Below are 72089 nucleotides of genomic sequence, written 5' to 3'. Positions count from 1 at the left end.
TTCAGGACTTCCAGGAGGGCCATTACCCAGCACCCATCATTACTGCTCTCTCTCTCTCTCTCTCTCTCTCTCTCTCTCTCTCTCTCTCTCTCTCTCTCTCTCTCTCTCTCTCAGTCTCTCTCTCTCTCTCTTTTCATTACACACCCACACCCACACACACACACATGCAGCCACCCCAGCCTGGTGACGGCCTGCTCGTCTTATTCAAATTGGTCTCGGCAGGAAAATGCGTTCATGATGATGGGGATAATAGCAGAGGAGAAAAGAGCGAGTCTTCAGCTTCAAACACCATTTAATTTGGAGATTAAGCAAATAAAAAGCCATTATGTGCCGCCTTACTGCAGTAGCAGGCTGCTGTTACAGGCCAGCATCCTCTCTCATTTAACGGAAATGAGCTATAAAAGATTGGTATTGGGCATCGCTGGTGTTTTTAAGTGTGTATATTTTCATTCTCTTGGTCTCTCTTTCTCTCTCTTTATGGTGGTGTGGAGTGATGAATGCTGTATTAATGCAGGGTATAGGCCCATGTCATTTAGTTTAGGTTGATAATAGGCGTGTTGTGAAGGGAAGGCCTGGAACATGCTAAGAAATCCATCGCAGTTTTAATCAAATGTGCAGTCAACACGATTAGCTCCAGCGTCCGATATTATTTAGATCTAATTACCAGCAGATGGTTGCTTTTATCTGCACTTAGGGGAAGTGAGCCAAAGAGATGCGGCAGGCGCAGGAATCATTAGGAAGTTCAGCCATGTTGTTGTTTTTTTTTTCCTGCCTTCCTCCTACATGCTGTAATAGTCATCACCCAAATGTTAATTAGTGCTAATTTAATTATTTAATTACATGTGTGCTCTTAATGCCATGTCTCTCTCGCTCTCTCCCTCTAGGAGCACCGACTGATAACTGAGTGTGACTGCATTCATCAGACTAAAGATAAACTTAGCAGTTTTTATGAAAATCTGCACGTATATTTTATATTAACGTCTGACAACAGACAGCTAGCTCTTTGTTGTGTTTTCCCAACACTAGAGCTCACCTGTGGAGAGGGAGATAAAGCAGCTCACCAGGATTCCAATTGAACCATACGGATTATATCAGCTATCAGCCTTAATGCCATCACTGATCATTTCACATGCTTTTAACAGCAACACTGATTTCAGCAACACTTCAGTTGGTATAATGTAACTGCTCCAGAGAGGAAATCTACTTTCTAGAGAATGGGCCATTCCTGTGTAGCTATGGACTGTGGAGATCCTGCTCATAGACAGATTTATAGCCTGACTTTTATTTTTGTCAAAGAAATTTGCTGAGATATATTTTCCATACCTCCAAAGCTCAGTCTTAGACTCTTGGATGTTCTGCTTCTCAAAATTTAAAAAGGCCCAACACTTGATTCATTTATTTATTCATTGTCTGTAGGTCCAGAGCCTACCTGGAATCATTGGGCACAAGGCGGGAATACACCCTGGAGGGGGCGCCAGTCCTTCACAGGGCAATATATACACTTGCACATTCACTCACACACTCACACCTACGGACACTTTTGAGTCGCCAATGCACCTACCAACGTGTGTTTTTGGACCGTGGGAGAAAACCGAAGCACCCAGAGGAAACCCACGCAGACACAGGGAGAACACACCACACTCCTCACAGACAGTCACCCTGAATTGAACCCACAACCTCCAGGTCCCTGGAGCTGTGTGACTGCGACACTACCTGCTGTGCCACAGTGCCACCCTCCAAACACTTGATGTAGATTTTTTTTGGCAAGTCTGTTGTCGTATCTTAATATCTATTTATTTATTTATTTGCTTTTCTTTTTTCTCCATGCCCTTTTGTCTGTAAGGAGCAGTCACACAACTTTTCATGGTGCAAATACACTGCTCCAAAGCGCCATTGCACCGCAATGCATCTTATTTTAAGTGGGAGCCAATGGCTGTGTTTGAAACAAGTGAAATGTTGACTGCTATGTCAGTAAGGAGGAAGGTGCAAAGTCATGTCTGAAATGAATGAGTGTATACTCATCACCCCCTGCTTTCTGCTCCAATATCTTTACGGTTTTTATTAAGGAAAGGTTAAAGTAATTATTTTTTGCTGAACATTGTAGGTGTACCGGTGTCGTTTTGAAATGTATTATAAAGCCTATGTCTAATACATATCGGCATTTAACTTACTCATTTACATACACTCACATTTAGGAACTACTCCACTATTCAGTGCTTTGTGTCCTTTCCTGTTTTCAGATCTAAAGCGAGACTGCAGCTTAATTCTTTCCGATGTCTTTAGGAATTATCCCTTGAAGAGTTTGGTGTGTTCTCCCTGTGTCAGCGTGGGTTTCCTCCGGGTGCTCCAGCTTCCTCCCACAGTCCAAAAACACACGTTGGTAGGTGGATTTGTGACTCAAAAATGCCCCTATGTGTGAATGTGTGAATGTGTGTCACCCAGTGAAAGACAATGAATGAATGAATGAATGAATGAATGAATGAAAGGTTCTAGACTTATGCATAGCAATGCAGATGTTTCTGTATGTACAAAATATCTTAGTTCATTAAATACAGACCTATCCAAATGCTAGCTGTATATTCAGAATTTCATACTCATTATGTACAAGATACATATTATAAATTTATATCTTAGCACGTTGAAAACAAACATGTTCAGAAACTTCCAGAAGGTGTTTTCGCAAGCCTGAATGAGCAGTGTTTGGCCAAATGGTCAGCAGTTCTCCTAGTATCCTGCAGGTGGTGCTGCTGTAAATTCTGTCATTGCATTCAGACAGCAGTTCTGTCACATTTACTCTAGAGCTATACATTATTACAGTTATTTAATAGTTATTTAAAAAGTCCCAGTTGAAAAATGCAGAAACAACACAGGGGCCTTTAAAACTAGACTAGAGTTCAGTAATAAAGGCTATAGTTATTTTTTACTGACTTGTGTTGGGCCTAAAGCCTAGTTGCTGATGTTCTTATTGGTAGAGCACATCTGCGGCACAATTCAGCAGTCACCAGTTCTACTGATTTCTCACAGAACTACTCTGTCATGAATCAGGCAGTTCATGCTCCAGCCTTTATTCAGCATCTGCCAAAAACAAAGACTCTTGTTTCTGCGGTCTACATGACTGCACGTTCTTCATGGTGCTGTTTTCTTCTCTGAGAAGTGCAGACACAAGTGATTTTTTCCTCTTCCTCGCCATTTTTCTTATTGATTTAGTCTCCTGTTTGATGTGAAATTTGCCCGACGTGTCAGAGAGATGAATCTGTGTTGGCGTTCATTCCTGACAGAAGGGTTTTGTTCCGCACAAGCTGCGTAAATACAGATGTGCAGTAATTAGCTCTGTTCTCAAGGAGTTCACTGCTTCACAATGAAAATGTGGAGAATCTAAATACGCTGGAGTTACGATGGAATATTCCAAAGTGTTTCAAAAATGTTTAATTCACGTTTAAGCCCTAACCATTTGTAAAGTGTATATGCTATGACACGTATGTGTATGTGTATGTGTGTGTGTGTGTGTGTGTGTGTGTGTGCTACCATCTCTGAACAGAGTTAAAGGCCATGAACACGGTGTCTACTGATGGGTCAGAGGGTTTGTAAAGAGGGCATTTCATCTTGAAACTAGGAGCAAGCCAGATGCAAACGTAGACGTTGTTTGAAGAATATTCTCTGTTTCATTTTGTCTGCATGAGATTAAAATCCTTTTACATAATTTTTGCTCAGCATGGTACACTGCAGGCTCCTGTCTTTGGATAATTTGAGTGGGCTGCACCTATAATTATAGTGTAATTAGTGTGGACTGGGCTTTGATCTGTAGGCCTGTCTGGTGTGTAGTGTATGGGGGGCTTCTAGGAAAGCCCTTGCGTGGTGGACAATAGATAATAATACATGGTGGGGTCTACACTTTGGGCAAGAGCAGGAGCCATAATTCTGTGCCTATCTAATCCTCTCCTGGCCTTTTTGAAGGAAACAGGGCCAGTCCTCCATCCTCCTGCAATTACAGGCTCTTCACCCAACAGCTTATTTGTGCCAGCAGTTAGCAATGCATTGATTTAATATGTTTGTAATCAGTACATACAGCCTCAGGCCAGAAAATGTAAATTTTTTGTTTTTTACTGAGGCCTACAAGTAGCCTTTGATTTTCTGTCATGCGTTAATTACTATGATTCGCTGCTAGATGGGAAGCTTTTGTAAACTAATTACGAAGGTGATCATCGTGCAAACACAAGCATGTTGTTTTTCACCTTGGTTTAATTTCTCTGTCCAAGGTAACGGCTGCCACCCACCTTGCACTAAAGCCCCCACACCCCAGCCGCACCCTGGAGCTATTAGCTTTCACTAATTCAGTGTTGAGGGGGGTGCTGCTGTGACTATATCCGACCCAAAAATGGCTGTGGTATCAGCGTTGTTAATTACTGGAGTAAACGGTTGAGCCGCTGCCAGGGACCTATTGCAGGGCTTTCAATTGTGCTTCCTCCATCTGGGAACTGAGAGAGAGAGAGAGAGAGAGAGAGAGACAGAGACAGAGAGAGAGAGAGAGAGAGAGAGAGAGAGAGAGAGAGAGAGAGAGAGCTTGTTCGCCTTTAATTGTGCCTCCACCATCTGGGTGATGAGAAAGGAAAGAGTGAGAGAAATAAGACAGAGAGGGGGAATAAGTGACAAGGAAAAGAGAGAGACAACAGGAGATGGGAGAAACAGAGCGAGAGAGAGAGAGAGAGAGAGAGAGAGAGAGAGAGAGAGAGAGGAAGCGAGAGAGAGGTAGGCCTAATCGCCTGCCTACAGCCTCGGGGTCTGAGGCCATATGGAGACAGCACTTTGCCTGCGCTTTATTGCACACCTTGCTGTTTTAATCAATGGAAAGCTCGTTCACACCATGGTGAGAGCAGGGGTTACTGCGGGGGTTATTCAGTGTCATTGGACTATTTGCTCTGCTTTGTTTCTGTTCTGACTTTGAAGCAGCCCGATTTCGCCTTTTCATCCGTCTGTCGTCAATGGACCATAACTTATTCATATGGCACATCATAAACAGCCATTGTTAATGCACACAGGCCAGAGCATTTGCTATTATAAAAGTTTATATGCTACAACATTCAGTAATTCATGCATTTTAGTAGTCTCATTAAAAGTCCAAATAAAGTGCAAACCGTCGTGAGCTCGGCTTTTCGCAGATCACGTATGTGCAATGTTGACAGTTTTGTTTGGCTTCGTTTGAACCATGAAATTCAGACAGACCTTTGCATAAATTTAATTTCTAAAGAGGTTGGTTGTACAGTTTTGAAAATATGTTCCAGGAGCAGGTTATGCAAACGATATCAAGCAGCTCTTCAGAGTGAGCTCATTCTCTCTCTAGTGGTTTTCAACTGCTACAGCCTAATGTTACAGCTTCTCTTAATGGCATATGTGTGTGTGTGTTTGTGTGTGTGTTTGTGTAATGTTATGGCTTGGGTTAATGGTAATGAAGAAAGTGTTAGTGTCACAGCTGTAGCTTCAGCTCTGGGTCCCCATGCTCCAACAGTGTTGGGCCCTAAAGGGCCCTCTCCAGCCCAGCCAAGGGGACCGTGGAGAGACCCCCACTATTCTGCAGCCTGTGCATGTTGCTTAATTATTGTCTGCACTTGGGACTCTGCAGGGGGTTGCTCATGAAAAACAGGAGAAAATACACCCTCCTGTGAGGAAGCACAGAATAAAAGAAAAACGCCTCACTGCATACACAAACGGGAGAATGAAATGTGTGTGTGTGTGTGTGTGTGTGTTATAAACGTTCAGGCAAACATGCTTTAATTTTTAAGGAAAATCTGCATAAAACATGAACAATTATGTTTTGATTTCAAATGTAAAGAGAAGTAAAGTAAAACCATACTATTTGGTAACTTTCTGATGTTAACTGGTGTTACATATTAATGATCACACTTAAACAAGGGCTCTACAAGGGTTCTTTAATAAAGAAAACGGTTCTGTATTGAACCCTGATTTCGTGAAGAAGAATTATTATTGCATAAAAAGTTCTTTGCATCATGAAGGGGTTCTAAAAAAACATATCGTTTAATTTAAAAAAGCATCATTTTAAAAAGTGTTTACGTATGTTTATATATAGGTCACTGGTCCTGAGATTTTACAAGACAAAGTAAGTGGGATAGTGTTGTGAGTGTGTGAGAGAGTTGGGGGTTTGTGGGAAGTGTGCCTCTTGTTGAACTGATTGTTTGGACCCTGTTTTGTTATGCTGTCTGAGGCAATGAAAGATGGAGTGTGTGTGTGTGTGTGTGTGTGTGTGTGTGTGTGTGTGTGTGTGTGTGTGTTGTGTGTGCTATCCTCTGGGCATTTAACAATGCTGACATGTGAAAGCCTCTTGGGACTTTGTGGGTTGCTGGACTTCATATAATGGATATGTGTAACAATCACAGCAGATAATGTTTAGCATCCATAGAGCATCCCTTTACATTCAAGTGAAGGAGGATGGATGGCACCCAAACATTCAGACTCAATTTATTTACCAAATATTGGTCTACTCACAGAGCTCCGGGATCTTGGGGTTGTGGGATCAAACTCTGTCACTGTCTGTGAGAAGAGTGTTCTCCCTGTGTCAGTGGTTTCTTCTGGGTGCTTTGGTTTCCTCCCATGGCCCAAAAACACACACTGGTAAGGGGCTATTCAAAATTATTGGTTGTTGTGAGGGTGTGAGTGACTTGGTGAGTGTGTGGTGCCCCGTCCAGGGTGTGTTCCTTCCTTGCATCCAGTGATTGCAGGTGGCCCAGAATCATTGCGACCCTGACCAGGATAAAGCGATAAAAGTGTTACAGAAAAATAATTGAATAAATTAATATATATTGGTATATTTTATCAGAGCCTTAATAAAAGTGGTATATACATATGGAAATATATTGTTTCTAGTATTTATATCCATCATGAAAATATAGGACATCCATCCATTATTTTTAAGTCCAGAGCCTACTTTGAATTGGGCGCAAGCGGGAACACACCCTGGAGGGGGCGCCAGTCCTTCACAGGGTGACACACACTCACACTTTCACACCTACGGACACTTTTGAGTCGTCAATCCACCTACCAAAGTGTGTTTTTGGACTGTGGGAGGAAACCGGAGCACCCGGAGGAAACCCACGCAGACACAGGGAGAATACACTAAACTCTTCACAGACAGTCACCCAGCGCAGGAATCAAACCCACAACCTCCAGGTCCCGGGAGCTGTGTGACTGCGACACTACCTGCTGCACCACCGTGCCGCCCAAACATAAGACATTTAAACAAATATTTAAACACAAATTAACACATAGAAATGGTCTAAAATTACAAAGGATAAAATTCTATTATTGTAAAGGATTACATTTATTTTTTTCCAAATCCAATAAAGATATAAAATATATCTAAGATAGGTGCTGTTATGAAACACTGATATTCATTTCAGAATCTTTCATTTAGATGGAGGTTATTTCCGTTTTATATAAGTTCTTCACACTCACACACTTCACATTTAATTAATTATATGTTTTGTTAAAGACTTGTCAATGAAAATATATATTAGGAACGCAGAAGTAGTTCTCCTCTGGATCAGCACAAAGATTGTCTTTGTAGTGAAAGCTCACAACCGCAGGAGCATGGTAAGTAAGGGACGTTCCTGCTCAAGCGCATTAACATTTTTCAAGGGTTTGAAATCTTTAAAAATTCATTGTTTCACTCACGTAAGCACTGGGCTGCAGATCTCTGTTGATGATATCGATGTTCTTGGCGAGTGCAGGTTAACTGTAAGGCCAGGCATTGGAGAGCAGGCTCTCTATAGACAGTCATTAACACTCCGCTTCACTTATTGAATTTGTGAATTAATGCATCGTGCTGGGAATCTGCAGGCCCAGACACCCTCAATTACCAACCTGGGGGACCTCCTGCAGAAAGCTTAACACAGCAATTAACAACATAATTAAGTGCTAAAGTCGTCATGCCATTTCTCCCGCTGCAGGAACAAGAATGGTATTGATCAGAGGAGGGCCAGCTGACCCCTGATTGATCTGCCAATTGATCGGCTTGCATAGGCATTCATCACCTTCTCCAAAAGAGAGAGAAGAACAGAGCAGGGTAGAGCATCTATATGAGTGAAAGAGAGATGGAGAGGTGAGGTGGGCTGATGTGTTACAGACTCTGTGTTACTCATCAAATCTATATATTTATATAGTGGTTTTTACAACTGATTTTGTCACAAAGTAGCTTTACAGAATTAATATCAGAACAGACAACCATGTGAATCAGAAAGCCCCAGGTGAGCGAGCTGAATGTGACAGTGGCCAGGAAAAACCACCTAGAGACTGAAGGAAGAAACCTTAAGAGGAACCAAGACTCACTGCTATTTATAGAAATGAACAGTATCGCCAATTAAGTCTATCATTTTGCTATAGTGTAGTTATATTATAGTGCCATTGTAGGATGTAATGGGAGTTAAGGGAATAATAATAATAATAATAATAATTGTGGCATCAATCTGGGGCAATAATAATTAAAATAGATAAATATAATAGTGTTACTACCACTAGGACACTGTGAGATATTGCCATGTATTATTTTAGAAAGATTACATTACTTTAATTTAGAGTACTTGAAAATAATGAATGATTTTGTAATTTTAATATTAATTGAAGTTGATTATGATGAACTATAATATTAATAATAATGATGTAATTTACATCAGCAAAGACATTAGCTGTATTCAAAATTTTACATACAAGTTTCTGCAGTTGCAGCTATCGTATGCATCACTACAATTTGAATAACTAATTTTTTGTAATGCTGCCTTTTACACACTTTACATTTTTCAAAATGATTGATCCAATAGAAATACTTCAGAACAACAGTTTTGCACATTCAGGTTCCTTTTTTCTAATCTCCTTTAAAGATGCCATTCAGGAATGTGACCTTTTGTTATCATACTGACCTGTGTGACTGTGTGAATCATAACAGAAACGTTACAAACTACTATATATCAAACTGAACTAACTGACTGCTTTCATTTTTGAGGAACATATGTCTTCAGTATTTCTGGAAAATATTGTTTGTATAAAAAAAAAAAAAAACAAATCCCAGTGCAGCAAGGCTGCTCATTTTCTGAGCAGATGCTAGAGTACAGCATGGGTTAAATGCTTTTCAAGCAGCTCTCCAGGAGCATAATCACTACAGATGTGTCCTGAGCCAGCAACATAACTGCCAGAATGTAAAACATGCATCATCAAAACATTTCACATTCTCACTGAAATAATACTACCAATAATAGCCAAGGCTACATCATGCAGCTAGCAGTCCACTGGGGCTACTTGATAGTAAACAGAGACCCTGCTAGCCAGGGTCTTTTTAGTAGCCCTAGTCTAGGGCCTCCCTTGAGACATGTGAAATGGAGAAAGGAACAGGAGATGGGTGGGGAAAAATAGGGCAATGATACATCAAATAAAGTGCCAGGTCTCATTGTGTCAATGAACTAATCCACCTTTTAGGGCCTGACCTTTGACCTTCAGACACTGCACAATTTAGGAACGTGATAGAAGGCCCCAAGATAATACTATATATATATATATATATAGTAACTACTTGCTCTCTCTCTCTCTCTGTCTCTTTTATACTGGAATTAAATAATGTGTTGTTGACTGTGTTAAAATGGCTGATTTGTAATTTTGACTAATATATAGTCATGTGGTATGGTGATTTTATGACAATAAATATCATAGTAACAGTAAATCCTTTTTACCTTTTGAAAGACGAGGTGCATTTATTTTAACATATGTTCAAAAACCGATCCATCTCAAAAAGACAACATTTATTTGTCCTACCACCAGAGGGCAGCATTATATGAAGGGCTTCAGCTAGAACGTTCTACTAAGTGCACTCTTGATTAAATTAACTCTAAGAAGCAAAGTGGTCTTTGATGTTTTGTTGGAAATATAATACATATAAAAAATTAGCCCAATTTCAGGAAGCTATTTTCTATGATTTTGTTATAAATCATTGAATTGAGGTGCATTTTCAAGCCATCCCCTGAAAAAGCAAGCAAACGTGGGATGGAATGACAAGATCTACAATGTGTCCCCATTCACCTCCATTTATTCTCTGTTTCTGGATACTTTATCATTGGGATAACAACAAAAACATGTGGGTGGTCTTTGTAGCAACGGTTGCAGGCACAAAAGGCAAGTGTTTGTACTGGTAGTTGTTATTCGCTGAACTTATCCTCTAATAACATCATACACAAATTCACTATTGTCCTGGATAGTGAGTAGTGAAGCATTGCTGGTGTATTCTTATTCCCTGTTTCCTAGGAATGAAAATGATTTAGTTTTTACACTATGTGTCCAGCCCTGCACTATTTACAAAGCAGTAATATTATCTCTTCTCCAGCTTATACTTTGCTCTAATGGTGCATCAGCATAATACATCAAAGGAATCACAGCAGACAAAGGCATGAGGTGTATTCTGTCCCAGGAACCCACAGTCAGACAAAACCCAAACAGCAGGCCGCCCAGGAGACGCGTGTACAAACCCCAGTGTCCATTCAAGCCTCCATTTACATTCAAACCTGTTGCAGAAAACCATCTTGTTTTATTATGGCTGGAAGGCCAGTGACGGGTCATGGGCGTTTGCCCTTGTGCTCCTGTGCTGTATTGTGGCTTCCAGGGGGCCTCAGCTGCACAACTGTGGTTTTTAATGAGAATGTGGTGCTATAGAAAACAGGTACAATCCCGGTTCGTATGTCAGCTGCCTTTGTTATGTCTGACAATGTGGTTTGATTCTTACAGACGTGGTAAACGTCCCTCCGGAGTCTGCTCATCATGCCCCCCTTTGGATCCAGCCAACAGGAGCCGCCTCAGGATCAATACAGCACTAAATCAGGATTACTCTTCCTCTCTCTGATACCTTCATCTGCACTTTTATGTCTCTATGTACCTTTACTCATTGATCGCCCATTACATTTTTTTCTTTTTAACATTGCAATAGTGGTGATAGGCCTGTGTTAGGAAGATATTTCTGTTTTCAGTTTACATTTTCCACAAAAAAGACTTACATTTGTAATAATAAAAATACTTTTTATAGCTACAATTTACCTATATTTGTGAGACACTGTATGAACATATTTACCACTTGAGATATCCTCTATAGAGAGCAAATTTAAATAGGGCTCTTAAGATTTTTGGGGAAAATGAAACACAATATAAAATATGACATAAATCTTTTGTACTAAAGTACTGTACTATATACCTTTTAGTAGTTTTTCAAATAAGGATTTTGATTTGTATCATTTCATTTTGTATAATGTCATTTTCAGAAATCATTCTTTTCCAAAGAGTTCTCCTGGAGTCTTTTCCTGAATTGTGAGTGATTTCCTCTGTGGAAAAGTCCTCTGAGTAAAGGCTGGCCTGATTTCTTTGAAACATTACTTTTGTAACACAGTGAAAGAGGCTACGCTTTAGCGCATTTTGCATGTGTTGGGTTCGTCATGGTAAAGTCTTTAAGATTTCCCAGATCGACTAAATTAAGATAAATGAACTGAAATAATAAAGCAAGAAAAGGGACATTGGATAAGTCAGAAAATTATGTTCCAATAATGGATGAGGCAAAACAAGCAACTAATTAAATATTTATGCAGATGTCATTATGCATGTTCTTACACTATATATAGACCAGGGGTCACCAATCTTATCCACTAAGGGCTGGTGCGGCTGCAGGTTTTCTTTCCAACCAAACAGGAGCGCACAGACAAGTAGCACCGGCCCTTTGTGGATAAGACTGGTGACCCATGATATAGACTAAATGGATAAAATCCTTCTCCTTTACATATTGCTTACCATACATCTATACAAATTGCTAAACCGATCTTTGATCTCAGTTCCGACTCCTGTGCAACACAGGCGCATTAAACGAACACAGATCCAAGCCATAAATGGCCACATCATAAAACACTTACCATTTTATTTTATTATCGTGTTTATCATTTTTAACATGAGTAAAAATATATGTGAAATACATTATAGAAATATATATTTTTGTAATGTGTCTGACATACATTCATTCTGTTTCATTTAGACTTGCCTATTAAACATTAAGCCCCATATTAGTGTTTCAGTCCAAACTTAAACTTAAAATTTAGTACAATGCAACACACCTAATCATGGCACATATATCCAGTGTTCAACACACATTTGTTTAAAGAGGACTATAGAGTTTCATGTCATTACAGATGTTTAATTTTATACTTTTTACAACTCTAATCATGACTAGGTCTTCTAAGCCTCATTTACCACAGGTACCATCAATTATTCACTACAGATGGAACTTTTCAACTCTGCTACTTGGCAGTAATCTGACTATGTTGTTTGCTCAGAGGGTCGTCGCCTATGGCCATCTCAACCCTGAGCCACACTTGCAGTCTGACCACACCAGGTTTAAATATCCACCTGTTCTCTCAAGTGTTCTTAACCTTAGACTGATCTTACTCTCAAGCATTCAGACTGTCACCTTACAATTTATTTGCCTTTATTATTAAAAGTAGGCTACATTCTAGTATGGTCCCATATCAATGCTGTAGAAGAACAACTTTTGGCTCTGTAAGTGCTTTTCAGTGGGTTCTTAAATTGAACTTCACATAAAAATATTGCAATATCAGTTCAAGTTTTGTCCATACATTTTGTCCACCGTTTTGTCTGTGACTGCTTATCCACTTCAAGGTTGCAGTGGGTCCGGAGCCTACCTGGAATCACTGGGCACAAGGCAGTGACACACCCTAGAGGTGTGCCAGTCCTTCGCACTCACACATTTACTCACACACTCATACCTATGGACACTTTTGACCAGCCAATCCACCTACCAACATGTGTTTTTGGAGGTTTTTGGGAGGAAACTGGGGCCCCTGGCAGAAACCCACACAGACACAGGGAGAGCACACCACAGACAGTCACCCACAGTGGGGATTGAATCCACAACCCCAGGACCCTGGAGTTGTGTGACAGCAACATTACTTGTACTTTACGTTTTAAAATCCTTTTTATTTTTATTTTTTGCCTAAACAAATTGACATCATTTTACTGACCCCTAAACTTTGCTTCTTAGCAATGATTTTTATATGTATTATTTAAGGTTTACTTCTGTTCTAACGGCAAAACATTTCCTTTCGGTTGGGATTTATAACTCTCTGACACATGCTCATCATTATGCAATGAGAAAATAATGTACTGTAAATAAGTTATTAGAGTAAACAAGAGCTTGTTTAGTGCTGGATGTAAAACATTGTCATAAATCTGACAGCATATATCTGGTAGTCGGTGCAAGTCCCTTTATTGATTCTGTGGATGTATAAACCAATGTCAGGCATGATCCCTGATCTCTGCTGACACCATAAATCACATAGTAATAGACTACAAGAGATGTTTCAGAGGTAACAGAAAATGGATATAGAGTGTAAGCATACATATCCTTAGTGCGCCAAGACTTGACCTTCATATTTTAATGAATGATAAAATTGAATGTAAAACCTAATATTTGCACTTAAAAAATAATAACTGAATAGCAATAATGAAAATACAAGACAATCAAGTAGATGTTCAGTGTTATTTCCAGTACTGGCAATTTACTCACCTTTCTTTACTTCCATTTTTCATCTGTCTGCAAAAAGTTAAATACCTCCAGCTCATACATCTGGAGGCAAGTGTGTCTTCTTCTCTGCTAAGCAGCTTGTCAATAGAGAAGAAGAGAGAACAGAGCAAGTTTAGGCTGATAAAACTGCTTTTAATTACCCACCACTGAGCCCTGTCCTTTCTCTTCTCGTGTCTCTCTCTGATCCTCCTCTGAGCCATCCCCTACGTTTGATTTCTGATAATTGGAACTGCTGACTGGACTTTTAAATTCACACTAGCTCAAGGCTGTAACACTATGCCCTCAGAGGGTCAGTTTGACAAACTGCCATCTGCATTTGTATCCTCATCAGCACTCTCCTGCTGGGCACATTAACCCTGCTCCTCCATTAACATCTCTGTTTGTGTCCTGTCTATGTCTTATACTCAGGGCTTGATGAAAGGTACTACCACCTGCTGTTAAAAAAATTAAAAAAAATAAAAAATAAAACATACAACAGCAAATTTTATCTATATATCTATATGTGAATAATGAAATTGAAAAGTCAAAGTCTCTAATTACAGAGCTTTATGGATGTATGGATAAATGTATAGTAAACACAGCACAGTCATCGTAAACAGCACATTTTTGTAAATAAACTGATTGAAACTAGGGAAAGAATGGATGGTTTTAAAATATTGATAATGTTTAGGTACTACATACACTCTTATGTACTCACAGTTTTTTCCATATTTGTTTCCATTACACAAGACCTTGACTTCAGGCAAGGAACTGAAATTTCTGAGAAGGATTTGTACCCTCACTAAAAAGTGTAACTACAGTTCACAATCCCCAAACTTTAATTTTTGAATTCACAATACCCTTAAACTTGTTTTTACAGTTAAGCCATTGTTTATACACCACGCCAAAGAACCCAAATTTTCCCTTCCTTTCGTTTTGCATCAGATGGCACTTAGCCTCCAATATAGAAGAGGAAATCCATTGTTTCAGCTGACACAAATGAAAGATAACCACCCATGTAAAATCTAATTGTTATGCATTTCTATGTAATTGAGTTGCCTCAACATTACGTGCATCTGAAGTGTGTGTATTCACCTGCATGCTTATGCTATTATTTTAGAATTTTAGCAATAGGTCTTTTCTCTCTGTATACTGAAACACAACATTAATCTAATGAGTTTGCAAACATACAAGTTTGAAAGCACACTATTTAACTTTCACCTTGAAGCAAGAATGCTCTGCAGTCGCACTTAACTCCTGCGGAGTATTTAAGCTTTTAGCTTTTGTCCTTTAACAAACTGTGCAGAGAAGGCTACGAGTGGCATTCTTTCACTCCCCATTCAGCTTTTGTAAGGAAGCCCATTGAGGGTGCAGCTTGAAGCTAAAATGTTCCATGGCACAGGCAAACCACAGGACACTATTGTTTTTAGACTGTGAAACGCAATCTGAGCTGTTTTTACAACTAGTGATCCCATCACTGTTGATTTAAGATTCTTTAACACTGTACATTATCTGGTCATCTGGATAAGTTATAAGTACTATATTCATATGAGCATGAAACTGAGACGAAACTATCCTGTGTTTGGAATATCAGTGTCTGTCATGGTGTGTGCACTTCAGCTGTAACTATGGTTAAGATGTTGATTTTCACTCCAAAGGTATTTCCTGTATGTTCAGTTAATGTACTATATGTTTGGGGAATAAAAAAAATAAAATTATAATATATATATTTATATATATATATATATATATATATATATATATATATATATATATATATATATATATATATATATGCAGGTAATATACTGTAGGAGAGGAGCCTCACAGTGATTTTAAAGCCGTAATTTTAAGATAAATATACTACCGTTCTTTTAAGTGTTTATTTAATAGTTTGTTAATTTTCCTGGAAATTATTCACAATAATTTTAAAGAGAGAGAGAGAGATTTTAAAACGCGTAAAAATTAAAGTCGCTTTTCAAAATAATATTGACCATCTGTATGAACAAAAACTCAAAATCAACAGTATAATATTTAGTTTTTGTTGAAAACCGTTGCCGCTCATATCATTTGAACTCTATGGTATTTCATGACGGAACTCTATGGTTTCTGGTCTGTGTTTCCCAGTTCCGGCTGAGTGTAGTTTCCTGTGAGTTAGTGTTGACTGAAAGTCCGATAGAAACCTTCAGGAAAACTGCAGTAAAATGTTTATATTTCAGGACTATTCTGAGTCTTAGTAGTATGGAACAATCGCAGCATGTAACCCGAAACCGGAGCGATATACAGACGCAGTTTTAAAATGGTGGAGTTAGTTAGCCGGTTAGCTGTGCATCTTTAGCCATGTTGGTGTTTATGTTGATGTGCTGCAACAGCTCAACACCACAGCACTAAAACCCCCACACACACATATATCTATATATACACTTCTCTGTTATGCTTTTACTCGTCCTGAATAACTTCTGCACTATGGACTCCGAAGCTATTGTGATCCGAATAAAGACTCCAGTAGGAGACATGGACTCTTCAGTGGACTGCCCTTCACTGCTCAGCTTCAACGATTTACTGGTAAACACAGCCGTCTTAAAGCCTTATAACGCTTAATTTTCTTTAGATTTATCTTATTAATCAGACCAATCTCCTCTTTCAGTTTAATTTCTGTGCCTTAGAATGCCTTAGCTCAGAGTTTCCCCAAGTTAGTCACATTATTTTGTTTTTTACACAGGAGAAATAAAAGGACAGCTTTTTAAACAGTTTCTAAAACTTGATAATACTTTTGTTGGAAACAGTAAAGGATATTAAATTGATAAAGAAAGTCTCTATACTTCACATAGTTCATGTGTCAGGTCTGTATTGCACCAAAATATGACATTTTTTGAGGAACGGTATTAACAATATTACAATTAATTAGGTAGTAAACATTTTACAGTATTATTTATAAGCACATGTAACACAAACAGTAACAACACAGAGTCATTATATTGGCTATTTGATGCGAGTATCTGATCAAGCTGACAGGAGTAATACAGACTCATGGACAAAGATAGTTAACAAACAAGGTCTGCATTTTAATAGTAGACCAATTTAAGCTCAATATTTCTCAAACACTTTTTGTTCCTTTTGAAAGATTAAAATTTTTTTGTGACATATATAATACCCCAAATTAAACTAGTGTTTAACCATTTATTGGCACATTTTAAGGCCATTTTCATATAAACATTATAATAGTCTGTTAGCCATAGCATTTCAGTTCCTTAGACTGGTGTTTTCCAGTTTAATTCCTGTGTTTTCTAGGCTAACAAAAGATCCACTTATGTATGGGTTGTGGTCTCATTCCAGTATCTTAAAGTTCATGTTTATTATGAATCTCTCCACTTTTAATGAATTAAAAAAAGTACTGTATCTCAATTTCTTATGAAATATTCTCCTAGCAGAAATCAAGTGTTCTGTCACATATTAAAACTGCTAAAAGATTTTAGTAGTGTCAATATGTTTAAAGTTAAAAGGTTTTTTGTGTGTTATTGCAGTGCCTTTTAAAAGCTACAATATACAAAAAAATGTTATATTTATTGACATAGGCTTTGCATCATTATTGTGTTTTCCAGGTTGCAATCAGAGATGTCATGCCAGAGGCGACAATTACAGCGTTTGAATGTGAGCCAATATTAACATACTTATTCAGACTACAAATAATTTCATTACTGTTACCAGCGCAAGAGTTTTATTAGCAGTAGAATTTACACTGATTGAAATGAAAAGAAATGTCCTTGTGTTTTGTAGATGACTAAAAATAATATGGCTATAACTAACATTAGGTTAGCAGACCAGTTCTTGGCAGTTTAAACATTTACCTGTGTTAACATTTAACACAAAACGTGACTAGTTAATTGCCTCCATTCTCAGAGAGTTTGTGTCATAAAAGTGATACCATTATCTGTACATAATCTAGATTAACAGTGTGCACCTTTCTATTTTAGATGAAGATGAAGTTGGTGACAGAATCACAGTTCGCAGTGATGAGGAACTTAAAGCCATGCTGTCATATGTAAGTATGTTTTGGCCAGTTTGGACTATTTATAAAAGTTTGTTGCAGTATTGATAATAATCAATGATGTGAGATAATAAGAACAAAAACAATGTATTCAAACTGTCTTTCTATTCCTGATGTCACTGTTGAGTAGTGTATGAATTAAGGACACTTCTGATATACATTTTTAGAATAAAGCTATTACACATTGTAGCCTAGTTTGAATAGTGCACACTCTGTAAAGAAGTAATGAAGAGCTCTTTTTCAATGCCCTTGGCTATAATATCAGTTTGTGAAGGTTTTAATAGATACACATCTTTCTATTAAGTATATTGTTGATATGATAAAACGGACAGGATGATTTAAAGCTGAATGACCGATGCATCTTCACATCATAAACAACATCTGTATGGGATGCATGAAATTTGACCAGTCTCTATTTAACATGAGATGTTTTTGGGCAGAGTTTTATTCTGTTCAATTAAATGGGGGCTTGGGCAAGGTGAACGTTGTTAACAGAAAGAATAGATAAAAAAATATCTTCTATTTGAAAATAACTCTTTCTTTATTTGAAAGTGTCCAAAGTATTTGTGGTCCCAATGAATTATAATTACTGACCTCAGACTATTGAAATCTGAACCACAGCCTGTTTTCATTTTACTATAGAGTCTTGGAAGTGTTTTGTTAGAAGGGAAAAGCTATTAAAAATCTATTATTGTGGATCTATTCACCCTTGGGCAAAATCTTCTCATTACTTAGCGGACTGGAAGGATAACAAGTAGCTACGTTTTTCCTTTCCGTTTCTTTATCGTCACCTAGCATTTGGCTGTAAGAGTTCAGGTCTCCATGGCAACTCGTGACCTCTGACAAGCTCCTTCCCTCTTTTTTAAATCAAGCTCAGCATTAACCATGCATGGTGAATGTAGCCAACATTTTAAAATATAAATTCTATTACTTTACTAAAGACGCTTAAACGTTCAGGTTAGAAATAGTGTGCCCTTAGTCACTTTGCACATTTAAAATTAAATTAAGAGCATTTTTGACCCCAGACATGTATTACTCACACCTTTTAGTCATTTATGCCCAGATTTACCCTTTAAATCTATAAATTCTTATATATCGAAATGTTTCTTCTTAGTTTTATATTGAAATAGCCCAATATAAATGTCACACTAATTGTGAAAATTAAATTTTGATTTTACGAACATCAGCATACAGACGCAAAAACAATTAAAACTCTAATGAGGCATTTGCTGCCAAGTTATGGTTTTGTTGCTGAATCTACAGATTTATGCCTGGTAAGCACACTTTTTATATTGCCAGCACCACTCTTACAGTTTCCATCTCTTGATTCCTTGATTTTCTTGTAGTACTAGTTAATAACCTATTATTTAAAATCTGCAGCATGACATTGACATATCCACTTCATAAACATGTCATGGCAGATGTCACATACTAATAGGAATTCTCTGAAATTTTAGTTTAGAAATGTGTCATGTACCAATACCAATTATGATTATAACAGATGCAGTAAATTTTATAGTCTTTATAAAAAAATGATGGATGAAAATCTCGCAACACATTTTGCTCCTGAGCCTTCATCAGTGTTTTACATGGAGAGCACCTCATGAACTTGGCTCGTAACTCTCTCTCTCATATTTAGCAGGCTAAATTTCTTAATAAACGGGTAACATTAGTTGTCAACTGGCTTTTGACTTGGGGTGCAATGATACACAAATTTCACAATACCGTACATATTGTTTTTTTTGCTCCACGATACGATACATTTTCAATACAACATGGAGAAAGAGCATAATTTTAATTTCCCTTTTATTTTTTGATGTAGAAGTCAAAGAGGCCAGTACAAACACAACAGTATATTTGGAAAGGATGACTGGTACCAGATATTTTCATTGAAAAAAATAAATAAATAAATAAAAGCAGGGCTTTAAATTCACAGGTTTTAGCACTGACCTGTACTCGTCTCAGCGCCGCATCAAAACAACCCCCTGTAGGAGGGACTGTGACTCCATTGGCTGCTGATTGGCTAAATAAAGGTGATGACCAATGAGAAGCGCGTTCTCTGTTTAGGAGCCGAATCTGCTCCTTGGTCCGGCTGAGAGAGAGCTGTGTGTTTCTGTCTCAAACCATCACCATAACAGTGTGATCTCCAAAATACGTAACAAAAAACGCATCCTGTTACGGTTCAGAACAGAACGCATCTTTTAGTGTCCAAATACAGGATGATTCTGTTTCATGGGACGTTTGGCAACACTAGTTTCGAATCGAATCGTATCGAAACCCCTGTATCGAAAAATATTATTATTATTTGTATTGTGACACCCCTGCTTTTGACCATTCAATAGAGTCCTTAGAAAGTTTTCCATGTTGTATGTCCCTGGAGATGTACGTTAAGACAAACTGTAACCTCATTTCATAACTGATAAAGGGGTAAGTTAGAATCATATATTTTGGATGTAACATTACTTTGATTCATAATAACTAATGCTTAATGTGTTACCATATTAGGAACTAATAAATACAAACCCTAACATGGTCATTAAAATGAAATGAAATATTTAATCTTACATTCTAAGCATGTAATGCATCAACATTTTTTTCTTCTTTTGAAGGTCTTTTGTTTGTGCTGTTTATCTGTTTTGCATGTTTCCCTTTGAGCCAATATTAAATGCATTCCTCAATACTTACTGTTCACATTGCGGATGTCAGGAGTAATGACTTGTAAACGGTTTTCTCTGAAGTACGGGGAAAACTAAATGAAGTATCAACTTTTATTATTTATTATCCAGTACTTAAAGTTTCGCCTCATTAAAAGCATGCCCCCCTCTGGGCAAAGAAATTTTTCAAAATCCACTTTCAGCTGGTGTTGTCTTTTACCCCCCATCAGCTTCCAATGACTATGCTAGCCACAGGCTCAATAATCACTATTTCCGATTTTCCAGAATAAAGGTGTTTTTTATGCCAGCTGCTTTATAACTGTTTCACAAGACTGACTGTTTTCTGAATTAAAACTACAGCTTCATGTCACAGTCCTATTATGATGCTTTACTTAAATAAAGTTTTAGTGAATATTTACAAAAACAAGGTTTTAGACCATTATAAAAAATTCACACAGATGGATACAGAAGCATACCATTTTCTGGTAGGCTTTTGGGAGAAAGTACAGTGTTAAAGGAAACAGTATGTAATAAAGGCAATTGATAGTGTTTACGAGACACATTTTTAAAAATTGTATTTATTGAATTGTATTTATATTAAAGCATAAGGGGTTTTCCTTTGTTGCATGGCCATTTAATCTATATTGAGGCTGTTGTCAGTTCCAGATGAAGGGATAGCTCTTATGTTGAATTGGTAGGAATTAAGAAATGGCTGCTTTCTAGGTGCTTAAATAAGCAATGTCTATATTTTTGCAGTGCCCTTCAAAAGTGCTTGAGGTGAAATTGTGTTAGATGATTCTGTTATTATGACTGTTAAAACCCCCCACTGCAGGTTCTATAACACAGACTACACTTTGTGCATACAAGAGAAAAACAAACCCATACATGCCATTCACATTGGACGTAATTTAAATGCAGTAAAACAAGAATCTGTGATTTGTACACTGTTGCCATTGCTCTCGCTGAACACCTGCTTTCATATGTAAAAAGAAAGTGAATTTGATGCTTGCAACTAGGGATGAGCAGTATCCACATTTTTCATACCGTCATACCATCTCGAAATATATGATATTATAGGTATGTGTGTGGGGCGGGAGCTGCACTACAAGGCTGTGCTAAGCTTCATGTCAAATTAAGGAACAGAAAAGTTGAAAAATATATGAAATAAGAAGGTTCTACATTGTTTAGAAGCATAGCTGGTCAGCTAACAGGCACTGCGGCCACAGCAGATGATAGTATTCATTTACTATACTAGTATTTTCAGATACTTCAAACAGAACGTTTTTCAATGCATTACTGCAAAGTATTTAGATCTTGTATCATCTAATATACCTAATATTGTGAAGTGATTTAGGAAATGTGGAGAAAACCACAGGGTACACCAATAGTGAAAGAGGGTCATCGTCTAGCGCTCATGATACAGTGGTACATATAGCCACATGGACTTGGTAGTACTTTACACTTGACAGAGTTTGCAGCTGGGTCAAGAAACACGAAACCCTATGACATCAATTATGAGGAATATCTAAAAAGAATTCTGGGCTCAAATGGTCCAAAGAACAGTAACAACATATCCTGTGGCTAGAGGAGTCCATGTTTCATCTTGTTTTTATACAAAATGGACATCATATCTTCAATGAAAAAAGTACTTTGTACCAGGCAAACTTTCCACTTGCAAAATTTTAACAATTCGTATCCACAGTTCCCAAAGTATTAAACAGTGTAATTACATGGAAATATATATAACACTGCTGTAAATAGGCATCAAATTTTGAATGTGTTTACATTTACAAAATACAGTCATGTCATACAGTGAAAACATTGGAATTTTTGTCTGTTAAATAAAGCTGATAAATCACAGAATCTTATTTTTATTGCATTTTACAATAATTCTCTACACTTCTTCAAATGGAATTTGTACATTCTTTCATAGCAACTGTTGCAAGTTTTTTCAAACTTAACAATATACTGATAAAATCCCCTAATATTTTAACATCTCAGCACTGATGTATAGGCCATATACTTTGTGCTTTAGTTTGTTATTGTCACACAGCTCCAGAATCTCTGGGTCTTGGGATCAAACCCTGCCTTTAGTGACAGTTTGATGTGTTCTCCCTGTGTCTGCATGGGTGTCCTTCCTACAGTCCAAAGCACATTTTGGTAGATAATTAGCTGTGTAAAATTGAACTCTGGTTTGAATGTGAGTGAATGTGTGAGTTTGTGTTGCCCTGCAATGGACAGACACCATACCTTCGGCTCAGTGATTCCTGACCCACTACAACTTTGATCAGGTTGAAGTTGTTACAGAAAATGAATTAACTTCTTTGCAGTAACATTTCTTTGCAGTGTTTGTCAGTAATGCTGAACCGGAATGAATGAACATTCCTGATTCTATATGAAAAATAAGTATAATTACCACAGGGATGTAGTAGTAAAGATGGTCAAAACTGGTTATATCACTGGTTATGACTTTTGGTGGCTGCAAATGTAATTTTGATTAAATACTTTGTTAATGGAATTCCTGCTTACATTCTGTTGTCAGCTTTTTTTGTTCTCTGTAGCCATTAAAGGAACACTGTTGAGTACAAAGCTTGGAGAGGTCCATTTTGCACAAGGTTTATTTAGTGAAAAAAGGAATTGGAGATACAGTGATCATTTCCCTTTCTGCAGTGAACTTGATGAGACAAGCATTTTGTTGCAGTTTGTTTAAACCTGGTGGAAAGTTAAAAGCATTAGTTTTGACAGTATCACACCCCCACACACAATTACACAACTCTGTTACTCCGGTCTCAGTCCACTAATTGAGGAGCACTCTACTCTGGGTGTGTTGATGATGATGATGCGTCTCCTGCAGTGTCTCTAAGAGAAGGGTCTCTGCTTGGACCGTCCCCTCCGGCATGCAGCAGAAGCCGGCCTCTGATCAAAATGCCTTTAGTTATTGTCCAACAAAAGGGGATTTCTTTAATACACTGCTACAGATTAGTTGGTAATTGCTTCCCTAATCAATAAAGTAGTGGAGCAGAAAATTAAAGGTGTGTGTGTGTGTGTGTGAACACACATATGTTTTGGAAGAGCCACATTGTTTCCGAACGACCCAGTGACAGGGCTCGAGGCAAGAGAGAGAGCTGTATGAAGTCAGTAGAGGAGAGAGAGGGGCTGTGGTGAGGTGACAGTGATAAATAGGGCTTTTAATACAACAGCTGCAGCAGCTCTGCTTCCACTGCACATCTTCATGTATACTTATGTATTTATGACACACACACACAGAGTTAGAACACGAAAGCATTGCATTACCAGCTTCAGATGGTTTGAGTTAAGCAGCTTAAATACAGTTTTCCAAAATTAATTCATTAATTAATTAAAGATATCACAAGATTTGCTACACTACATTACAGTACTGATGTCAAATTTTGGATCCTTATGTGTACTTAAATAAAAATATACAGGAAAAGGCAAAAAACATTCTTATCTTGAAAATAAATTTGTAAGATTTTTCTTTGCTTATTTATAAAAATAACCCAGAAATTGTTTGATATAAATTTCTTCTGAGATTTTGACACAAATTTGCAAAACTTCAAGAGCAATGTCTGCTTTTATCTCCAAATGTAGTTTAGAAAAAACTAGAGACAAAAGTTGTTTCAACAACATTTACTATTATAAAATTATTTTATTTAATTATATTATACTACAACTACTTGTATTTAGCCACATTAATTAGAATGTTATTAGATTTTAATATACTTCAGTGCAGTCGCAGTGTGAAGCAATATAAATATAATGTGTTATTTTGCTGTTGCTGTTCTCTCTAGACCCAAATCCAATTACTCTGATTCTTATTCGATTTCTCACATTATACACTTCAGTTCAATTAGTTGTGAGCATATTAACATTACTACTATGGCACTACTTCTAATGATTTTGTGCAATATAAGCAAAATCATTATTTTAAGGAAGCAATGGATCATTGAATGTAGCTATATATAGATGTATTTTGAATAGTGACAAACAACAAATGTTTGAAGAATAATAATTTAAAAAAATTGGCTCTAACTGGTTGTGAGGGTGGGATCTGGTTTTTAATGTGGTACGACCTGTACAAGGCAGTTTCATTCTATGCCCCTCTGCCAAATTTTGAATATTTGAAACATCAAATTGTTAATACTGTGCGTGCTACAACATTAGTAAAGTAAAGTAAAACCTTATGTCAAGAAACAAAATCAAGATACTGTTTTAATTAAAAACAAGGTTGTGAAGGGTGTGTAACTGAGGGAATCTCAATGAAAAGCCAGAACTGATAACGCAAATAGTAAAATATAAAATGAATGTTTAACTATGGAGTAATTCTGTTTATGTTAAATGGTTTTTAAACTCTAGACATGAGTGAGAATATCTGATTTCTTGATGGTAGGTTCCATTTGTTGTTGTTTTAAAATGACGCTGACTCCATAGAGGAGTCATGTTTTTTTTGTTTTTTTGTATTGTATAATGTATTTATGTTCACACCAGTAGGATTTATAGAATCATATCATTGTGAAACCTAAGATAGAAGTGTCGCTAGGTCAAAAGCCTTGATTGATCACTGAGGTTGTAGGTGTCTGGCAAGGTGGTGTCTTGCAAGGTGCCTTGGACACGCAGACTTTGTAATGCAAGCAAGGCCTTCAGAGTTCACACGGTTGTTGTCGGTCTAAAACACTTGAACCGAGTAGTAAGGTGTTATGGAATTCTTATAGGCCTACCTGTTTCCAGTGTATTGGGAGCAGAAATAAAACATAAATGTGCACATGATGTGCTTACGTTTTATATTTTCTAAATGTTAAAACTAAAGCACAGCCCTGTAACACACCCTGCCTGTAACCTAAGGATGGGTAATACAAACGGTCAGCTAAGGTTTGCTCCTGGCTTGAACCAGGAATCTAAAGCCCCTATCACACCCAAATCTTGAGAATCATTAGACTAACTATGGAATATCTGATCCGGTATTCCAGGAATGGTCCTTTCACACATACAGCACTCAGTGGGAGATTGTCTGTGTCAGATGCTTTTCTACAGCAGGAAATGTGCTGCAGGAGAAACTTCAGCGCTTTAGCGGCTCTGTTCTCACATGCACAGACTCTGACTTTACCTGGAGACTTTACTAGGGGGCTAGCGGGATTATGGCAGTGTAAAGTCTGTGCATTACCATGCATGTGTGAAAGGGGCTTAATTCTGCATTAGTCTTCCCATGTATCATATTTAAAAATGTTTTTACTCTTTTCTATGTACATCTATGCAACTAAGAGTGTTGAAATGTTCCCTGTATGTATCATTCATTTGTGAACACGGTTACACACACCACACACACACACACACACACACACACACACACACTCCTCCCCCACACCCCCACACCCCCTTGTCCATCTGGATTTGTGGTTGCAGAAGGTTGATTGTGTGTGATTGGGGCCTGTGTCCGGGTGCAAAGGTCTCATGCTCGACAAAGAGGAGGGGCGGTCCAGCTCAAGGCCAGATGGTTCTGTTAACACAAGCATCAATTGAAATGTCCTTTTGGCAGGAAGCAAGGCATTTAGATGTTGTGTGTATATATATATATAAAATGTGTGTGTCTGTGTGTGTGTTTGTGAGGAAAAATACCATTAAATATAATATAATTTGAATTATAAGTCTTAAGGTTAGTTAAGGAGCATTAAGCCTGTGGCACAAAGGACTGAAATCCTGATGCTTTTTATAAGAAATTGATACATTAAGAACTGAAACTTGAGTCAGAGATGCAGTTTATTTAATAAAGTTTTGACCTTTGTGTTTGATAGTGAATTCAGCACTCTGACTAAATGTGCTTTTAAAACATCATTCTGCTTTTCAGATAAATAGATGTCTAAAGTGTTCATCTGTACAATAACGTGTACATGTATCACAATGCCGATAGAACTGCCATGAACCTCACCGTACATGAAACAGTGAAGATAATGACATTGGCAAAAGATTGATTTTTGAACAAAGGGCCACATACAGTGAATTGTGAGAGTGGTTCTCTTGAAGGTCTTTCATTCAGTGTTTGTTTAATTTATTTAAAAAGGATTACAATGAACTGTTAACATACAATACTATGCTAATGTTAAATACCACAGTTTAATTTATTCTTTCATTAAGTTATTGGGTTTTTAGAGTAATGGAAAATGCAAAAGGTATTTAACAGATTTTTGTTCAAAAGCCTCAAAGAGTACAATGTGAAATCTATCAGTCTTTAATTTGTCTGCGCTTTGTGCACCCCATGGCCACTTTACCTCTGCTATTCATGCTATTTTAAAGCACCTAAATCAAAACGTGTGTCAGTTTAAAGAGACAAAATTCACACAAGGATCTTCCACAACACACCACTGCTGACTTGTAAATACGATATGTCTCAATAAGATTTTAGCAAGTTTTTTTGCCACTCTTGGATGATGCAAGAAACAGCAGTAGACGTACATTAATTAAATTAAAAAAAAAAGCATTTTTTGTATCTTTAGTACAGTCTCTCTCTGCAAATGGTGAGAGCTGAAGTGAACGAGTAGAAAACATGTGCAGCTCTGTTCCTACCCACCACTAGTAGCTCTGCCCCTTTCTCCTGAGTCAGATCCCTAGTCTTCTCTGTTGATCTTTGTTTTGCCAGCAACGCATGGCTTCTCATAGCCTTCATTTTCCGCCCTCACCACCCACTGAAGTGTCATAAGATATTCCACTTGCATGAGAAAGGGGATGTAAAAGAAAAATAATTGACAAAAATAGGTGTTTCCAGGATTGTGATTGAAAATTATAATGAACTATTTTAGTTAAAAGTGCACTCCTAAAACCATGCAAAAACTGACAGACCATCCAAAAGGTACTTTAATAGACATGCAGCAAGCTTCACTCTTGGGTCAGCTTGGAAAAAGTCTGTAGGTGTAACAAGAAGGCTGCTACCATTGCAAAGCTGCCAAGCTATAAATTTCTCTTGAAGGTCATTTGTCAAATGTACCTTTAGCTTTTAAACATGTTTCTGTATGTGTATGCAGTACTGCAACAACGTGATGGAGCAGCGCATGAATGGACTCCTACCAGAGCCACTACAGATATTTCCTCGAGGTTAGTACAGTGTACACTGGATGAAGGTTTGTGTGTTTTTATTTGGGTCCCAAATTTATGCTCAGTAATAGCAGCATTATTTTCACAAGCAAGATGTAATCAATTTCAGTGTAGTTTGCTGCAATAAGCTATAACATGTGCTGACATTTGTGGGGAATTAATTTGCACATAAAATTTTGGTTCAAGTTTGATTATACTGTTCTGGCTGTTTTACTGTAGCACTGAACCTGCAAAATAGTTAGCAATATAAATATGTAATAAATATAATGGCAATAAATGCACATGCCTGAAAGTCTGCATGACATCAGTCAGGACAACAATGTTGTCTTCACTCTGCTTTGAAAATAGAAGTTCTGTGTCATGTTTTGGGCAGGATGTTTTCCAGCAAGTACAGTCTGGAAATGCTGGTGTGACTGTGGCTTTAATAAGATGAATGTACCTGCAGTTAGGTTTAATCTTTGAGTTGTCATTGCTAATTTATGCCACTGCCTCATTTTATCTCCAAAGTGTTTGAGATATTCTTTTATCGCTACATTTCCTCTAGTCCCAATGTGCTTTACAATACAGCCAATTACTTTTGCAGCTGGCAAGACTCCTGGGATCCGGAACATCCACGGCCTCAAGGTAGGTGTCCCTATGATTGTTTCAGCAAAGTAGCCTACTGATGTTTCATGCTGTGTTCCACTTATTGAAATGTCAATTGTAGTCAGAACACTTTGCTCTTTGTATCACCTTTGTATGTCCATGCTCATCCTTGATTCAGAAATGGAGGTTGGGTTTTCTCTGTTGGTTTTTTGCTGGTAGTTGGCCATTTCTTTTAACGTTTGCAACTTTTTTTTCCTCTGGTCATCTTTTAGGTATTTGTCTGTTAATCAAGTCACAATTAGAGTTCACCATGTTTCAACTAATCTTAAACTCTGTCTTGCCTTTGTTTTAATCTAAACTTAATTGCCTTAAACAAGGAAAAGCAGTATACATTTAAATGGGTACTAATTAAAGGAGAAACGCTGCTTTGCTGGACTAACCACCATGACCTAAAGACCTCAATTAAGTTAGTTATTTTTAGTCATTTTATACTCCTCCTTTCGTTATTGTTCCCAGTTGGTGAAATGTAGATCTTGCAACAAGCAGCCTTGTTAATCTACCTCTTGAATGACAAATAAAGGGCATCCTGTTGATTTCTAATTATTTTTTTTTTCACATTACAAGGATGTTTCCAAAGTTATCTTTAATTTCTTCAAGTAAATGGAATGACCTCTTTCCTCAAGCCTATATTTGACAGCTATTATTCTCCTCACCCACTTGCTAGGTACTCCACATTTTTTAAACATGTCCTCTTTCAGCCAGTTATTCAACTGCAGCATTTGCTGGTTGATTTAATTGAGGATTCAGACTGAGCTTTTTGTTTGACTTTAGGTCAACACAAGGCCTGGATCATCCAGCAGCCGAGGCTCCTCTCCTGCTGATTCTCTGCCAAACAACAGGTGAGACACTCGCTGATCTTCAACTTGGATAGAGAAGAAATATCTCTCTATTCAAGCCGAATAACCAATTTGAAGTAAACATATAAAAAGTATGCAAAAAAAAAGCATAACTCAAAAAAAAGCCCCATCTTTTTGAACAGGACAAAAATAAGATTTAAATGAGTTCATGGGCCCTTTTGCAGAATGAAGGACTTCTTGATTCAACAGGCTTTAGTGATTGCTTATTGGAGTTATGATTTTAGCCAAATATGTTTTTTTTTTACACATTTCACAAGGACAGATGATATGATGAAATATTTAGTATCAAACCAATGTTTATTGATATATTTACTGTACATACAGGCATTTTTTATGGATTTTCATGTATTTAGGTTTATCTGCCCTACTATTAGTGTCAGCACATATCTGCATAAAGTATTAAAAATCAATATTAACGTAATATTCCCATGTTAGTGCATCTCTGCTGAAAAGCAGATTGAATTACACTCTGTGGTTTACTTTGTAGATTTGTAGATATCTGGATTTATATGATGTATCAATCCAGGCAGTAATTTTGAGATATTATGCAAATTCTTTATCCTGTACCAATTGACCAGTCACATCCTGACAAATGACATTACAGAACTCCCACAGTTAAACTAATCCAGCTCAAATAGTGCTCCTTATATAGAGAGGATCTCCTTATCAGTCACCATGATGTCACTGAACAGCACAAGACATCCGGTACTGGTGTGCCTATTCCTGTGTTGGCTTACAGAAACAAAACGAATGGACAGACAATCTGTGTATTTTCTAAGGAGTAAAAACTCTTTAAGCTTCTTTAGTTCCATCATGTTCTTTTCAGTTGCATCATCCTTTTTGTTGGAGCTTAGCCATGAGGAGCTTAGAGCTTTAAAGGCAGCCTATAGGTTCTACAGACAAATTTGAGCAGGGTTTCACACGTCAGGACCCACAGTTGTCATTAAGTCGCAACCCACTTTTATAGTATTCAATTATCAAATCACATTTAGGACATTTTTGTTAACTTTTCGTCTATAAAGGCCGCAGTTTAAGCGAGTTGTTCAGCGAATTATTAAACATCTTTTGATCTGCCTCTTAATTGTGTAGTGTTCCAGTATGGGAAGAGAGCACATTGAACTTCATTATTATACTCAAAGGATTGTTTTCTTGGTTAAGCTGAGATAACGACTTACTATATTGAGCTACAAGGGGAATTCATTAGAACATCCACAACATGTCTAAATACCGGAGGGTTGGCCGCTCTAATCACATCCTCTCATGATTTCAAATCTCTGAATCCAGTTTATGGGAATGTGCGTTTGTGCGGGGCAGGCAGACAGAAGGCCACCACTACGGTGGCCAGCAGAGTTCACAACATCATTTACAAAGCGTGCTACAGAAGGAGGAGGGAGTGTGTGCTTGCCGCCTAGAGGAAATGGAGGATCAGACTTAAGATCGAGCTCAATAAAGCTGATACAGATCAGTAAAATAATGCTGTGATCAGCCCTGATACAAACGTTTGAGATCGGATCATCCCTAGTGAAAATATGATTATGAGAGGTCTGCATTAATTAGTTTACCTCATTTGCCATTAATATTGTTAAAACGTCTAATATATGATATGATGGATTGTAAAAAAATAGTCTAAATAACGGTTATTGTAAAACTGGCATTCGCATGTCTGTGCATTATTGTTTATTTGATACACATTGCAGTATTTTTTATGAAATTTTGATTTAGACTTTTCCTTTCTTTTCCATAGTTTAAAGAAGTCCTCTGCAGAACTGAAGAAAATATTGACCAATGGTCAGGTATGCTCTTCAAAGTATTTTCAGCTTGACCTCACCTGCACTACTGAGTAGCCTTTTAGTGTGTTAGTACAGGTCTCCACTCTAGTCTAGAAGATACTTGAACCTGACAGTCTTTATCTTCTTTGACCTGCCTTTGACCACATTGTGTACAGTGCATTTCTCCAGAGATCTTTGTGCACTTGAATAGCAGCATGAACACTTTGTTTACTGAGATCATATTTTTTCTGAAACATTTTGACATTTCCTAAAATATGGTGAGTGCATGCCACACCTGTTAATTGAGCTGATGCTCCAGTATCACTTGAGCTGTCCTGTTAGCTCCTATTGACCTCTATGCATGAATGTGCACACGTTTGTGTCACTCGAATCGCATTGATTGCCTCTTGAAGGTCTGTTCAGGTCCTTTTTCTCCGTGGTCTGTTTGAGATCTTTATCTTGACTCAGAGGAGTGATATCTGTATTCGTTTCTTGATTGTTTCTACCCTCGCTCGGTTGACCACCCCCCTCCTCTCTTCGACCGCACATCAGGGGCAGTGGGGATGTGAGACAGTGTCAGATAGACAATTAAGTGAGTCAAGCCCCCTGTGACACCTGTAACATGCACAACTAATGGAGCTGCAGCCTCCATCCCCTGACACACACTTGCTCTCTGTCTCTCTCACACACATTTAAGTCCAATCAATGGACCTGCATGGGAGTGAATGCCATATTTTCCAGTTAAAACGAGTCTTGACAGCAGGACATTGACTACATTTCAACCCCAGCTGCAGGGGAAAATACTTGTCAACCAGTAACACTAGGTATTGACATACTGTCTCCCTGGTAAACCAATCAGATCGAATATCAGTGGATGGCAAGTAGAGTAAATATTGTGGGCATTGAGGTGATATCAAAATTGAATGTAACCCAACAGAATATTCAGCCTGTCAAATCCTCTAGTGTCTTTATAAAAGATCAGTATGGTTTTGTCAGAAAACCATATGCAGAATTTGTTTTTCACTGATCACTGCTGGGGGTTTTTTTGGTGATGGACCCTTCTCAAAACAGTACTGACACTGGCATGAAGAAAGTGAAAAAGTAGTATATGGTGCATAGCATTGTTGTTGATGTTCTTGTCACTTCTAGTTTGAAAATTGAGTGGCTTTTTTTTGGTAAGAAACTGATAATGATGAAGAGCCAGTTTTGTTGTTTTAGTGCAGTGTTAACAGGTTTTTATTGTTCTCGTATCCCACATGGCATTACACTGTAGTGATGCAAGTCTAAGTTGTAAACCTGCTTCAGATCAGATGTGGGGCCATTTATGAGTCTTAATCAAGTGTAACATGAATAAATATCTAACTGGCCTTGTATGGTCATTCAAATGGTGGTTAAAATAGAACATTCACAACAAAGAGATGACTAATCTTATATATGTTGCTATAAATTTTTCATCCTGGAAAATATCTCAAAAACGAAGATAGTTCAAGGAGATGGTATCCAGCGTGGTAGTGGCGTGTGTTTGTCAGTGGCATGTGAATAAGAAAGAGGAAAGGGTCACTTTGTTTATGGAAGATGCAAGTTGTTTTTTTTTTCCTGTATCTCCCTGACAGTTAAAAAGAACAACCCTCTCCCTGTAGCCCTCTGGTGTCAGCTGGGGCCAAACTGTATTATACCATTTTTGACAGCTTTTATCAAAGTCAAACAAGACTGCAGAGGCAAACAAATGGTCGTTAAACTCTCCATCACTCTCTTCCCCCATCCACCCAAAACTCTTGTCCTTTTATAAATTGGACAGCACATGTTGTTATTGATCTTACTCTGTTGCTGAACGTGAAATGACCTGAGAACCTAGTGTGTTGTTTATGGCCTCCAGTAGCATTTTTCCTCCCTCAAATATTTCTAGCCCCCAGTGACATCTTTCTGTTTTATGTATGTGTCCTCTCTCTCTCTCTCTGTCTCTCTCTCTCTCTCTCTCTGTCTGTCTCTCACTCTCTCTCTCTCTCTCTCTCTCTCTCTCTCTCTCGCTTTTTCTTTTTTTTTAAATTAAAGATAAATGAACAAGACATCCAGTACCAGGAGCAGCTTGGCCATGGAAATGGAGGGACGGTATACAAGTGAGTGCTCTTCACCTTTTTTTTTTTTACCTTGAGTTTTAATTGGACCAATCATGTGCTTATCTCTTCAGTGGCCTTTCCAATTCATTGCTGTAGAATGAGGCCACTATGGATACAGTGTAATTGAACCAAAAGGTCATGCACTGTATCTTACTTTATGTTTTCATCATTTTCTGATCTTTTTTTTTAATCTGTTATACTTCAGATGTGTTCTATGCACAAGCATCCACTGTCTGGAAGCACTGACGTGCAGAGTTGAGGTGCTGGGGCTGAGATTATTTATATATATTTATTCATCTATTTTTTTTTTTATATACAAAGTGAAGGTTGTCAAACCCAGGCAGTATTGCTTTTGATGTTGAGGAATTGCATTAATTCAGTTTGACTCCTGTGAAGCCAATTTTGATTACTGAAATGATCTGTTAGCAGCAAATACCCAACATAACAGGTCAGCACACACACAAACATTCAGTCTAATCTCACATAGTGTCTGTCTGTTTTTTCCTAAAATGGTTTATTAAGATTAATAATGCGTATACGTTGGTATTTGTTTAATTTCCTGCAGATGTTTGTTTATTATTATTATTATTAGGTACAAGTCACACACAATGCATTAATCACTGTATTTTGTTTAGGTTTTGTAAAACGTCTACTGTACAGTGAGATGTTCTGAGTATAGTGGTGGAGGGCAGGACATATGCTTACTTTTTGTTGTTGCAAAAGGTCTTAGACAATTATGTTTTGAAATGATTGGTAAGGATTAAATTAATAATATGTCCAGTGGAAGAGAAAATAATTAGAGAGGATAAACATCTTCAGGTTGCTAGAAATTGTTTTAATGGGTTTTATTTCTCTTTCTTTATTTATTTATTTAATTGGAGGAAAAAAGGCCAATACTGCAACACAAACACATTCACATGCTGCAGAGCTCAGCACAAAAACCCTGTACCGCCGTTTTTATTTCCGTTTGAGAAAGGGCTTGCTATTTTTGTTTGGTTGTTTCAAACAGCCCTTTTGGCTTTTCTGTTTTTGAATAATTCCTCAGAAATGTTTATTGAAAAATAGTATAACCTATACTTAGTGGCTGTTTTGGCTGGAAATTAAATAACTGAGGCATTGTCTCTGAATTTTCCACAGTTCTTTACTAATAAAGAAGGTGGGTAGGTTTCAAATAGTGTTTTCAAAATATGGTTTTAGAACTATAAACTGTATTGTGTTCCTTAAATACGTGGCAGTTTGAAACAGCCAGTTGTTCTTCTTGGAACCAGCCAAATGTGTGGCTCACTTTTTTTGTATTGCACTACAAGTATTAAGAGGACTAGATTTTGACTTAAATTGCATTTTATTTTGGGTGTTCCAAATATTGTGCGTATTTAAAACTCATAAGGTGCTGTAATGAGGACAAAAACAAAATTTTAAGTAAACGAAAGAAAGCCAAAAAAAAAGAAGTTTGCAAAAACCAGTTTAATAAAAAAAAATCCCAGTATTCAAAGGGCAGATAAACAACCCGTTTTTCCTTTCAACTCCACGACTCTTGTCACTCACCTTTAGTTCACACATGCTCACTTCTCCTCTCGTCTCTCCTTCTCTGTGATATGTAAAATACATATCTCTGCAACCATCACACAAGCTGTGTGCTCTACCGTGCCTGGGGTATTAGCTTAAATTGCTTTCCTTAAAAAATAAATAAGTGTGCTTTTTGTCCACAGGGTATTCACCTAACCTGCTGTGCCTCCAGGTGGGCTGTTATTATGTGTCAGAGCGTGAGGAGTTGATAACCCTGCCTCTTGCTTACATCCACACGTTTACAAACATAAGGGTACTCAGGTTGCCCCCAGGGTATTTAAAACCTACATTTATAAAATAGATGCAAAATGCCCTACTCTGCATTTTATCATATGCGACTTTCTGTCCTACACAGTCTGTTCGTAGAAGTTCACTGGTCTAAATATCTGGAAACCCACTTAATATATACTTGACTCTGTTGAGAAGGGTTGAGTACATGGCAACCCAGCCGTGGTGTGGTGGGCTGGAGTGAGTGGGCCATGATCCTGGCCTCGGCCTTTAAACCTCACCCGTGTTTATGGGCCAGAGCCGTCCACCCACAATTACACAGCAGTGTGTGCAGTGTTATTGTTCTGTGGTGCTGATCTAGTAATGGATCAATACTGGCCCTGTGGTTTATTGCAGTGCTTCAGACTGGACAGTGCTTTCGGGCCTGCTGTGAGTTTAGCTTAATGGGACACTAAAGCCTAAGTGCTCTGACTCCTGTGGACTATGAATTTGCCAATCTCCACTATGCTCTATTTATACTGAAGGCCTTGTACTTTTTTGATCTTTGTATTTTTTTCTATTTACTGATTTATAGATATTATGTAGACATGTTTTTTCTAACAGGTGTACCAATATGAGTCCAGTGTTATGTGTCAATTAAGAGTTAATTAAAACAAGATATTGTCTTACAAAAAGAATAGTAATGCAGGTGAGTGTATTTAGACACTAAGGTTTTTCTTCATTCATGTCTTGTCACTGTTCTGTTTTTTCTCCTACTCCTTCCATTATGTATCTATTTATCTGTCTGTCTATCTATCTGTCTCTCACTCTCTCACACTGAGGTCATCACCTGGTCATAGGTCACCTCAGGTGAGAGAGAGAGAGAGTGTATGGTCTTGTGGCTGCTGTAACTCACACCTGTGAGTATGTGTGTGTTCTGATGGCTGTCGTCAAGAGGCCCATGAATAGTGCATGACAAAGCTTTCATTACAGGAGACACTGGAGTTTAAATAACACTGCATAGAGGCACGTTTACCGAGGTCAGGATGGGTTACAGGCCGTCGCTACGGTTACCTCACCCAGGCCACAGGCCTGTCAGTCTTCAATCATCCCTTCCTTTGGCTAGCTAGCTGAGTTCATAGGTCAAGGACAGGGACCATATCTGGAACATATTAAAATCCCATAAAGTGGCCTTCATATGTTCTCTTTTAGACTCATAACTGGGCATGGCAATATGAAAAGAAGTTTTTCTCATTTTGAAATTTGCATTTATGTCTATTTCTTTTTTTTTTTTTTTTTTTTTTTTTTTTGATAACTGCATTTCAGCTAAAACAATTACTTTCCCTGTCTAGGCCATTTTGTCATTTTTCCTATGGCTGTGAAATTGCATTTTCCAATTTGATGTGAAGCACATTGCTGAAAAACTCAGTTGAGAGCATAACAAGAATGAGCAATAGAAATTCATAGACTGGAGATAAAATTAATAAAACAATCTGTTCTGAGTAGATCCAGACTCTGCTTAACTTGACTTCATACAGTTTTGTCCTGGTAACAGATTAATGGTATCATATACCTCATTTCAACAGTGTCCCCAATAAACCACTTCTCAGTGGGTATTGGAAGCTGTGGTGGAAGGTTCTGAGTCTTCCAGAGTAAAGTCATCCTTCTCAGGGCTGGCGGGTCAGACTGGATCGAGTGTCTGTGGCGTAAATGAGGCACGTTAGCCGTCGCGTCACTTAGAGGTGTCATTAATTAAAGGCCCGTGGCAGTTACAAGGTGTCTGGGGCAGAAACTAGATCAGCCATCTCTTCCAAATTAATCTCACACACACACACACACAAAGCTGCCAAGGGTGAAATGGCATTTGATGTAGCCTTTTTCAAAGTACACCATTTTTTGACTGGCAAGTTTCACTGAAATTGATGACTACTGCTAAGGCTTTCTGGATGTTAATTTAACCACATTCTCAGGGTTTTTTTTTTTCCAACTTTGGGATTCAGGAATTATAGAATCATCTCCCTAGACAGTCATTATACTAAAAAGTGTGTGTGTCATACTATGTTATTGTAAGTTGACCCCTCCCTCAGACAGCAGAGCTGCTAGTGAGAATAATCCATGAGTGATCATTATAATTAAATCATTGTCATGTTGTGGTTAATTAATGAAGAGGGGCTGCGAAGCCTCAAACCTACCACTGTTTCACAGAGAGACAACTTCCAGTCTCTCTTCTGTGCATGTGTTATGCTTTTACAAATAGAAGAGAGACAATACAAAAAAGTAACATGACGTAAGCCTTTGATCACAACCTCTGGCCGAGCAAAACTCTTGTTAAACAGTAATATGGTCTCACCTCTGTTCACGGGCTCATTAATACAGTACATGTGGATTTCTGGAAGTTGTTGACTCTGGTATCATGCCTATCGCTGGAAAACATTAATCTAAGAGAAACGATATGAAAAATTATCTCAGTTTATATTTTTTTTGTATGATTTGAAATGTCTCAAGTAAACATTTGTGGGTGGAGCATTTACAAATTGATTAGTTGAATAACTACTGCTTTACTGCGCTTATTACCGCTGAATTAAGCCTGTTGGACAGCAGAGTAATGCATAGTAATGGTAAGACTCTACAGAGTAAATTCTCTCTCTCTCTATCTCTTTCTTTCTTTCCGTCTCTTTCTATCTCTCTGTCTGTAATAGAGCATACCATCTCCTGGGGAACAGGGTTCTGGCAGTGAAGGTAAGAGAAGAACGTATCTAACCTTCAATTTAGAAACAGAAACAAAGACGTGGGTGCTTAATTTGACCTGTGAGTGGTATGAGCATGGGTGTTTGTGTGCATGTGTGTCCGTGTCTGTGGAGTTATCTGTGGCAGATAATGATAAATGGCTGTTACTCTGGTGTTAATAGCACCGTACTAATTGGAGGGCACTAAGAGCAAATGTAGCACTCCATCACTTGATGGCTGCATTTAAGCTAACAGAAGCCCCAGTGACCCCTATGTCTGAAAATCTTTCTTCCATTCCACTGCTCCATTTCTTTCTTTCTCTCTCTCTCTGTCACTACCATATTCTCTCTCTCTTGTCCTCGATTTTCTTCTCTGCCAAATTACTCTCTTTTTCCGTTTTACAATCGTGTCCTTTCAATGGCAGGCATTTTTTCTTTAAAAGTAATATTGTATAATATAAAGTGTTATAAAATAACATTCATTAATTAATTCATTCATTCATTATCTGTAATTGCTTATCCAGTTCAGGGTCGTGGTTATAAAATAACATAATGTGATTAAATATTTTTTCATTGATGTATCGTTAAATAAGTTCAATCGACTGGCTTAGCTGATATTTGCTCATTAATTTTATTATTTTTTTTAAATAAATGACAAAATTTGCTCATTAAATGGGGATTAACTTTTGTCTTTGCCTTTTATCTTCTCTCCATCCTCATCTTTTTTTTTTTCTCTGTCCTTATATCCTCTCTTCTAGCTTCTTCCCCTCTCTCCTTTATCAGGTTGATCTTTAAACTTTGGCTCCATGGCCCAGTTCTCATTCTCTCTCTCTTTCTCTCTCGCTCTCTCTCTGCTTAGCTCTGGGCCTCACTGTAAATGATCCGTTCGTTCCCGTCCTTACTGCCTTACCTGTAATCAATTATTTCAATGGGAGAATGCTGATCTAACCTTAACTAAAGAAGCATTTTAGCTAATCTGAGGCTACATTACACATGTTTTTCCACTCTGTTGGTATTAGAGATAGAGAGAAAGAGATACACACATCTGTAACTCTCTTGTGTTGTGGGATTATCCGCATACGTGCTTAATGTTTTTAAGATGCCTCCTTACAGTATGTTTGCTGACTGTTATAAATTTCAGCCGTAACAGAAAATGTGTTAGTACAGCCTCGGGGTGAGCTGTGTGGGGTGAGAGATGTCTCATAATAAAGATGTCTTTTAATAAGGACTATGTGTTTGTATTGTAGGTCATTCCTCTTGACATCACAGTGGAATTGCAAAAACAGATAATGTCTGAGCTGGAGATTCTTTACAAGGTCAGACCTGATCCCTCTACTGCAGTTTCTTCTCTCACTGTGTTAATAGATTTTAATATTATGTTTTTCATTGTAGCAGTGCTGATATTTATTTTGTTATTTGCATAATTATAACAAATTATAACCTATAATTCAGAAATATTGACCACTAATAACTGAATGCTTAAAGGCTAAGCACCACTTAATGGACCTCCATGAATATTTCACATTATTTTAGTTACTGACAGATATAAGTATGGATTAAAATGAAAATAGCTGCTTAATTTGCTTTTAAACTGACAATTTTATTAAATTGATGGAAAAACCCGAGCTCGCTACGGAAATTCTTGAACGCAACCGTGACGTCACTGGTGGACAACAGCTGAACAACGCCTCGGAAAAACACCGTTATGACTGACTGTCATGACAGTATCTAGCTAGCTCAATAACCAACATTATTCATGACAATAGCCTAGCAATAAGCTAAACTCAAATTTAGAGGTACCGTTATTCTTGTAAATGTGATCGAAGTCGAACTCGAATTCATGCAACACTATAAACCTCCGTAATGCAACTAGCGATACGTAGCCTAGTATAATCTGAGCCACCGAGTTTAGCAAGTCAAGCTAACGTTAACTAACACCAACTAAAACAGGCGAAGTAAGTGTACTTACCCTGTTTACCTCCATGTTACAGAGGCTCTTGAAACCTTTCGTTGGTTTCCTTACATGCCCATATTGTTGGAAAAGTGCCAGTGAAATGAGCTACAGATAACGGAGTGAGCGGATGGTCCTTTCCAAAGTGCCCGTTTAACGTTGATAAATATAGTCCATTTTCTGGATATTTTGGGATCTTTGGGCCATTTGTGCACATATGTCCCATTGTACATTGAATTATTGCAGCCAAAAACAACACACCTTTTCATCATTTTGCATTAAATTAAGTGCAACTTCTAGAGTTGTTGTCCACCATCTACGTCACAGGCAAGACGCCTATTAGAGTTTTCGAACACCGGTGGGGGGTGGGGCCAACGGTCTTTTAAATCTTATTCCTTGAATTACTAAGAAATAACATGTTTTCTGACTATCAATAAACACAAATTAGGAACTCAAATTCCACTGTATTTATTTGTTTGACACTTTCATATCGCTGGTGCTTAGCCTTTAAATGTCGACTGATCTTTTTTTCATAGTATTTTGGCTGGTGATACTGTCTATTATGCACCCCTAATAGTTTTATTCCATATTTTTTTTTCTTTTACAGTGTGATTCTCCATATATCATAACATTCTACAGTGCTTTCTTTGTGGAGAACAGAATATCAATATGCACTGAGTTTATGGATGGTGAGTTTGTCTCATTTTGATGCTGTTTCTATGTAAGTGCTGTGCCTTTAGCTCTTGCAGTGTGGTTTGGGTATTCTAATGTAATTGGGTATAACTGGATAAATGACTGTGTAACATAATTATTTATTTAATTAATAATTCATGTATGTATCTCTTTGGGCATAGGTGGGTCACTGGATGTTTACAGAAGGATTCCAGAGCATGTGCTCGGGCGGATTGCTGTGGCAGTGAGTTTTCCCTCAATATTTCTTTTAAAACATGTCAGTCATTATTTTTAATGAATGAAAAATATGGGGTACACCGACTCTCCTTTCTGTTCTCATTCTCCTGCCAAACTATCATACAGGCCTATGGGACCAATGCATATATAATTCTTAGATACATTTGTGAAAAAAGCCTTCTGTGTTTTACCATAATCAGATTTGTTATTTATGGTGGTTTCAGTGTTCACCACACGCTACCCCACCACACACACACTCACACCTATCCCCACATACTCCTTGCTAGCTGTTTGTTTTTGTTTCTGTATATTCCTTTATGATAAACCTTGCTGCTAACATTTTGTTAGTCTGATACTGTAATTGATAAACCTGAATACTTGCCTAGGTGGTGAAAGGACTGACATATTTGTGGAGCCTGAAGATTTTGCACAGAGGTGAGTGGAACAGTAACCAGTAAAAAGATATACCATGGAATAAACACAAATGATAATTTATTCATTCACATTCACTATCTGTAAGCACTTATCCAGTTCAGGGTCGCGGTGGGTCCGGAGTCTACCCGGAATCATCAGCAAGGCAGGAACACACCCTGGAGGGGGCACCAGTCCTTCACCGGGCAACATACACTCAGACATTCACTCACACACTCACACCTACGGACACTTTTGAGTCATCAATCCACCTACCAACGTGTGTTTTTGGACTGTGGGAGGAAACCGGAGCACCCGAGGAAACCCACGCAGACACAGGGAGAACACACCACAGACAGTCACTCAGAGTGGGACTTGAACACACAACCTCCAGGTCCCTGGAGCTGTGTGACTGCAACACTACCTGCTGCGCCGCTGTGCCACCCCAAATGATAATTATCTGATTTAAAGTGATTGTCAGCATAACCTCTTAAGTATGATTGATTTATAAGGGAATGTAAAAATACTCTAAGATATAAAGGCTCACTGAGGTAAGGTTTTATTTAATGCAATTTTTTATTACATCATTAAATGTTTTCACAGGTAAAGGATAGTTTTTTAAAGATGTGTTTAAAAATACATACGCATATATATATATATATATATATATATATATATATATATATATATATATATATAATTTTTTTTTCCATACAATCCTTTCTTTAATTGTGATATTAAGTATTATTTGTGTTACTAAAGCACATTTCTAGTGTTTTCTGCTTCCACAGCCACAGTAAAGCAGCCTGTTTTGCCCCTGAAGCCGTCTCCTGTTGGGTGAGATTAACTGTGGTTTTCATTGTGCAGATGTGAAGCCCTCCAACATGCTGGTGAACACTCGAGGCCAGGTCAAACTGTGTGACTTCGGAGTCAGCACTCAGGTGCGTTCCACTCTGGTTGTGCTAGAGAGAACCCATTTGCATACCATTCAGATGTCCATTGTCCTATCTGGGGTGATCTCTCCATTCTCTCTCCTTAGTTGGACTGTCATTCTTCTATTCCCCTGGGGAATTTTATCTTCAGTCTCTAAGCCCCTCTCCATCACTCACATCTCTCCCAACTCTCTCTAATTACCACTTTGACCAGTCACGCTGCACATGCATTTATATGTGATAGTGTGAGCGTGAGGTAACAATAGCTCAAACTGAAAAAATCAGCATCATCTTTCCCATTTCCAATACACACAGGAGCCTAACAATAAAAACCCCTGTCACTCCACGCGCTTCTCTTTTAATTATTATTCATCATCCTGTCCTTAGGGATACAGTGTGTGTCTGACCCATGGTTCAGCTAGGATGCGTATCACTGTGTGTGCTGGGCCTTCCCTGCGCACAAACACACTCCAGGCCATAAGGGAACACTCATTATGTTTGCCCTGTCATTGATGGCATGTGCCATTGTGTCCTGTCTTCTTTTGCATTGCCCAGTTTCTATAGGCTCTCCTGAGAGAGGGAGAGAGTCAAAGAAAGAGAGGGAAAGAGAGAGAGAGACTAAAATTACACCAGGCAGACATTTCAATAACACTCTAAAATAACACCCTGTGCCGTGTCAGTAGATTTACACTCATCTCTGAGTCTCTCTGTAGACCTTCTCTCCCCACAGCCAAGATCTGAGGTCATACACTCCTCCCTCATCTATATTCTCAGTCTCAATATGTCCAAACACACAGAGCTGTGCTCTCTACACCAGTGAATGTGACCCTTCATTCTAATATCCATCAGCTTCAAGCCACTGCGGAAATTTTCTGTTCAAGCTGAAAGTGGCTCTGAAGTGCAGGTCCTGAATCAGCCTATAGCAAACCATTGCATTTATAATGGAACTACAGGAAGCTAATGTAGCTTATAGAAGCATCTTCACACACATGGAACCAAAATAATAAATATAACCATTGCTATGGATTTGATAAGCAAGCTTTCTTGTAGGTAGATGGTTGCAGAAGGATGACAGATAGCTTGTTACTGTCAGGAGTGTGGTAACCCTGTTCTTTCACCACTGATCTCTTACATTTTGGGTTAGCAGAGTTATGCAAATTTTGAGAATGTTTGCTGTTTTGTTTTGTTTTTCAGCTGGTGAACTCCATTGCAAAAACCTATGTGGGAACCAATGCTTATATGGCGGTGAGCAAGACCAGTATCAACTGTGTTTAAAATGGGCATCTGCCAGATTTAAGATCGCATTCAGTTTTGTAAATAGGCATTCAAGTAATTCAGTCTAACATGATTTATATAGCCCTTCTAGCTGTCATTTTTATGCATGCTTCAAATGAAGACCTTGAGAAGTTAAACAGGAATGTCAGTGAGACATTTGATCAAGGAACTTCCTTGTAACAGCACTTCAGTTTTCACTGGCTTTCAGAAGATGGGACGTTGCATGTTTAGAGACAGCTTATCATCTCAGTTATTGCTAGACCTTTATATTGCCAGTGTTTGAGTTTGGGCCTTCCCTGCAGTTCCTCTCTTTCAAGTGCTTAATATCATTGCTGTCAAATCATGAAGATCATCAATTTGAACAATTTAAAATCAGTTTTCACTTTTAAATGTTCTGAGTTTTCTTTTGCTTTGTAGTAAATAGTCCATGCCTCTCATCATCCCCTAATTCCTCATGTAATTTGTAATCCCTTAATACTGATTGTGAATATTTGTGTTCTGTAGCCGGAGAGGATATCAGGGGAGCAGTATGGCATTCATTCAGATGTGTGGAGCGTAGGAATCTCTTTCATGGAGGTAAACTGTTAAGGTTTAATTCACATTAAAATGGTAATTTTTCATGTAATTTTTTTCCAGGACAAAAAAAAAAAAAAAAAAAAAAAAAAAAGAAGTGGTGATTTGGTGATTTATCTGCATCTAATTCCTCAAAAATGTCCAGGATATTCTTCTGCAAATAAATGCCAAAACCTTCTTAGGAAATACAGCAATGTATATATATATATATATATATATATATATATATATATATATATATATGTTGATTCAAATGTTAATTCATTAGTGAAACATGTCACAGAGAAAAAGCATGTGTAAAGTTTTACTGTTAAATCCAGTTTTGTTAACCAAGTCACAGAATATACTGGGGTTGGACAATGAAACTGAAACACCTGGTTTTAGACCACAATAATTTATTAGTATGGTGTAGGGCCTCCTTTTGCGGCCAATACAGCATCAGTTCATCTTGGAAATGACATACACAAGTCCTGCACAGTGGTCAGAGGGATTTGAAGCCATTCTTCTTGCAGGATAGTGGCCAGGTCACTACGTGATGCTGGTGGAGGAAAACGTGTCCTGACTCGCTCCTCCAAAACACCCCAAACTGGCTCAATAATATTTAGATCTGGTGACTGTGCAGGTCATGGGAGATGTTCAACTTCACTTTCATGTTCATCAAACCAATCTTTCACCAGTCTTGCTGTGTGTATGGGTGCATTGTCGTCCTGATACACGGCACCGCCTTCAGGACACAATGTTTGAACCATTGGATGCACATGGTCTTACTGGTGCAATGTACAATTAATGAAGATTGGCCACCAGGCTGCTCCAATTTAGCCATGAAACCTCCCACACTAAAATGACAGGTGTTTCAGTTTCATTGTCTAACCCCTGTATCTATGTTGCTCAACATGTTATAACATATAGAATACTATTTAATAGAACGTGTGAATTATATAAAGTGTGTCCTGGTTAATGCCATAGGATTTATGTGTGAAGCGTTGTGTAATATACATACAGAGTGCAACTAAGTAAACAAAATAGTCAACTTAAATGCAAACACCCAAATACACCTCATGCATTAAATACAATAAAAACATCAGTTTGTTTGGTGTGTGATGGCCTGGAAAGGCTGAATATATTGTTTTATATGACTGTGAAAAAACTGTGAGTTTTTAAAAGCTACTATTGCTACTATGGACTTTCTATGTGTTTAGTGTGTGTTAGCTAAGAGGTATTAATAGTCCCTGCAGGCAGTCTGTCCAAACAGATGTTGGCCTACAGCTATGCATGGATCACACTCAGAATCTCCCACTGACTGCAGTAAAGACCTACACACACATACGCACACACACAATCATCTATTTTCACCCATTGTCTCCTTTTCCCTTTTTTGGCATGACAGTTTCTTTCAGTCTGCTGTGTCTTTTTCAGATTCAGTTGTACCAAAAGCCCACAGAGCATGTGAAAACATATCTGTTTGTAATAGAAAACGTCTTGCCAGTATTGTAAACACATATACAAATATAAAACAATTGTTTTTAATTTTAACAGAATTAATAGCATTGTCTATTCTCTTAGGCTATTTTCTTTTAAAAGAACAAAATTAAGAATACAACAAATCAGATTTTTCCCCCAGATGATGATATTTTAAATTACAATAAAAATGATCTGCTTCACATTTGTGCCTGGATGTAAATTTGATTAGAACTTTATTCTGTAACATTTATAGCATCAAAATGGAATTGTCTGCATCCTTTTTCATTCTAAAATATATTACAAACCTGAAAACTAATTTTTGATTTAATAAAGTAGTAATATTATCATATAAAAAATTAATTGCTATTTGTAACCTCATAAATAAGCTTTGTATTGAATAACAGCAGTGGTTCCATACTTTTAAACTGAGATTCCAAACCATTGAAGTAGGGTACTTCTGCTGTTACACCTCTTACACTTACACCTTTCACATTTGTGTGTGTGATTTTTGAGAATGTTTGTTTATCAGAGTGTATAAGTGCATTCATTTGTGTCCAGATGATTGCAGTTGATAGAATGGACTGGATACATTCTGAAATAGCACTTGAGTTCTTGCACTAAAATTTGCCATGCTAGTAATTCACATCAACGCTATTGATTTTTAATTTGTTATTGTCAGCAGCTCTCAGCGGCTGTGACAAATAGACATTGTGTATTTGTCAATAATCTTGAATATCTTAACGATTATAATAGTCATTGATTTAGAGCTCAGAAAAAAAAAATATATATATATATATATATATAAAATATAGTACATGTTTGACTTTTTGTTGATAATGATAAACTCTAACTCAGGCAGTGTTGTCAGTTCTGTTGTTCGTGCCTAGCACAGTATTCTGAGTGAATTAGCCAGTGAACTCCACAGTGTAATTCAGATTAATCTTCTAAATGCAGCCAACAAGTCCACTGCCTAATCCGGTTCAGAGATTAAGTGTGAAAATAATCTGGTTACACTATTAAGTCTCATTTAACTAAGATGAAAGCTGTCATGTAGACCTCTGATGGATCACATATGTTAGCAAGCAGACTTTCCTCTGTGCCTCTTTTTATTGACTTTTCCAATCTTTATACTTCTCCTTTTTTTTTCCCTCTTAGCGGAGGGGTGGGCTGGTGGGAATTAACTAATGACTGCCGTTATTTGAGCAGCTCACATTCGGTGTGTGGCTATGCGGCTCATCCTTAAGCTCTTCTCTTAATCCAGCACATGCCTCAGTCCCTCAGTCAGTGGTAGATTAAGCCTTTGTTCATTTAAACACACCTGCTGAAGAGGCACAAGCTGCAGGGTAAAGTGAGGATAAGGCCACTGCTCCTTTAAGCCAGAGTAATAAGACCAATTGAAATCTATTAGACCAATTGAATCCAATTATGATTTCAGAAATACTGTCATGCATATTTTTTCCCCTCAGTACACTAATTTACCATAATGTATGTATGTGTTTACCAATGCTCTATGGAGCATTTGAAGCAGAAGTTTTAACAAACACAGCTGTTTTTATTGTTTATGAACTATACCAGCTTCTTTTTGAATGCACAGATTAACAAGTCTGCAGAAACACAACTGGACATGAAAAACCTTTATGTAAAAAGAGTGCTTAAAGATTAAATGGTCGGTGAAAAGCTGAATGAAGTTGAAAAAAAATGCATGGTTGTCATTTAAGAAAATGTATAGAATCAACTCTATAGCATTTACATTATCCCTGTCATATACATTTTTCTTTCTTCTTCAGGCCTCACCAGGTTACACTTTTAATTCTTGGTCAGTTATGATAGTCACCTCAACAGTTACCAGTCTGTGATTAGTGCAGAAGTCATAAAGGGTCTTTGGTTTTAGGATCTTTGGTTTTAGCTTTAGAGGACTGCTAATGTTTGACAGCATTTTCAGAATGTTGGCTCAGCTGGCACGCTAGCTTTCTGCTGTCCTTGAATAGTACAAGTGAATTAACAAGCAATTTGGTATACAATCAGTTGATGTTACAACGTGTTTTGTGGGAGATTGTAGGGCACTCAAAATCACTCAGGAGGAAATGTGTTAATATATTCTCAAATCACAAATATATATATATATATATATATATATATATATATCATATATATTCATTGAATATTCATTAATTGTAGCATACATATTTTAGCTAATATAAAATATGTATAGACAAAGTTTGGCTGTGTATCTAATTTTCTCTTTGTTTTTTTTTTTCTCTTACAGTTGGCCCTTGGCCATTTCCCCTATCCACAGGTGAGTATTTATTCTACAAGCTCAGTATTCCCTTCCTCTCAACTATTATAAACTCATTGTTTTCATCATACATTCAAAGACTATGGGAGCCCTGTAATCTCCAGTAATCAGTCTCCGGCAGTAATTACCTTACTTTTGTTTGTGATCACGTTGCTCATCTCAAACCTATTTACCCTTCGTACAATCCTGCTGACCCAGTGGATTCCTCAGTCTCGTTAATCCCTGTAATCAGATTTTTTTTCCTGGATTAACTTGTTCTTAGAACCCTGGCCTTGGTTTATAATCCTGGTCCAATCAGAGGTCTCCTTTCTTTTGGAAACCATTGTGAAATTGGGGGTGTGCTTGTGCTGTTGCTGCCAAATTGAAGGGCAAAGTAGGCACTGTGGGAAGGTAATTATTCTGTTGGCCAACAAGCAGAATATTAGTGGCACGCAGAGGTACAAAAATGTAATTACATTGCTTTAAATAGTCAAAGAAATCAAAGGCGAAGTCTAATTGAGATATTCACTTACAGGATTCCTAATATTATTATAACAATATTATACATTTGTAGGAGAAACCTGTTAACGTATATACCAGCATTTTATTAGACATACTTTTGGAGTGGTTTGTGTGTCTGTATGAAATGTCTTTACTGACTGCATCCAAAAGTGCAGTTTTTGGTCACTGAAGCCCTCTGGAAGTGCACAGGGGCTCTTTAATGAGGAAAATGTTGACTAATGCTCAATAAATTACTCCCAGCATGCCTGTTGGGTTAATTAGCATATTAAACTGAATCAGCCACTCAGGGCAGCTCATGGAAAACAGGAAGCAATACTGAGACGCTGCATCCACTGCCAAGACTTTGCATGTTAATGTGGATGCTGTTATTTATAAATGTGGCCTGGTGAAATAGCAGCCATATAGACAACCAGCAGTAAGTGTAGGAATGTAATGCTAGTGTTTGTTTTCATCCATTGAGAGCAGTATCACTGCATTTATTTGGGTAAGCATGCAGTATGTTAGCTCATAGCCAGAGGCATATCTCATTTGTAAGTGTTTTTTTTCATGCCTCTCCTAGGACTGTCTATTGTCATGGTAATGCGGGGAGTGCTATTACATAAAATAATACATTCGCACACACAATGTCAGTCTTTTTTTACCAACCGATGGTGGCATTTGGATGAAACTAAAAAGACCTTATCATAAGTGAATGTGCAGATCTCTCTCTCTCTATCTCTCTCTCTCATATATATATATATATATATATATATATATATATATATATATATAAAATTAATTAAATGATGATTGGTTGATACGATATAGTTGCCGATATTGATATGAACAGTTTAAAACCCTCTGAAAAACTTGGAAGAACAAACAAAAAACATTACATCATCATCAAACATGAACCCATTGGCTTTGTCAATATTACATATTTATAAACAAACAATGACAGCACCCTGTAATGACTGTCAGTCAGTGACAGATGCTGTAAATGTGTATTGAAATGTTGAATATGTGTATAAAATCCTATAATTGTTATTGAATCATTTTATATTGCGATATATATTGAATTATCGTCCAGCTCTAATCAGGATCAGCCATATTTGGTACCTAGATTTCTGAGGTCTTAGCAATAGCAAACAATCCAACTGAATGAAGATGGATAATTTATTGGATACAAAAATATTTATGATAATCACAAAAACTAAGGTATTTGCTTTGCTTTCCAGAAAATCATTCACAGCTTTTTACCTAGACCTCACTGGAATGAAAGCAATTGTATTTTGGTCTTCATCATTAGGCTGTGTCCTCATCTGCATGATTAGAAATGGTGAATCAAATGTGTAGCAACTTTTCTGTTCTTAGCTCAGAGAGCCAAAGGCACTATACTAAAGCTCTTCACATTTTACACCTCATTAATTTATTACTCTCTCTTAATATCCCTCTCCCTCCCTATGTCTCTCTCTCTCTCTCTGTCGCTGTCGCTTCGCTTTCTCTCACACTCTCTATCTCCGTCCCTTCCGTACTCTTTCTACTCTTTCCTATTGCTCATCTTTTCTCTCTCTCCCTCTCTCACACTCACACATACACACACTTCCTACTAAATCTCAAACATTTGTTTGGGGGGGGGAGAAGGAGGTCAAGAAATGTGTGCGAGAGAGAGAGTGAGAGGGAGAGAGAAGGGTAAAGACAGGACTGCCTGCTGCTGCTGCATTTTTGTTCTTGATGTTAATTTTCACAGCTCCATATGGTGCTGCAGACTCTTCACCTACAGGCATCACACACACACACACACTCAACTACCTCAGGCTTGGGCTGTCATTTACAGCATCTCATACATCTGTGCTCTCTCACTCTCTTTCTCTAACACACTCTCTCTCTCTCTCTCTCTCTCTCTCTCTGTCATTCATTGTTGTATGTACACTCACTTCTCTAAAGCTCATTTTCCTGCTGATATGGTTGAAGGACAGAGGGTTACGATTGTGCATTCAGACCAGCATTGGTGTGTGTGTGTGTGTGTGTGTGTGTGTGTGTGTGTGTGTGTGTGAGAGTGTGTGAGAGAGCGTGTGCATGTTATCCTGTCTTGTCATTGATTATAAAAGACTCTTTAATTCTGTCTCACCCCATGTTGGGATTAATTTGCATTCTTTGTCAGGAGTTAATGGCGTCTCTCGATGGCTCGCTCGGAGAATCTTTGAAGACTGCAGACTCGCTGGCATGTGTATACAGCCGCCGGCGCTTCTTTCCCTGATTGATTTGTTGTTGCCTTTTGTGTTCTCCGGCTGTTTCTGTTTTGGATCATTTTCCCCCTTGTATTCACCCAAACATACTGTATAAAATATCTTTTCCCAAAGCCCCAGTTTTTAAGACCAAGTCCATTTTTTAGAAGGAAATATTTAACTGGATTAAATCAAATTATAAAATCCACTCTGATCATTTGTTTCCCCTCATTTCTGGAGTATTTTAGCTAACTATTTAAACATTTTTAACTTGACATTTAGAATTGACCACATAAATGATTTTGCTGTCTTTTTCACGTCTGGAAATATATTATTACTTTTGTTTAGTTTAAATTTTTACGTAACTGCTCAAATCTGTGTGACACATGCTAGAAGTAGCTGGGGAGAAATTTACACAGACATTGTGTTGCCCTCTGGGAAAAGCACAGCAGAAATTGTGGAGAATAATCTGCATTGTTGTAAGCAGTCTTAATAATTTGTATTGTTTAACAGGCTTTTTAAAACATAATTTGTCCTGTCCAGTTTTCCGTCTCCCAGCCCTAGCAGTTAGTTAAAGTCCTGTCGTCTCCCAGGTCCAAATATAAAGTAGACAGGCTTAAATATGTTTCTCAATCAGGAACAAGCCTGAATAGATTTTTATGCCTGAAAGAATAATGACTAAGGTATCTTTAATTGTACTTTGGAGTTAGTTTCCGTTTTTCTTGATGACTCACGGCAATAAAGCGATGGTGCATTCAATGTCTTTGGGTATTTAAAAAGTTTGCAGCAGTGTGTAATTGAGAGTGAATCACCTGCTGTAATGCCTTGTCAGGAGGACCACACACTAGGAGCTGTTCATTTCAGCAGGACGAGCGGGCCTGATCGGATCAGGAGAGTGACGGCCTCCTGCTAGGATGAAAAATGCCATTTCAGCTTAACTGCTGAACATGTGAAAATGTTGCAGGCAGCTGGTGCTCAGTCACCCTCATCAGACAAATAACCATTGTCTCACTGTCTTTTGCACTGTAACCAGTGGTATTCTGTTACAGAGATCACTTTTCCTGGTCTCTGTAGAGAACCTAAAAACACTTAAACTGGTGAAAATGTGTTGGCTCACGTTAGAAGTGGGATAGGATAAGGACCAGGATTAGGTTCAGGCTTTGGGTTCAGGTAAAGTTTTATTCTTTTTTTGTTTTGTTTAGGTAAGCATCAATGACGCATCTTCAGAAGACCCAGTGCATAAAGATTTAGAGTGGTTTAAATCAGTAATGTTTGGCATTAATATTAATATAATGTCATTGCTTTATAATTTGGAGTCCATCTGCTTGTAAAGACCATGATATGATTGTGATATGATACATGAGTAGCCAGAAAGGGACACATCTGAGGGCTCTCATGCCACTGCTTTACCACCATCCCAACTTGTCTGTCAGCTAACATGTAACAAATGTGCACCATTTATGCCCAAGACACTGCTGCTGTTTAAGATGCACATCGCACATCCACTTTTCCAATCCAGCATCTCCGTAAAACCTGGAGGCAGCTTCGGAGGAGAATCAGCTCACACTGCGTAGCTGGGCTCCGCTAAATGAGGATCAGGCTATTAGCGCTTGTGTATTTTCATTATGCAAATGCTGTTAACACGTCGTGCCCACTCATGGCCACCGGGCTTTTCAGAGCTTTCCCCCTAGTGATCATAAACATGTCCTAGTGAGACGCTTGTGATTATAACATGCTAATTACATATTGCCTTTCTTCTTTCTTGCTGTCTCTTTTTTTTGTCTAATCTTCTTTCTTTTTGTTTCTCTTCCTGTAGATTCAGAAAAACCAAGGTTCCTTAATGGTAAGTATTTGATGAGTTTTTTTGTTTATTTCTTTTCCAGAGACGAAGGTCACCCCTCCTTTATTTCTTTTGATAGTCATCTCTTTGCATCGCTTGACTGCTTGCCTCTAAAGTTAATACAATAATACAACAATACACCGACACTTAACTGCCCTGCATTCCGATGAGAGGCCATTAGAAATAATAGAGCGTTCCGGATCCAATGGCTTTTTCTGTGTCTGAGTGCATTTGATTAATCTGAATCGGTACCTGTTTTGCTGCATTACCGATTTCATTTCCTTTGCACTGTAAGGAGATTGAACGCAGTCTAATCTCCTTGTCCCTCCTCCCCCTCTCCACAGCCTCTCCAGTTATTGCAGTGCATCGTTGATGAGGTGAGTCCGCGTCTGATGTGCTGGAGCTCCTAAAGCTGTGGCTAATGGGGCAGAAAGCTGCTGTTTTGTTTCCTAATGAAGCAAGGTGTTTTAGCAGATCAGCTCAGGGTTTCAGCTTGTCATATTCTGGCAGAGCAAAGAGCCAGCAGGCCTCACTGAAAACCAGGGGCTTGAGTCTCTGAGTAGACTGGGTTTCTGCCACCACTGGTGGACATTAGTCCACGCTGGGGAGATGTACGGATATGGAATTTCCGACCATACTGAACATCTGTGTGTCTCGATTATTTAATTTTATTTAATTTAACAAATGGCCACTGCTGTTACGAATGATCAGCTTGAATTTCAACATTTCTGTACAAAAAAAACGTTCTTTTTGATGCTCTCTTGGTCAACTACTTTTTCAGAGTCTCTTTTGCCCTCTCTTTATCAGCTGCTGATTCTGAATCTGTCTCTCTCTCTCTCATACTCACACACACACACACACACACACACACACACACACAAAACACAGTTTGCTGGGGTAATGTAGCATGACCAGGCTTCAGAGCACAGAGACTGTGTGGTGTTGCATTAACCTTGACCTGCGGTAGACACTAAAATACACCCACCTGAAACCTTGACATACTTCCTCACCCTCGTCTCTCTCTGTGCTAGCCGGGGTGAGGGACAGCAAGTCCATATATTTCCCTGCACTGGACAAGCTTCTTGAGAGTGTCGAGACTGTCACCGGAATCTAAAAGGAAAGCAATCCGAGACTAGGATTGTGTGAAATGTAGAATTTGTCTCCGGACAGTTCAGCCTCATGTTATTGAGATCTCCAACATATAAAAGCAGATTTCTTGAAATTAAAGACAGTTTAATACAAAAATGTATATTGGGATTTACTACACAAATCAAAATACTTACGACGTTGATCCGTCCCTACGTTGTGTCGTAAACCGATTTTCGGTGCAAGTCAGAACATACGTACATACTGTACGTAAATAACATACTGTAAGCACTTATCCTATCCTAACACCTATCCTCCTCGGTCCCGATCCGCGTAACCGTGTATTCTTCCGCCGCACACACCAAACACGAAGTTCACGTTAACACGTTTACGACGCAAAACCACTTAAGTCAAAACAAGGCTTTATACAGTAAATGTGAGATGTTTCGTAACCATGAAACATCGTAACTCGGGACTGACGTAACCCGAGGACCTCCTGTATTTTAAAAATCTGTAACCTATATTTAAAAAAATATTCTGGAAACATTTTTGTTATTTAAGTTTAATTTAAGCTAAATACTTAGACTTGAACTTAATATGGCTAGTCACCAGCACCAAGCAATTGCCTTACGTACCACTTTGTTCCACTTTGTTCCACTTTGTTCCAGTTTGTTTTATTGTAGCACTATTTGGACATTCACATGTTCACTGCACAGAAATATTAGTGTAACTGATAATGAAACTGCCACTCCAAGTCAAGGTATGTGGGGTTTTTAACCATGTTAAAGGACCCAGTTAATGTCCATGACTGAAGTCTTGTACGGAAATCCTACAGCCTCTTGCTAATTATTAGAAAGTCATATGTTTATACTCTCGTTTACCACTTTAACACTTTGCTAGTGTATTGAGTCCAGGGAATGAAGAATGCACTGGACATCCGGCTCAGTTTCGGCTACTGCCAGAGACAGAAAGGACCTGGTGTTAAATTTCCATTAAGTAACCTTGTCTCAGTTACCTGCTCAGTTTCCCACTGTCTGCTTTACTAATTGTTAATTGAAATGAAGGAATGAATAAACGTTGAGATTAGAAGGCAAGACGATACAAAGCCACAGTGAGTGCACTGTGGTTGCTCATCAGATTTTCCTACTTTAGTTGTACTTGAATGCTATAAATACACAAGTACTATAAGATTTAACTGTGCTTTCCTCATCTGTTTGAGTGATTAATAAGTAATTTTGTTAATTGCAAACGTGTGTGTGTGTGTGTGTGTGTGTGTATTTGTGTGAAAGAGACCTCTCTCCTTTCTGCTCGAGCAGCTCGCTGACACGTGCTAATAGCAGAATGGCAGCAGGGAGGGGAGGGGCAAGGAGCATAAACACACATTAAACATACTGAACTTGTCCTTTTCTCTTATAGATTGAGCGTAATTAATAATTAAACGGCGGCGGGTGTAATGGGTTGACCCAGCTGAACTGTTCATTACTCAAACCGTGGAGGCATCACTCAAACTATTTTCTGCCGTGCCCTTCCCTTCAGTGCCCTGAGGCCAGGGAACACTGCCTCTGCTGCTGCTGCCTCCACCTACTTTCAGCTGACCAAGACCTTATTACACACACACACACGCACACACACATACACACACACACACACACACACAGAGCAGCCACTAAATTATAGCTTTGACCGAATATGAGTGAGTGAGACACAGTATCTGGAGAGACTCTGTAGAACCCACTGTAAAAGAGTAATTTAGTGCAGAGGGAGACTGGCTTAAAGAAAGAAAAGGAAGGTAGAGGGCAGAAGAAGAAAGCGTGAAAGGCACTGAGAGAGTAGATGGAAACTTATCTGTGCGGGTGAGAGCTAAAAGGTGCCTGAGTCTCCAGAGAGAGAGAGAGAGTGAATGAACTGGCAAAGAAAAGAGCCAAGGAGTGGGAAAAAATCAATGCCGTCAAAGAAAATATTGCATGATTTAGTTTTTGCAATTAGCTAGGACCTTGTATTTGGAGCAGTGAGCTAAACATTTGCATCAGTCATCAATTTTGACAACAGCAGACTTGGAGGAGTGTGTGTTTCTTCGTGTGAGCACATGTGCTCTTAGTCTGCACTTTGTGTTTCTGTGTGATATGTAAGCCTGATTTTTCTTCCTGTATAAATTGCTTTGGGAATGTGTCAGTTACGTGAGCCCCAATTTTGAAGTAGTTACAAAGCAAGCAATCCATTTGCAAAGGTTTGTATTGGGAGTAATGGGATTATATATGTATTAAGTCCATAATCGTAGTTTGATTACAAGACTTTATACTAAAAATGTACTACACGGCTTTGTCAATGTAAAAATAAATCTATTAGTCTGTAACGCATTACCCCTAAAACTGGTGGATAGGTGTGTTTATGCTCAGTTTTATAGACCTGGCCTGTAAGGTGTGTGTATGTGTGTGTGCGGTTGCCATGGAGCGGCATACATAATTGGTCACAAGGTCTCATGGGGCTCAGGTGAGGGGTGAATAAACAGCTAAATGAGGTAATACATACAAGAGCTCTCTTTGTCCCCTCTCTCTCTCTCTCTCTCTCTCTCTATTTCTCTCTACCTTCATTTGTTCATATTTTGCACACCCTGAGTTTGTGTGGACTGAAGCTTACAGGCTGCTTTTAGTGCCCAGCGGCTCGTTTGGACATCTGCAGGGCAGCTTGTCTTTTATTGTTCAGCTCTGGCCGTGTGTTGTGAAGGAGCTGATGTCTCTAATAAGACTCCCGCTTAAATTCACCGCTGTAATTACTGATCTAATTTTGCCTGATAATTGCTACTGGGCAATTACATGTATATTTACCGCTGGTATTGTGGAGGGATTGAGGCTCTGGGTCTGCGGCTGTTTGTAGTGCTGGATAATGGCAGCATGCTGCATAATGCACTAGCACTTTCATCATCATCATCTTTATCTTACTACAGCCACATCAAAGCACTCTGTCCTAGGTGTGTGTGTGCAAGTACGTACATGTGCAGCTCTGTGTGCACATGTATATTTTCAGTGTGTGTTTCAATATTTTTTCAATGCTGACATTGAAACCCACATTTAAGTGTGATTTAAACTCTCATATTTTACCACTAGGAAAGACCTATAGTTCTCCACTTGGGAGCCTCCGGTTAATGCTTTATGATACATGCCGTTGTTTAAGGCTCTTGAAGTGCTGACAGTGTCCATGGTATTCTCAGTAAAGTACATCATGACTTTTAGAACAATAACAAGTTTGTGTCATGAAGTTCTGTTTTATATCTGTGTTGTTCTGTCGTATTACTTTATAAGAATACTATGAATATTTGTGTGTGTGTGTGTGTGTGTGTGTGTGTGTGTGTGTGTGTGTGTGTTTTTAGGCCTCCAGGCTGTGTAATGATGTATGGCTGCTCTGTTAGGCTGCGGCTCACTCGAGCAGTGCCACATCGCAGCCTCTTATTATTGCTTTGTTAATTTAAATAGGTGCATGCATCATATTCCCCCAGCCCACCCAGAGCACAGGGCAGAGAGAGGAAAGCAGCCCAAAGGGCTTTTTAATAGCCAATGAGATCAATCCACTTTTCTGTGATTTGACTAGATGCATTATATTGTGAGCATGAGTGTTATGGTCTGTAATGAGATTGCTGCTTCAGAGCAGTTAGCATTTAATTTCACCCCTAATACTGACTATTAATTCTCTTCCCTCTCTATCTCTCTCTCTCTCTCTCTCTCTCTCTCTCTCTCTCTCTCTCTTATTCTTTCTCTCTCTCTTCTCTTATACTCACATTTTTTCACTTTCCTTCCTCAGCCCCATCACCAGCCATTAATCTGTGGGTGTAGGTTTAATTGGAAGCATTTTTGATTGCTTCAGTCATCAGTGATTTTGCTCTTCATTTCATGATCTGCTTTGTATGGAACTTGTCCGTTTGACAGGGAATGCATTCCCAAGATTCTACTATTTATTTTTTTGCCAATAGTTATTACACCTTTGTATCCAATGAAAGCCTGAGTGAGATTGAAATACTTCAGCCGGTGATGATATTAACAGCTATTAAATATTTTACTGAGAGACTGAGAAAGTTTTGTCTGTATTTGTTCATATACCAGGTTGATTCTAACAAAGGAAAGTTGCCAGTGTTCTTCAGAATGCCATTGAGAGGCTTAAGATACATGCTGTGTGCTGCCTTGTGTAAGCACAGTGGATTTGCTGTTGGCAGAATTGTAGAGTACAGTGGCATTAATGCATGACTTCTGCTGTTATCTAATGTCTCTGTCTTTGTTTGTCCAACTTTGCTGCAGCAAAGGATATAAACGTATATATTGGAACATTTCTGCGTGAATTTGACCGCATTCAGCCACCTAAACAATAGTCAGGTCAGGTACTAACGATGAGTATTGGTGTTTCAGAAGATTTTACAGTGGTATTTGAAGTTGAATAAAATACTTTTTTTAATTTAATTCATTTAATTACTTTATCTTACCCTTCTGCTTGAAGCTCTGTCTACTCCTTGTAACCATTTCTGTTCTCTCTCTCACGTGAGTATAGGCTGTTACTCTGTTTATGGACCTCCATGTTGTCTTCCTCCATCTTTTTTAGTTCAGGGACTCTGTGTTTGTTCAGGTTGTAATCACGGTTGTACGTAGCTCTGCATTGTGCTCTCTCCAACAAAAGAGGGGTTCAGGTGCTGCAAAAAAATTAATATACACTGCCTCTTTTCATCAGAGGAAAACCTCTTCATCAAGGACACATGGACCCTGCATATCATTCACTCTGAGCGTTTCTCATATTTTTGAAAAGCTTAAATATGTGTTTCTTAATCAGTCTCCTCTTTTTTTTTTAGATTTATTGATTTTTAGTGACCATGCTAAAAACAATGAATAAATACTGGACACGTTCTTTTGTTGTCAGTTGTATTAATTATATTAATCTCGACTGAAATCTCAATTTGAGAGGTTTCTGAGATTTTGTTTTTCTCTTATTTTTAGGCCTTTATGGTAGATTAAACTTTAATTTTCTTTCATACCTTGTTCTTATGGAACTGGGGGATAGTGTATGATTGGTGCTATACCGTGAAACCAAATAACTCTTTAAGTTAATAAAAATTAAGGCAATCATTTGGCAAAATGAAGGCAATCGTACACATTTACTTCAAGTGTTTAATACTTAATTTAATGCTTGATACAACAAAAAACAAATATGCATTTCAAATATTTGATACGAAAACACACGTAGGTGGATTGGCGACTCAAAAGTGTCCGTAGGTGTGAATGTGTGTGCGTCTGTGTTGCCCTGTGAAGGACTAGCGCCCCCTCCAGGGTGTATTCCCGCCTTGCGCCCAATGATTCCAGGTAGGCTCTGGACCCACCGCGACCCTGAATTGGATAAGGGTTACAGATAATGAATGAATGAAATATTTGATACTATTAAGTTATACAATTAACTTATTGGTTTTAAGTATTTTACCTAAATATTGAATGTTGTCTAAACCTATGGTTTAAGAGTCCTTTTCACCAACTCATAAATACATTCATTCGTCCATTGTCTATAAACCAGGCCGCTACACACTCACACCTATGGATTCTTTTCCATGGCCAGTTTTGGACTGTGGGAGAACACAACAAACTCCTCAATGCAGTGACCCGATGCAGGAGTTGTGCCACAGCCCCTCGCACTGAAATAACCCACTGAAATAACCACATGAACCTGTCCACATGAAATTCACATAAACACAGTGAACCCCAGACCATTCGCCAACTTGGCTGAAAATTGCTGCACACTGGCTCTGCAACTGTGACTTCAGACGCCATGTCGCATGAACTGAATAAGTTTAGTTAAATCTATCATATGCAAAAACTAAAAATAATATCAGAACGTTACAGATTCATAAACTCAAAGTTGTTGAAAAAATGTACTCCTACGTAACCAACGTAGGTTAATCAACATTGCTATTAATTTACATTTTGTATATTTTTAAATATGTGTTTAACAACATTAACTACTATTTATAACAAAATTATCTCTGTATTATTTCAGGACCCCCCTGTCTTTCCAGTTGGTCAGTTCAGTGAGAAATTTGTGCACTTCATAACACAGTGGTAAGTGAACCTAATTTTATATATATAGTAATAAAGAACAAGAAGGAGTGGTCTTGACGCTACTCTATCTGTCTCTGGCGTGTTTTTATTTGGATTGTATTGTGTTATATTGGGTTTTGTTTCAGATACTTGTGCTATGTTGAATGATCTGGTATTAATATATAGAACTGTATAGAAATATGCACTGAAGTCCGATTTCATTGTATCATATCAAAACATTGCTTTTTAAATAAATTGCATACGCGAATATCCTTTTATAAACCTGGGATAAACTGAAAGCCTATCCCACTTTATCCATCCCTTCTTCCAAGCCACTGCTTCTGCTCCAGCAGGTCGGTACAGTAGTGTCAGGTGACTATGATTAATGATTTTATTATGAAGTCAACTAAGCTTACCAGGAGTAGAAATATTTACACTACCTCAGCGCTCCTTACCCAAACACACATGTTCATTCAGTTCTCTCTCTCAGGTTAGGCCCCAAGTTTTAACCCCTGTACCTCCTCTCCCTGGTTCCCTCAGCTGTGTTGAACTTGTGAGCACTAAGGCAACAGCCAGATGTGTAGGGACTTGTTTAGCAGCTGTTGTTTACTCGCCATCCGCTTTATTTACACAAACAGGTCACCTGGCTCCATGGTGCCACCCAAGCCTGGCACTGCTATCCCTGCCTGCCTTCTATTATTAGCATGTTCTTGAGGATGCTTCATTCATCATGGCCCAAACAGCCCCTCCATACACCTCTATGTCCCTGTAATCCCTCCTATCTTTTATATGGGTCAGCTTGACAGATTTGCCCCTGCTTTAGGTAGATCTGTGCCAAGGAAAGCTGTTAATGGACTTACTTACTTTTTCCACTCCCACTAACAAGAATGAGTTATTTCACCTGAACTCCTAACAGAAACAGCAGAGAGGATCCAAAGATGATATTGATGTTCACGTTAACAGTGTTTTTGGTGGCCAGCTTATTTGTTTTGTTAGTTTCTGTTAACATTAAGCAGCATCCATTGTCTATTTTTTCAAGACACATCTCTTGTTTTACATAATCCTGTTTTCAAACTAAAGCAGTGGTTCCCAAATTAGGGGTGTGACCCAACATTTTGACAAAACCTCCTCCTAAAGTTGATGCATTACATTGTGCAGTCAGTCTATGTTTCCGAATAATTATTTACTCGCCTGTGTAATGCAATCTCAGCATTGGTTGGGCTCCACTGTTCTGCACCATCTTTTTGCACCAAGTTAAAATTGGGATTGAGAGATTGATAACTTTCTAAAGCTCTTTTAGAAATGTGCCGCAGTCCTGCCTGCCATTAATCAATGTATTTAACATAAACTTTTATTCACTTCACAGCATGAGAAAGCAACCAAAAGAACGCCCTGCTCCCAATAACCTCATGGTGAGTGAATATCCTTTAGAATTTTTTTCATTTACTTGTGTAGACTTTTTCTACTTCTATTGATTAACCGAACCTCATTAACACAGTGTCCAAACCAGATCGAGATCGGAGAGAACCATGGCCTATTCTCAGTAGTGTGTGTGACAAACAAAACTTTTCAACCCTGTGCAAGGACTTGCTGTTGGGTCAGCGCAGGAGTAATCTTAGATATTTCTTTGCCTGGGCGTGTGGTTCTACATACCAAATATTTTATCATTGTATAAAATCTGGAGAAGTTCAGTAAATTTGAAGAAAATATTTATTTTTCCCATTACAGTCTCAGTTTTAATAAACGGCTTCTAAAGAGTTAGTTGCTGTTTGTTTGATATTATTTGTACTATGTTTTATGGCTGCCATATTTACACACACAGGAGAAATTCTGGTAATTCATAGAACATAAAGTGTAGATGTATATTGTATTTCTCCAGTGCGAGATTTATCTAATTAGAATCAAAACAAAGATTTAAATTTTTAAGAATTGTCCATTGAAATCTTTAAAAACAACATGTTTCCTAAATAACGTCTGTCTAAATCAAATGGCTCTGAAATCTTATATCAGGGCCTTTTTTTTTTATATATATAAAAGGACAACTTTTCCCTTTGTTTATTGACAACTCTAAACATTTCCTTGTGAACATGAGAATGATTTATCCCCCTCTGCTCAGAAGAAGGGAGAAGTTTTTGTGGAGAGTTGTATGTCCTCTCTCTCTCCTCTATCTGTGTTTGCTGCCGAGAAGTCACACCCTATGTGTGGACTTGATGGAAATCTCTGATAGTGCGTTAGCGCACAAGGTTGCAGCTATTTGCACTTGAGGAATTTAAAGGCTGTCAGTGCAGCAGCCAGGGCTGTTTCAGCACCATGGATAGCAGCATAGTCCACTGAGAACCAGGTGCAAATGCAAAGTGTGTATGAGTGTGTGTTAGTTTTGGTTATGCGAGTGTGTCGGTGAGAGGGACAGGAGTCTTCACCCTTGACACTGAGCAGCAAATTATTTCCCTTAAGCTCAGAAGAACAACCTTTCTGTCATCACTCCATTCCAGGGGAGTATGGCTGCTCGATAAGAACAAAATGCTGTTTTTACATTTTTATAAAACAGTAAACAGGCCAAAGTCTGGCTGCATTTGAAGCATAACCCTACAGCAATGCTGGTGTCGTACAAGTATAGATTCAATGCCCAGCATATACATTTTGAAACATACTGATAAAAAATGGTAACTTTACTACCCAATGAGTCTGATATTTCCGAGGGAGAGAGCGTAAGTATGACCTGTGTGTATGTTTTGTGGGTAAATAATAGTCATTCATTGCTAGTTAGTTACACTTTTGCTTTAATATCGTTCCTATCCACGTTCGTACACATTTCTCCACACCTTTCCCTTTTGTCCGTTTGACCCCCTCTCTGCTTAGTGGCGCTTCTCACCTCGTCTCTCTGTCTGCTCTGGAGAAAAGATCTAGTGTACTCTAAAAAGGCATCCTGACCGAGTGATGAATTACCGTGTGTCAGGCCACTGCTGATGGCACTACACTTACATGCTTGTGTATGTGTGAGTGCGTACACTCTTACAAATACAATAGTTCTTTGGCACAAGGGTCATGAAAATGGTACATAATAGAAACACTACAGAGCCTTTCAATAGAAGAATCTTTAAAGGAATAAGAGAAAAGAGGTGTATCTGCTACATACCTCATCTCAGTGTCCTGTGGGTATTCTTTCAGAAGAGTTCTGCCTGTTGGCTTCTGTGCAGGCAGTAGAATTACTCACATGCCATTTTTGCAGTTGTGTTTATCCTGTTTGTTCAGTCAAATGAGGAAAACGGGTATTTCAATACAGAGAAAAATGCAAAATAATTCAGTGAGTGACAGGGCCCAGTTAAAACCCACTGTTATTTTAATGCTGGGAAATGTATGGGTTAGAAAAATATCACTGCTTGGGACTACTTTTAAATTTAAAAGGGCATAGTTTTAGTTAGATTTAAGAACTTTATTATAATATCTAAAACACACTTAAATTCGTGACTGTAATTACTGTATTATAGCACCTTCCAAACTATTATCATGAAAATGCAGTTCTGTGATAAAAGGGTTAAATTTAGAGAATGTCTACATGTATGTGACAAAGAAAAGGCTGCTCCCAGTGTCCTGGAGCATTGGTTCAGACTCCCGTTTGTGTGTGTGTGTGTTAGACTCTAGCAATGATTGTGTGATGATTGACATCTCCATGCTCCCCCTGGGTTTCTCTTATTGTCACTCAGCCTTTTAGCACCTTTGTCCCCAAGCTTGCCTCCTCATCAGAGGCCCATCTCTAGCTCAGTCCCAGAGGAGCCCCCACACTGCAGGCCCCAGCTGATGCTGGCTGGGACAAAAGAGTGTAGTATCCCTGCTTCTAGAAGGCTGTAGCCCACTCCTGAAATCTTAGAAACTTACAGATTGTAGATGGTGGATAAGAACTCAAATAAATGACCGGTTTGACCAGTCACATTGTTTTTAATGCATACTTTGGGCATCTTGACCATTCATAGTTCAGCATGTGTGTTTTGTTTTTAATGTTCTTTAAATTCAACAGATTATTTGAGGGCTCAAATTAATTGCAGTCCAGAATTCTTCACTCCTGTGTTTTAATATATTGGACTTTAAGGTTTATTGCAATCACAGTATGTACTATTCTTTTGTCTGTATCAGGAGGACTGTGTGTGTCGAGGTGGTTCTCCTGGGACAGGCCCTTTTAAGAGGTCCTCACTCTTGCTGGATGCCTGTGGCCCGTGCCATGGGGAGGGGGTTGAGAGGGGGCTTTGAAAGCCCTTTGACATTGCTCTGATGACTTGTTTACACATTAGCACATTGAGGACGTTTTGTTGGTCCCGCGAGGGTGATCCTCCTTTTTAGCTTGCTAACACTGTGGCCCCTAGCCACCACGTAAAGATACAGTGCACATAAAGCCATAGTTCTGCAAATCACATACAACTTACCACATGTCAGAGCACTGAAATTGTCCTTTATAAATCGACTAGTGAGATATTGTCCGTCAAATAACCATATTTTTTTTTTTATTTTATTTTTTTATAATTAAAACATAATTTCTGTAAACAATGAAAGTTTCAGCCATGCAGCTTTTTACACAGATGTGTAAGGTGAAAAGTCTAAGCTGATTTAAAGTTGTCTAGTGTTAGACAGGATTCAAATTGTCCTTGATACATTTTTGTTTTGACTGGAGTTGATTAAATTCTTAATCACCAACAGCCAAACAGAGCATAGATATGGAAATAAGCAGCTAATAGACATTGCTGGGTCAGGGATCATGTTTTCTAGTAATTTTAGCTGTATGTGTGTGTGTGTGTGTGTGTGTGTGTGTGTGTGTTTAACCTGAGACTTATTTGAGAGTCATTCTGCAAAAAAAATGCTAGTCTGCTAGCATGCCCTGCTCTTTTGTAATCTAGACGAATAGTCTCCCCTGGTGACTGCTGAATTAAGAGATCAGCATTCATGAAGCTTTAGCCGAGTCTGAACACTCACTCACACACACACACACACACACACACACACACATACACACACACACACACATATATATATATATATATATATATATACACACACACACGCATATACACACACGTCTGTCTGTATCCAGAGGGAGCATGTCATTAGTATGCTAATCTGCAAAGACCTAGTTATAACAGTGACCTCTTCACCTTTCTTACTCTGTCTGTCTCACTTGTGCTCTTTCCTTGCTCGGATATCAGCCACACACACACACACATTGCACTCCGCCATCGCCGTTCCCCAACACGTCCTAATGGGGTGATGACCAACCACTTGTTATAATTGCTTTAGACTCCTTTTAATTTTCAAGCTTATTAATCATATGTAGAGTTATTTAAAATAGCATAAATTAATCTTAGATTAAAAAGCCTATCACAGACTTGAAACAATTAAAGAGTAAGGTGAGATTTCCCCTGGGTTTAGCAGTTTTATTTTAATGGAGAATTCAGGTGATTATCACACTTTGATATGGGGCTGTGATTAATGTAGCCACACTTTTAAATGAGATTTTTTTTCACCGTCCGACAGCGTAGAGGTAAGCAGGAGCTGATAATGACCTAACTAAAAGAGTATTTATTCTGCTTTTCCTCTCTTAATAACTTCCTCTGCATGGGTGCAATGTTAGCAGCAGGTGGGTTAATTAATGGAGGTGCTGTTCCTGGCATGCTTTGAGACACACACTTGTTCGTTTGCTTTTCAGCCACACACACACACACACTCAGAACAGAGGGACACACAGGTGGTGGGGGTGTGTATTTGTGTGTGGGAATGGCCTATCTCTGTCCAGCCAAACAAGCAGGTGACCGTCTGAGTTCTGATTTATTGCCACTTGTCATTGTCCAAACACCAGCGTCTGCTTGCTCTGAACATTGAGTGGGAATGTATGGAGGCACATTATTTATATATGTGTTTTTTCTTCAGTGTCCTCTCCTTGACTGCGTCCTCTCCCAAGTGTGCTCCGAGCACTCTTATTCTCCACGTCGGGTCAAAACACCAAACGTTCTACAGGGTCGGACCCACATACGGGGGCTGGCAGGGTCACGGTGGAAAGCCAGGTTCAGCTCCGCAGCTGCATATTACTCCTCTTGATCTGGGCCCGGAGCCGGGGTAGGTTCGTAGGCTGGTGTAGGCCTGTGCCCAGGCCCCCGTGATTGATGAGATGGGTGCCTGGTACGGCTCGCCCTCAGCACGTGCCTCTCCAGAACCCGGAGCTGAGAGTGATTAACCTCACTGTGGCACAGACACGGGCTCACCATTAGCAGGACAGCACGATTGATGGGCCTGCTCTGTCCTCATAGAGGTAGTGAGGGAGTGTACTATGAGGGAAGGAGAGGAAGAGAAACATAATGTACGATATACCTGTTGTAGAAAAGGGACAATCCCTTCAGTTCATGCATTTACGGTCAAAACCTTGGATTTCTTTGAACTATTAAAGTACATAAAATAAGGGAAATATACAACGGAAATAAATGAAACTCAAGACTTCACAAATGTATTTAATATTTAGAGGAAATCTAATTTTATTATTGTACTTTAAAGGAGCACTAGATTAGATTTGGTATGTTGTCTCCTGGGCTCCACCTACAGTTGCAGAGTTTTTACAGCAGTGTCCTGAAATCAAGGAGGCAGGGGAGGGTGGTTTTCTACCCTCCTCCAAAAGGTACACAGTGCACTTTCTGCTGTGCTGAGTCCAGAGTAGCAACGACAGAAGCTCTATTCTCAGTATAACAGCTCAGTGGAGCATTACAGTGATTTTGAAGCTGTAATTGTAAGGTGTAAATACTACCTAGTGTTCCTTTAAAATACAAAAAGGGGACATTTCCCATTCCAAATAGTTCTGGAATTTTACCAATTTAGACATGAAACATCACAGTAAGACTGAGCATAACCTAATAATTAAGACACTGCAAAGTTATTAGATTGAGATCTGACAGATTGTTTGGATTTCCCTGGTTACGACATGCATTTTCACCCTTGATGTAGTAGATGCCTTGTCCTACTTCCATTTTATACACCTCCTTAATCATTTCTCTTCTAATTGGTATCAACCCATACAATTTAACAGAGAACAAGCGCCTCTGCCAGAAACACTACATCAGAGAAATGAGAGAAGACACATTAATTTACACAGAGCACTCTGTCACTGCTGATTTACCTCTGAAGCTTAAAGCCCCAGTCAGGAATTGCTGTAATTGGCCAGCCAGTGATGAGCACTGCAACAACAGAAGCTACTGAGGAACAACAGCGTGGCCACTAAATCATGCAGTAGGCCTGTGTGTGTTTAACATGTCCCGTATTAATGAACTTTGGATGTGGTTTTAAAATACAGGGAATCTGGTACAAACTCGGTCCTTGTACACACTGATCAGCCATGACATTAACACCACCTCCCTGTTTCTACATCCGCTGTCCATTCTCTCAGCTCCACTGACCATACAGGAGCACTCTGTAGTTCTAACGTTACAGGCTGTTAGACCAAATGTTCCTCTGCATACTCTTTAACCCCCACGTCAGGGCAGGAATGATTTGGGTGGTGGGTCATTTTCAGTGCTCCAGGGAGTGTGTGACACTGGTACAAGTGGATCAGACACAGCAGTGATGCTGGAGTGTCCACTCTGTTAGACACACCACCTACCCCGTTGGTCCACCTTGTAGATGTAACGTCAGAGACACCTGCTTGTATGTTGCTACACATTTTGTGTACATACAGGAAGCTGTTGGCTGGATTATTTTTGTTAGGAAGACAATAGTCAGTCCTGTAGTGACACTGTGTCTGATCCATGTTATGCTAACACACACTTAACACACCACCACTACATCAGTGTCACTGCAGCGCCTAGAATTATCCACCACCTAAATCATACCTGCCCTGTGGGGGTCCTGTGGGAGTCCTGACCATTGAAGAACAGGGTGAAAAGTGGCAAACGGAAAGTATGCAGAGCGACAGATGGACTACAGTCTGTAAATGTAGATAGAGCTGAGAGAATGTACAGTGAGTGTAGAAACAAGAGACGATCCGTGTATCTCACCAATAAAATAATTGTAAGTGCTGGTGAATGTGGAAAATGTTGTTAATATAAACCTTCAAAAAAAAAGATTTACGATTTATAAAACTCCACCTCCTTTCTTTACTCTCTTCTACAGGAACACACCTTCATCAAGCAGTATGACGACGGCAACACAGAGGTAGTGTCCATGTGGGTGTGCCGCAGCTTGGAAAACCGCAAATCCCAGCAAGCTCAGGGTCTAATGTGAGGAGGCCTCATGGGAAATGGAATCCTGTCTCGTTCCTTCTCTGTTTTATTAGGGGACATCAGCTGAGCTTACTTGAAAGAGAGCCCAGGACTCGATGCACAGAGCACTGAGCACATACAGACTTTTTATTGTTGTTCCAATAGCCCAAAATCTGCAGCGTGACATTGTTTCTATGCGTTTCCTTTATTTTTTTCACCCCACTGCTTTTGCAGACTCCAGCGAATAACGGGAAAAACGTTATCCAGTGAACAGTGAAGCAGGAGCTGCTTAAAGAGTGATCCACAGCAACAGTTCCACAGAACAGGATGAGCCAGGACACTCTGTGTTGCAGCTGAAACATTTTGCGCTTTGAGGCTGACGATGCCATGCTGTGGGACACTCGTGTGGGTGGTAACTTTTTGCCAGGGGCTTGGAAACACTCCTCATCTGCCTCATTCTGTGCCTATAGTTCAGACGAAGTTCAAGAAGCTGATTTGACTCTGAACGGACTGCAACTGCCAAGAACTAACCTGGGCACATTCAGCACTGTTTCTTTTCCCCATTTAATAAGAGATTAGCTTGAAGCTAAGAGATGGCACATTTCTTCTGTTAAATAATGACAATTCTAGTGAAGTGCTAAGACAGGGCATGCACCCTTAAACCCAAATGTATAAGCAGACAATCTCAGGCCATAATAGAACTTGGTATAACAATTTGGCATAATGTAAACATGCTCATTCGCCTGAACGCCTTTATCGCTAAACATTTTGCAAGCAGTATAAAATAACTGCACTAATTATGGAGGATTATGGGAATTGTAGTTCTGCCGATCTTAAGTTTACGGTTATATGCAAATGCTTGGACACGCCTGATCAAACGGCACGTTTTGTTGACGTTCTAAGCAAAAAATAATATGTCTTAACCCATCTGCAGACACCAAATTTAAATATGACTCTTACGCATTGGAGAAACACATTGCCAACAATATCAAAAGTGACTTTTGTACAGGCCAAAGTGTGTTATGTATTCCAGCACGATATATTCGGCCACTTGCATTTAACTCTGCAGAATGGTGTTCTGGATTGAGGATGTGTTAAATAATTTCACCTGTGAAACCCAATCGTTTTAATACAGCAGTACATAGGGAGTCGCTGCTGCACTATGATAGTCTTCTACTCTGTACCTATTTCTGTATCTATTTTTTTTTCTTCCCTTAATTTGTGGGGAGAAATTGATTCGTGTGATTCACCTTTTTGCCTGTGGTTTAAGTGCACATACTGAGTAAATGCCAAAGCTAGTGCATCTTCAATAGAAGTGTTTAACTGAACTGACCCCTGTAATCTCTTAGGAATTCATACGACAAATCAGTGTCTCCCTCCCTCCCCACTACAGCATGTAATCATTCCTCAGCAGGGGGTAAATCATTTCTACTCACTGTTCTATTAACCGCTGACAGCTGCTGACTAACATGGCTCATATGTTACAGCTGCATCAACCCACCACATCTGCCCGCCGTATTCATACTGTACGGGCCGTGTAAAGAGGTTCTGTGCTGTTTGTACTTTTCTTTTTACTTTCCTATGTTATCATGTTTGTCCTTCGTTCAGCGTTCTCTAAAGTAAAGCAGTCGCGGTGAAGTGAAGCACATATTAATTCCCATTCATTATGTGCCCAGAATTGTCCAGTCACCCCTGCCATCAAGCTGCAGGTGTTCAGTTGTGCGTACACAGCTTATATAATCACATTGAACAGTCTTAAGATCACCGGTGCCGTCCTAGAAAGTGACTAGAGTTTAAGGTGGATAAGGTGGGATTCCTGACGACTATGCAATATCTGATTGAGCAGTGAATCTTTCAATTTCTGTTTTACATTCCACTTTAAGAGGAAAGGGGATGTGTAAGTGGTGAGTAGCCGTTTCTGAGAAAGTGAATGAACATTTATAAAAAGCAGCTGCTCAGAGCCCAGACCTCAGCATCAGGAAATGGGTCCAAAAACATGTCTTCACATTTTTTTGGAAACTTAATGTATGTTGAAGTACTAATGTTTCCTTGTACCATTTTACACCAAGATTGAGGTTCAGGAGCTAAGATTTCTCTTCAGATTATATTCAGTGGGTTTTCTCAAATGTTCACTCACCAAAAGCTTTGTATATAGCTCTGAAATGTTAATACCATTATTGAGTATTTTTTCTATGACATTGATTTAAGGAGACGTTTGCCTTTTCTTGTTTCTAAAGAAGCATTGTTGACCACCACAGCCGGTTGCCTTATACACACTCATAAGTGGGCTTCATCCTGATCACGTGTCTGACCCTGACCACATAAAGCAAGGCTGCTGAAGTTTGCACACCTTAGACTTTCAGTGAGTAAATTAAAACCATTCCAAACTTTACTGCCTCTGTTGATGATGTCTTCTCAACAGTTCACTTCACTCTCTTAATATTACCCAACTAATGGATTATTCCAGCCATTAGAAGCCAGTTTTAAAGGGTGCAGGAGAAAATGACCCTGTGAAGATATTCAAAAGCGTTCCTGCATTTTTTAAGTGCTTATTTATTTGTACGAATCCATTTGTAGGTGAACAAACGGCCCAAGCCTGATCATTATTGTGAGAAGTAATGTGACTCTTTTTTCAGCTGAAACGGTCGTACTGAGAGAGATGTTCTCCCTGTCACAAGACATTAAGGTTCATATGAAATACAGGCAAGTTCAGAAAAGACTCCCTGACTTGCCATTATTTGAAACATCATTTTCTTTCTACTTCAGAGTTTAAATGTGTTTGAGAAACTTAAAAAACAAAAAGATCAGTCTGTTTGAAATGCTCAGGATGAGATCTGACACTGAGCAGCATTTCCTCCGTTGTCAGGCTGTTTAATGTCCATCAGAATGTACTGTTTGTTTGAAGATGGGATGGGTTTGTTTTGTGGTGCTGTTCTGACACTTCATTTATACACAGACATGGTTTGAGATGATTGCCAGTATCACAAATGTGTTCTTGTGTTACCGGGCGGCACGGTGGCGCAGCAGGTAGTGTCTCGGTCACAGCTCCAGGATCCTGGGGTTGTGGGTTCGAGTCCCGCTCCGGTTGACTGTCGGTGAGGAGTTTGATGTGTTCTCCCTGTGTCAGCATGGGTTTCCTCCAGGTGCTCCGGTTTCCTGGTAAACAGTTATGCTGTTTGTAAATTACTCATGTTTAGCCGCCTGAAGGTTCTCCATAAAGGGGTTGCTTTTAGCACTGAATTTGGTGCATGTTCACCATTAATTCATCCATTCATTTTTGGTAACGCAGATGTACTTGTTCAGGGTGGTGGTGGGTCCAGAGCCTGCCGTCACTGAGCACATGGCAGGAGCACACCCTGCACAGGGCACCACACGCTCACCTAATACCACTGACACTCACACAAGGGGGCAATGTCACGCAGTCAGTTCCCCTACCAACATGTTTTTGATTGTGGGAGGAAACCCAGGCAGACAGGGAAACTCCTCACAGACACTGACCTGAGGCGGGAATGGAACCCAGGAGCTGTGTGAGAGCAACACACTACCTGTACGGCCACCATGCTGCATACTTGACTTTTTTTCTCTGCTACTTCTGTTTGTTGCAAGTCAAGAGAAAAGCTAAATTGTGATGCGTATTTAATTTTGAAAAATGTGTGTGATTTTTTGCCTTGTCACTCAAACTTATCCCAGGCCTGTGGAGGCTCAGATTTTCCCCTAATGACAGAAAGAATAGCCAACAACAGACACATGTACTTTGCCTATAAACAGTCCAGTGGTCCAGTTTGGTTAGTAAGGGTCAGACCTAAACACGGCCCGTTACAGAGAGACCTTTACCAATGTGCAGTGATTAAAATGTCACCACTTCATTTTTCAGGCCACAGAGAAGCTGTTCACAGCAATCTGCTTCTAATAAAATAACAAAGCAGGAATCGAAAGGCTATTTTCACTGGAACACAGGAACGCAGCCGAGATCAATGTGGAAGGAGCTGATTGATCATTTCTCTCTGGCTCGAAAGCTCTAAAGTGGGATTTATTGGGGTCGCGCTTTACACGCTGCTTACACTGTAGCGCACTGGAAAGAAACTGATGCCTTTATGAACCGTCTCCAGCTGGATTGCTCTCTCACTGATTTATGTGCCAATCTCTGCGGTGACCTCCAGATCCAGACCTTTTTATACGTAACCTGCCGTTTTTAAATGCTTTCCCCTCCTCTGTACTACTCAGAAAATAGCATTTCCCTTTCGTTTTCAACCTCTTTTTTATTCATTCTCATGTCTTTTGAATGTCAGTAAAGATGAACGCTGAAGTTACACGGAGAGTTTTACTCTGGACTCTTTCTTGAATGAAAAACAGCAGCCAATCAGAACCAAGAAAGTAACCTATTCTCGTCTTAGCGTTAATTTAACCCTCTAGTGTCCGGCTGAACGGTCCTAGCGCGGCTTGCAGGAAAACTGGTGGGAAAAATATTGAAATTAAATGGAGGCCTACTTTCCTCCTCCATTATGTTTTAATAGTAATAAGTAAACGAGGAACGTCACTGGACGTTCAAAATAGGTCTAAAAGTAGTCTGTCCGTCAAGGACATATTTTAAACGTCAATGGACGTCCAAAATCCATCTTAATAAGTTAGTTATCAAGTGGTGACCAATCAATAACGTCCACTGGCATTGTACAAAATGCGTTTTGTACAAGAAATTTATTTCTGGACCAATTATTAACGTCATTGGACGTCCAAAATACGTCTAATAGTCGTCTTTTCAATGTCTGTGTTTGGACGTCTTTTCAACTTTCATTTTCAACCTTAAGAGAACGTTGATTAGACGGCAGTCATTACGTTATTTCAACGTTGAATCAACAGCTAAATGTTTACTGGGACTATGTTGTTATTATTAAAAATACGATTCTTTTTATCTGACGACTTTTATCTCTGTATGTTTTTTAAATAATAATCTATTTCTTATTTATGATAAGTAAACAAAAACGTAGTTACATAACCCGTAGTGATATCACGGGATAACCACGCCGTTCACGCTATTTCTATCACCGTCATTGCTAAATAAAGGGTTAA

The 72089-nt window shown here is 38.7% G+C and overlaps 1 protein-coding gene across 1 annotated transcript; it reads left to right on the top strand.

The window, feature by feature from the left end:
• Window positions 1-15751: 15751 nt before the first annotated feature.
• LOC136678907 (dual specificity mitogen-activated protein kinase kinase 5-like) lies at window positions 15752-71321 on the top strand. The gene is made up of 22 exons (XM_066657090.1): window positions 15752-16168; window positions 17206-17254; window positions 17578-17645; window positions 27337-27406; window positions 27990-28030; window positions 28823-28890; window positions 30653-30701; window positions 32730-32794; window positions 37267-37306; window positions 38541-38609; window positions 39852-39933; window positions 40099-40160; window positions 40540-40588; window positions 41432-41505; window positions 42691-42741; window positions 43276-43347; window positions 47072-47101; window positions 51626-51652; window positions 51994-52026; window positions 58757-58818; window positions 60164-60209; window positions 66934-71321. The coding sequence occupies exons 1-22, from the start codon at window positions 16037-16039 to the stop codon at window positions 67042-67044; spliced, it is 1350 nt and encodes a 449-aa protein (XP_066513187.1). The 5' UTR covers window positions 15752-16036; the 3' UTR covers window positions 67045-71321.
• The last annotated feature ends 768 nt before the right edge of the window (window positions 71322-72089 follow it).

Source organism: Hoplias malabaricus, chromosome Y, assembly GCF_029633855.1.
Source record: "Hoplias malabaricus isolate fHopMal1 chromosome Y, fHopMal1.hap1, whole genome shotgun sequence".
Lineage (NCBI taxonomy): Eukaryota > Metazoa > Chordata > Actinopteri > Characiformes > Erythrinidae > Hoplias > Hoplias malabaricus.
The sequence above is the reverse complement of the archived record's forward strand: the minus strand, read 5'-3'. Positions and strand labels throughout refer to the sequence as shown.

Bases quoted from the DNA above. Each gene is read 5' to 3' on its own strand.
- LOC136678907 (XM_066657090.1), top strand. From the start codon at position 16,037: ATGCTTTTACTCGTCCTGAATAACTTCTGCACTATGGACTCCGAAGCT. The intron at 40,161-40,539 runs GTGAGTTTTCCC...ATACTTGCCTAG, and splicing joins TCGGGCGGATTGCTGTGGCA to GTGGTGAAAGGACTGACATA. The intron at 41,506-42,690 runs GTGCGTTCCACT...TTTGTTTTTCAG, and splicing joins ACTTCGGAGTCAGCACTCAG to CTGGTGAACTCCATTGCAAA.